Source organism: Elephantulus edwardii, unplaced genomic scaffold, assembly GCF_000299155.1.
Source record: "Elephantulus edwardii isolate Elephantulus edwardi_28Jun2011 unplaced genomic scaffold, EleEdw1.0 scaffold00037, whole genome shotgun sequence".
NCBI classification, from domain to species: domain Eukaryota; kingdom Metazoa; phylum Chordata; class Mammalia; order Macroscelidea; family Macroscelididae; genus Elephantulus; species Elephantulus edwardii.
The window spans coordinates 9,121,295-9,193,383 of NW_006399787.1; the positions used below are offsets into that span (position 1 = coordinate 9,121,295).

A 72,089-nucleotide genomic window follows, 5' to 3' on the forward strand; every position below is an offset into this window, starting at 1 on the left:
GAAGTTTATAGAAAGGCTAAACCAATACATCAAAGAACTGAATAGTAATAACTTTCCAAAGAGCAAAGATCTACTCTATATAATCCCACTAAGACTGTTTGAAATAGTATGAGAACTAAAATCTCATGGCCGTTAAATCAGAACTTAATCCGCGGAAATTCCAGCAAGATTTTTGATACTGTAAATCATGTGGGATATGATTACCCATCTTTTTTCTATAGAACCAGAAATAACACTAATATTTCTGTTTAAAGATTGAGGACATTGAGATGCAGAGAGGGCAAGGCCCTGTGGAAAATAGTTGAGTGCCAAGCAGCACAGTCTATTACCTTTATGAGGCCAATTTTACTAGGATACTTTTCTCCTTGGCATCCGATATTCTCCTAAACTGGCGGAGAGTTCTAGTCTCTGGAGTCATTGTCTCCATCTAAGAGTCTTCACGTAAGACCCCCATGTTGATGCACCCACAGAAGATGAATTCAGGTCTCTGCAAGTGAGCAGTATTTCCATCATCACACTGTGAATAAAACCACTCATGAGTATAGAGTTTATCTTTCAAAATTACTTTCCTAGCCATTGAGTTTGACTTAGCCATATGGACGGGCCAGAATGTGTGAATAGGACATGTTAACATATCAACAGAATTGGCTAGTCTCACCAGTCCACAAGGGGACTGACTCGTTTTACCAATCCACAAGGAGATTGGCCATTCACCCCATTATATTGAGTGGATTCTGCAGTAGAATTAGAAGCTCTTTCCTGTCAGCAATGAAGAAACAAAAGAAAGAATCACATCATTCTTTGGGCCCAGAAATTCTTGTTCCAGCTAGACCTGTGGCAGCCGCTGCCATGGCAGAAGCAGAGAGCCCACATGAGACGGAGGTGACTGCTACACTCCACGACACAACACCCCATGGACAGAACCAGAGCTTAGCTAAGAGCCTTTGTGTAAGTTTGCTGGACAACTGGGAGGGAGGGTTTGGGAAAGGGAGAGCCAAGGTTGGCAGGACTGAGAACTTTGTAACACTGGCCTAAAGCCTCGATGCTCAAGGATGAGGTGCCTGAGAGTACATTTTGGAAGCTATCCTGCGTAAACTCTGCTACTAACCTAGATTATAATATTTTAACTTCCCCAACATGGTTCTGTGTGGCAGGTGAGATATTGCATTGCATTTTGGACCCAGTAAAACAGTAAAATTGGTGCTGAGATGAGTAGAAAGAAGTGTGGGAGTATGGGGGACATGTCTGACCTCCTGGAAATTGATGTTGTTAATGATGTTGATGAGTACAGTTTCCCTTTGTGGAATTGGTAATGGTCAGATATGGCTGTCCCTCTGTGGCTCTTAATCTTTCTACAATGGGTTAACATTAAGGGTTTGGTAACGGTGGTAGTAGTCATAAGACTGGATTGCAAACATTTAAAAAATTCTTCTCAAGGGAGGAGTTCTGATGGCTTAGTGGTGAAAAGTCACACTGACAACCCAAAGGCTAGTGGTTCAAATTCACCAGTTATTCTTCAGAAGAACAGATCAGATATGAGTCATGATGTCAATCTAAAGATTAAGATGCACCTGACCCAGATCATGATGTTTGCAATTACTTGCATCAGAGAGCTGGACAATGACTAAGGAAGAGAGAAGAATTGATGTGGTGCTGGAGAAGAGTCTTGAACATACCATGGACTGCCAAGAAAACAAGTAAGTGTTTCTTGGAGAGGATGAAACCAAGTTTCTCCTTGGAGGCTAGGATTTTGAAGCTCTATCCCACATACTATGGGCATGTGCCCAGGAGGGATTGGTCCTTGGAGAAGGACATCATGCTCAGAAGGATGGAGGGACAGCGCAGGAGAGGAAGATTCCGGATGAGATGGATTGATACAGTAACTAGGGCAATGAAGGTAGGTATATCAGAGACAGACTGGCTCAGGACGTGATAGGCTTCAGAGCTGTTGTACATAGGGTTGCTTTGAGTTGCAGGCGATGCAACGATGACACATAACAACAACGAGTCTGTTCTGAGTCAAAGGTACATAACAACCACCATTCTTTCCACACATGTTTACTGAGTAGAACTGCTTTATGTCAGCACAATTGAGTTGTTCTTGACTTTGATACTAACTACTGACATAACCAGAGAACAACTCTCTCTGGACCTCAGTTTCTGCCTTAACAAGCACTTTTAGAGTTTATCTTTAAAATCCCTTACTGCATGCACTAATTCTGATTATCTGTGAGATCATGGTCGGATTTTATTCTGAAGAAACATGCATTTGCAAAAATCTGAGATGGATAGGTATCAATGAATACAAAGTTCAGTTATCTATAGATACCAGATGAAGAGAATGTTGTTGTTGCTGTTATATGCCATTGAGTCACTTTCGACTCGTAGTGACTCTATGTACAAGAGTCCTAAATGCTATTCTGTCCTGTGCCAATCTTATTGTCTCTAATACACGTACCTCCATTACCCCAGTCATTGAATCATTTCATCTTATCAAGGGTTTTCTTCTCTTGTGTTGTCCCTCCCTCTCAAGTAATTCTTCCCTCTCCAAGGACTGGTCCTTCCTTGCAACATGTCCAACGTATGTCGGACAAAGCTTCAGAATCTTTGCCTCCAAGGAGCAGCCTGGCTTCACCCTCTCCAAGACGAACTTGCTTATTCTCTTGGCAGTCCATGGTATATTCAATACTGTTCTCTAGCACCACAGCTCAAAGGCATCAATTCTCCTTCTGTCATCCTTAGTCATTGTCCAGCTTTCTGATGTATAGCAAGTAATCACAAAGACCATGGTCTGGATCAGGCGCATTTTAGTCTCAGGACTGACATAGTTGCTCTTCAGTACTTGAGAGAGGTCTCTGACAGCAGACTTTCCCAATGCAATTTGTCTTTTAATTTTCTGGCTGGTGGTACCAAAAATGTTGATTGTAGAACCAAGCAAACTAAATCTGTCAGCAATCTCAATCTCTTCATCATCTATCATGATGCTGCCAATCTGCCCAGTGGTGAGAATCTTTGTTTTCTTGATGTTGAGCTTCAATCCATATTGAAGGCTATAAGTCCTTGACCTTCTGCAGCAAGCACTTCAGGTCCTCCTTAGTTTTAACAAGCAGAGTTGTGTCATCTGCATAACACAGATTGTTGATGAGTCTATCCCAACTCCTGATAGCACAATTCTCCTCATAGAGCCCAGCCTCCCAAATAATCTGTTCTACATATAGATTGAAAATATATGGAGATAGAACACATCCATGCCATACAACCTTTCCAATTTTGAAACATGCAGTGTTTTCTTGCTCTGTTCTGATGAATGTCTCCTAGCCCAAGTATAGCTTTCACATAAACACAATCAAATATTCTGGGATTCCTATTCTTCTCAGAGTCAGCCACAGTTTGTTGTGATCTACACAGTCACATGCCTTTGCATAGTCGATAAAACACAGACATTCCTCTGGTACTCTCTGCTTTAAGCCAAGATCCATCAGACATTAGCTATAATATCCCTAGTATCACGGCCTCTTCTAAACCCAGCCTGCACTTCAGGCAGTTCTCTGTTGATGTGCTGCTCCAGTCGTTTTTGGATAATCTTCAAAAGAATTTTGCTTGCATGTGATATTAATGATATTGTTCAATAACTTCTGCACTCTATTGGGTCACCTCTCTTTGTAACGAGAACAAATATATATCTCTTCCATCAGTTGGTCAGGTGGTTGTCCTTCAGATTTCTTGGCACAGCTTGGTGAGCACATCCCATACAATAGAGCATGCTTAGACAAGCAGATGTGGCAACTGAGCCCGCAGGAATAGACACACATAGAAGGAGGAACAGCTGCAAGTAGACCCTAGTGATTGGAAAATGGAATGTGAGAACCATGAATGTAGGAAAAATGGATATTGTTAAGAAAGAAATGTTATTTTTTCTTTCCTTCGAGTCAAGCATGACTAATAGCGACCCTATGAACAAAAGGCCTGAAGCCCCTCTGTAACTATCAACATTTATCAAAGTTCATAGAGTTTCCAGAGGCATATTATTTAGTAAGTGGATACCACTCCTGCTTCCAAATCTTTTCTAGTATGTTATGTGCCATTTAGTTACCTGCGATGTACAGTGACCCTATGTATAGCAGCTCTGAACCCTGCCCTGTCCTGAGCCAGTCTCACTAACTCTGACACACCAACCCCCATCGCCCCAGTTACTGTATCCATCTCATCCTGGGTCTCCCTCTCCAGCGCTATCCACCACCCTTGAGAGTATGATGTGGTGTTGGTGATAATAGGGCTGTGAGCCTAAACAAAATGGAAAATTCAAAGATTATTCTCTTCATCATACGTATCCAGGGCAGCTGGAAAGAAATGGAACGCATACATATTGACATACTAGGTATTAGAAAATTAGATGGACTGGCATGGAACATTTTGAGTCAGATGATCATATGATCTACTATGTTGGAGACAAAAAGATGAGGAAAAATAGGGTTGTGTTCATAGTTTAAAAAGGTATTTCTAGATCCATCTTGAATACAATATTGTGAGTGACAGGATAATACCCATACACATACAAGGAAGTCCAGTGAATATCACACCATTCAAATATATGCACCAACAACCAGAGCCAAAGAGGAGGAAATAGAAGATCTCTACCAACTTTTGCAGTTAGAGATTCATCAAACATACAATCAAGATGCATTAATAATATTGGGTGACTGGAATGCAAAAGTTGGAAACAGAGAAGGATCAGTAGTTGGAAAACATAGACTTGGTGACAGAAATGAAGCTGGAGATAGAATGATAGAATTTTGCACAATCAACAACTTTTTCACTGCAAATATATTTTGTAAGAAACATAAACGCAGGCTATACACATGGATTTCACCTGATGGTATGCATAGGAATCAGATCAATTACATCTGTGGAAAGAATGGCTGGAGAAGCTCACTACCATCTGTGAAAACTAGGCCAGGTGCTGACTGTGGAACAGACCACCAACTAACCACTCATGCAAATTCAAGCTGAAGCTGAGGAAAATGAAATCAAGTCCATGGGAAGTAAAATTAAACCTTGAGTCTATCCCACTTGAATTTCAAAACCATCTCAGGAACAGGTTTGAGGCCTTGAACACTAATGAACGAAGACCAGATGAGCTGTAGGAGGATATGAAGAATATCACCCAGGAAGAGTGCAAAAGATCATTACAAAGAGGAAGAAGAAAAGACCAAGATGGATGTCAGAAGAAACTCTGAATATTGCACAAGATCACCAAGAAGCAAAGGGAGGAAATCAAGATATTAAGGAGTTGAACAGAAGATTCCAAAGGGCAGTGCGGTAAGACAAAGTAAAGTATTACAGTGAAATGTGCAAGGAGCTGGACGCAGAAAATCAAAGGGGCCGAACTTGCTTAGCATTTCTTAAGCTGAAGGAAACTAAAGAACAAATTCAAGCCTCAATTTGCAATACTTAAGGAGGCTTTGAGCAGAATAGTAAATGATCCAAGAGGCATTAGAAGGAGATGGAAAGAAAACACAGAGTCATTGTACCAAAAGGAATTGGCAGACACAGAAGAATTTAAACAACATATGAGCAAGAGCCTGTGTTGATGAAGGAAGAAATTTAAGCTTCTCGGAAAGAATTGGCAAAAAACAAGGCCCCAGAATTGATGGCATACCGATTGACATATTTCAACAAAAAACTGCTGCCCTGAATGTGTGTGATGAAGAGAATAATCTTTGGATTTTCCATTTTGTTTAAGCTCATAGCCCTACTACCACCAACACTACAATCTTACAGTCAATTGCCAGACCACTTCTCCAACTTCCTGAAAACAATAGGGAATAGCTTCCACACCTTGCTGAGAATCTGAGTCATAGGTAGAATTTGTTAAAAGCGCTTATGCCGGGAGGACTAATGGACCACATGAATTTCAACTTCCCTGGCCCCCTAGCTAGTACTGCTGCTCACTGTGATCATACAAAAGAGAAAGTCCTGGATAAAGTGCTCAAAAACTGTGGAACACAACTCAGAAACATAAAAATAGGCTAGTGTACTGATCCAACAGAAGCCCTCAAACCTGGAACACAATTCCTCACGTGTAGCCCATTTTCAGTCAAACAATAGACAGGCCTACAAAGTGAACAATTGCACCAGCCAAGGTACTTACTTTTTTCTTTTTCTTTTTTAAATTTTATTTTAATGAAAGTTTACAGAGACTTTGGATTTTCATTCATTCATTGTTGCACTTTTCTCCCTGCCCACCCCTCCCCCCAATTCACTTTTCTTTTTGAAAAGTAAAAGAAAAAATTCTTTCATTGTTATTCAATCCCTCTCCCTAAGTCCACTCCACTGTGGTACCTTCGTTCTGGACTCCTGTCATAACAATAATATCTAATTATACATCCCTTTTAAAAAGAAATAAATAAAACTACATACCAGGGCCTCATCCTTGGATATTCTAATCTAGTAGAGATGATATCTTGAAGGATATAACTTTAATTACTACCCTCAATAATTACCCACTATTCTGGTGGTCTAGTCGGTAGGGAGTTGCACTATTAATCCAAATGTGGTTTTTCTCTCAGAGTTCAAATCCACCAGGGTTCTCCATGGGAAGAAGATAGACAATCTCCTCCTGGGTGGTTTATAGCCTCTGAAACCCACTGGAGGGAGCCCTGGTGGCTTAGTGGCCACCAATAGAGGGACAGTTATAAGTCAGTGGAAATGGATTTTAAGATCTTGCTCAAAACTCTTTGAAATTTTGCTTAAAGTTCTCCTTGGTGAGTCCTGCCTGAGTATCTTAATCTGGACCCTAATCCTCCTAACCAGGCACTCCCTACTCTGGTATCCTGCTTTATTTTTTCAGGGCATATTTTATCACACTAATACATTTTATATGTGTGTGTGTGTGTGTGTGTGTGTGTGTGTGTGTGTGTGTATATATATATATATAGAGAGAGAGAGAGAGAGAGAGAGAACGTGAGAGTGCTTTAATAACTTGGTGATAAGAAGTTGTGCTGCCAACCCAATGGCATGTCCTTCAAACCCACCAGCTGCTCTGCAGGAGAAAAACAGGCAGTCTCCTCCCATGTGATTTACTGCCCCTGAAAACCTACTAGGGAGTCAGCTATGTGTTGGTTCAGACTTGATGGTGCAGAACAACAACAATAATTTTCTTTTTTCTTTTTGGTTTATTGCCTTCTCCAGCGGCGGTATCACTAAGGTGCAAGGGATGTGCCACATTGTCAGATAGAGTGACACCAAAATGAACATCTGTAAACTTTGTGTGCATAATTTAAGCAGGCATTCCATTTTTAGAAAAATTATCTCTGTAGTTAGTTGTAAGGGAGCACTGGTGGCCTGCAATCCACGCTGCAATCCCAAAGTTGTGCTGTTCGAATCCACCAGTTAGAAGGATTGGCTATCTCCTCCCGAGTGATTAACTGCCTCTGAAAACCCACTGGAGGGTCAGCCATGAGTTGGTTCTGACTCAACAACAACAAACAACCATAGTTAGTTATAACAAGAAGAACATTTTCCCCATCTCAGATTACATGTATCAACATACCTGTAAGACTTCTTGTTATTATGTGTCATCGAGTCAATTGTGACTCATAGCAACCCTATGAACAACAGCCCTAAACCCTGCTCTATCCTGTACCAATCTTATTGTCTCTGACACGCCTACCCCCATTATCCCAAACACTCAATCATTCCATCTCATCGAAGGTCTTCCTCTCCTGTGCTGTCCCTCCCCCTTTCCAAGCATGACGTTCCTCTCCAAAGACTGGTCCCTCCTTGCAACATGCCCAAAGTATGTTAGACGAAGCTTCAGAATTCTTGTCTCCAAAGAGCAACATGGTTTTACCCTCTCCTGGTTGAACCTGTTTGTTCTCCTAGCAGTCCATGGTATATTCAACACTCTTCTCCAACACCACAGCTCAAAGGCATCAATTCTCCTTCTGTCATCCTTAGTCATTGTCCAGCTCTCTGGCACATAGCAAGTAATTGCAAAGACTATGGCCTGGATCAGGCACATCTTAGTCTCTAGACTGACATCATTGCTCTTCAGTACTCTGGAGAGTTCCCTGACAGCTGACTTTCCAATGCAATTAATTTTTTTAATTTCTTGGCTGCTGGTACAAAGAGTGTTGATTGTGGAGCCAAACAAATTGAAGATGTTAACAATCTCAGTCTCCTCACCGTCTATCACTATGCTGCCAATTGGCCCAGTGGTGAGATCTTTGTTTTCTTGATATGGAGCTTCATTCAAAACTGTAAGACTAGAATTGTCTTTAAAGAGTTGTTTAAAAACAATGTTCATCTACTACATTTGTGTGACTGGTAATGGTGCTTATATCACCTCATTAGTATTATTATTGTTGTTGTTGCTGTTAAGTGCTGTCCAGTCACAGGCGACTCATAGCGACCCTGTGAAGGAGAGTCCTCAACACTTGTGTGTCTTTCATCCTCTCTCCATGTTCATAGGGTTTCTGGATGCAAGCTATTATGGAAGTGGATGCCACTCCTGCTTCCAAGCTGATTATTGTACAGGAACCATATTATTGGCACAAATTTGTAAATTATGTGATCATAAAGCTTTATGATAATTTAAAAAAATTACAGAGTATTAAAAGAAACCATACCTATAAGAGTAAACCTCTGTACTCATTTCCATTTGAATCTTCTAGCTCAATCTGTTGAGAGCGGTCAGTGCTACCCAATGATAATGATGCTTTGGCTCAAGTGGTTTCTTCTGCACATCATGCAGTCACGTAACGTTGTTCTCTTTGCTGTTATAGTCACTGATTTTCTTGAATTTTTCCTGATGTGCTACCTACAATATTGTGGTAAATAGTATTTATAAATCTATATCAATAACATTTTGGGAAAGATGAAGTAGTAATTAAAAGGAAAAGAAAACATTTAAAAGGCTTCTCCTTTGTTGTTGTTGCTATGTGCCATTGAGTCAACTGTGATTCATAGCAACTGTGAACACCGGCTCTGAACTTTGCCCTATCCTGACCCAACTTTATCACCTCCAACATATCTGACCTCTTTGCCACAGTCACTGCGTCAATCCATCTCGTTCATGGTCTTCCTTTTCTCCTCTAACTCCCTACCCTTCCAAGCATGATGTCCTTCTCCAAGGACTGGTATCTCCTGACAACATGCTCAAAGTGTGTGAGATGGAGCTTCAAAACCCTTGCCTCCAAGAAGCCACTTGATGTCATCCTCTCCAGGACAAGCCGGTGTGTTCCCTTGACACAGTCCATAGCGTGTGGGACTCAAAGACATTGATTCTTCTTCTGTCTTCCTTAGTCATTGTCCAGCTCTCAGATGCACAGCAAACAATTGTGAAGACTATGGCCTGGATCAGGCGCACCTTAGTCTCCAGACTGACGTAGATGCTCTTTAACACTCTGCAGAGGTCCTTGGTAGCAGATTTTCCCAGTGCAACTTGTCTTTTGATTTTCTACTGCTGGTGCCTAGAGTGTTGATTGTAGATCCAAGCAAGATGATGAAATCATTAGCCTCAATATTTTCTCCATCTATAATGATTTTGCCTATAGGCTCAGTGGTGCAGATCTTTGGTTTTTTGGATACTGAGGTATAATCCATATTGGAAAGTGCAGACCTTGACTTTGCATAGCAAACACCGCAGGGCCTTGTCAGTTTCAATAAGCAATGTTGTGTCATCTGCAAAACAAGTTGCTGATGAGTCTTCCTTCAGTCCTATTACCACCTTCTTCTTCATAAAGTCCAACCTCTTGAATGATCTGTTCAGCATATATACAAATTGCATGGAGAAAGGATACATCCCTAAAGCACTCCTTTCTTGTTTTTGAATCATGCAGTATTCTCTTGCTTTGTTTGGACAATAGCTTCCTTGTATAGGTACAGGCTTCACATGAGCAAAATCAAGTGTTCTAGAATCCCCATTCTTCTCAATGTCACTCACAACTTGTTGTGATCCACATAGTCAAATATGGTACTCTCTGCTTTTAACCAAGATCCACCTGACCCCAGCAATGACATCTCTAGGGCCACAGCCTTTTCTAAACCCACTTTATTTCTGGTAGTTCTGTCGATGTACTTTTCTGGTTGTTTTTGCATTCTTTTCAGCAAGATTTTGCTTGTGTGTAATGTAAGGGATAATATCCGATAATTTTCACATTCTGTTGGATCACTTTTTTAAAAAATTGGGAATAAATATGAATCTCTTTCTGTCAGTTGGCCAGGTAGCTAGCTGTCCTCCAGATTTCTTAGCACAGTCTGGTAAGCATGTCCAGGGCTGCATCTGTGTGCTGAAATATGTTACTTGGTATTCCGTCAATTCCTACGGCCTTTTTTTTTTTTAATCAATTCCTTCAGAGCAAGCAGTTTGAATGTCCTCCTTGATTACCATTGTTTCTTTTTGTTGTTGTGTGTGCCGTCAAATCAGATCTGACTGTCACAGGAGAAGATTGACCCTCCTTCTCCAGCAGAGCATCTGGTGGATTTGAACCGCGTGCCTTCTGGATTGCAGCACAGCTTCTTGCCACTAGGCCATGTGAGCTCCCTTGCCTTAATTACCATGGGCTCTTGATAACACACTACTTCCTGACATGGCTCTGTGTCTCAAGCAAATTATTTGCAAACTTTTTATATCTAAATTTCTTCATGTGCTCTCTATATGAAAATAATGGCTTCCTTAACCAAAATGACTGAAAATCACCTCCCAGGGCTGTTTCTAGTGCATAAAGACCCTCCATTGTGTTTCTAGGGAGCTCTGGTGGCCTCTTAGCTTAGTGGTAAGGCCACCCATGGGCAAGTGCTTCTAATACACCAGCTGCTCAAAGGCAGAAAGATGAACAAATTCCTCTGCTGCCATTTACTCCTCTGAAAACTGGCTAGAGGGTCAGCTGAGTTGGTTCTGATGCACAGCAATGAGTTGAGTTGATTAGGTGTCTGAGGCTGTAAAGCAAGGAAACCGATCATCTTTATACTCCAAAATGGCTGGTAGATTGGAACTGCCAGCGAAATGTGAGCTATCAGAACCCTCTGCCAAAATGAATGACCCATGTTAACTATGAGCTCTGATGTTAGGCTGACTATGACTTAACACTAGGAGAAATAGATCTGAACCCTGTCCTGTCTTATGCCATCTTCACTTCTGACACACTGCAGTCACTATGTAAATCCACCTGGTTGAAAGCCTTCCTCTCTTTTGCATCCCTCCACCTTTCCAAGCATGATGTCCCTCTCCAAAGAATAGCCCAAAGAGTATGAGATGAAGCTTTATCATCTCTACCTCTGAAAAGCATTCTGGAGGTACCTTCTCCAAGACATATCTGTCATTTTGACAGTCCATGGGATATTCGGTACTTTTCTTCAGCACCACAGCTCAAAGGCATCAATTCCTTTTCTTTTCAGTCACTTACTACGCAGCTGCGAACTGGACAATCAATGAATGATGACAGAAGAATTGATGCCTGGACCTTGTTGTTGTTGTTATGTGCCATTGCGTCAACTCTGACTCATAGTAACCTATGTACAAAAGCCCTAAACTCTGCTCTATCCTGAGCCAATTTCATCGTCTCTGACACACCCACACCATTACCCTAGTTACTGAGTCAATCAACCTCATCCAGGCTCTTCCTCTCTTGTGCTGTCCCTCCACCCTCCCAAGCATGATGTTCCTCCCCAAGAAGTGGTCTCTTCTTGCCACGTGCCCAAAATATGTCAGACGGAGCTTCAAAATCCTTGCCTCCAAGGAGCAACCTGGTTTCACCCTCTCCAGGTCTAACCTGTTTGTTCTCCTAGTAGTTTATGATATATTCAATACTCCTTTCCAGCACCACAGCTCAAAGGCATCAATTTTCCTATCATTCTTAGTCATTGTGCAGTTTTCTGATGCATAGCAAGTAACTGTGAAGACCATGGTCTGGATCAGGTTCACCTTAGTCTCTAGACTGACATCATTGCTCTTCAGTACTCTGAAGAGGTCCCCAACAGCAGACTTTCCCAATGCAATTCATCTTTCCAAAGTACTGGCTGCTGGTACCAAGAGTGTTGATTGTAGAACCAAGCAAACTGAAGCTGTTTTTTTTTTTTTTCTATAATTATATTTTATTAATTTTCATAAACATTTACAGAGATTTTGGGCTTCCACTCATTCATTGTTGCACTATTCTCTCTACCCTCCTCCCAGTTTGTTCTTGTCCAAATGCCACAGTGCTTGTCAAAGCCAGTTCTGATTAATCTTCTTTGTCAGTGTATCCTTTGCCATTCCCTATCACTCCTCCCTGAGAGAGACTTCACCCTGAGTCATAAGGAAAAGGGGACGGCGTATTCTCTTAGCTACTTCCTGCTGAAAAGGGACGCTGTGGGTTTCAGGGTGAAGATCTTCTCTCACTACTCTAAAGGGCCCCTTTGGCAGTAGGAAACACATAGACTATTATGGAGATTGATTTTGGAATTCAGATGCACTCTTATTGATTGTGCTTGGCTGTACATGTACATATCCTTCAAGATGTATCATGGGGGTGTTGCAACCTAGAAGACACAAATTTGACTAACAAGTTATAAGTACATGAGTCCAAAAATTATGGAAAAGTAAAAGAAAAGATTCTTTCATTGTTTTACAAACCCTCCCCCAGGTCCCCTCCACCATGCAGCCCTCGCTCTAGTCTCCTGTGATGACAGAAATACCCAGTTACATCTCTCTTTTAGACGGTTCTCTCCCTCCTCTGCTTCAGTGCAGTATACATTATTGAACCCATCTTACTCAGTGTCTCCCTAACCCCAAGGACAGTCCCATTCTACAACAGTGGCATCATGTAATATTTGTCCTTTTGTGACTGGGATATTTCACTCAGCATAATGTTCTCCAGAGTCAACCATTTTGAATAATATTGCATGAGTTCCTTGTTTTTCAATGCAGCATAGTATTCCATTGTGCGAATATACCACAGCTTCTCTAGCCATTCGTTTGTTGATGGGCACTTAGGTTGTTTCCAACTCCTTGCTATTGTGAACAAAGCTGCAATGAACATGGGTGTGCATCAAACTGAAGCTGTTAACAATCTCAGTTCACCATCTATCATGATGCTGCCAATCAGCCTAGTGGTGAGAATCTTTGTTTTCTTGATGTTGAGCTTCAATCCATATTGAAGGCTGCAGTTCTTGACCTTCTGCAGCAAATATTTCAGGTCCTCCTCACAGTTTCAGCAGGAAAGGTTTTGTCACCTGTATAACACAAGTTATTAATAAGCCTTCTTCCAAATCATAATGCCACATTCCTCCTCACAGAGCCCAGCCTCCCAGATGATCTGTTCTGCATATAGACTCAAAAGGTATGCAAACAGGATGCATCTGTGGCATACTCCTTTTCTGATTTTGGAAACTGAGCTGCTGACACAAAGATACATGATTATAATCAAGTAACTGCTCCACAGTAGAAAGATGGGCAATCTCCTCCTATTTCCAGCCTCTGAAAACTGGCTGGAGGGTCAGCTATGGGTCAGTTCAGATTTGATGATACAAAACAACAAATAACACATTAACCAACACTTCCACTGTTGTTGTTGATTGAGCACGACTCATAGTGACCCTATGAACAAAAGGCCTAAAGACCCTCTACAACTATCGATATTTATCAAAGTTCATAGAGTTTCCAGAGGCATGTTGTTTAGTAAGGGGGTACCACTCCTGCTTCCAAACCTATCATATAGTATGTTGTTATGTGCTAGTGAGTCACCTGCGACCTGTCATATAGTATGTTGTTGTTATGTGCTAGTGAGTCACCTGCGATGTATAGAGTCCCTATGTACAGCAGCTCTGAACCCTTCCCTGTCCTAAGCCAGTCTCACTAAATCCAACACACCAACCTCCATTGCTCCAGTTACTGTATCTATCCATCTCATCAGGGGTCTTCCTCTCCTGCACTATCCGTCCACCCTTCAGAGCATGATGTCCTTCTACAATGACCGATCTCTCCCGGCCACGTGCCCAAAGTAAGTGAGGTGGAGCTTCAAAATCCTAGCCTCCAAAGAGACACTTGGTTTCGCCCTCTCCCAAGACAGACCAATCTGTTTTCTTGGCAGTCCATGGTATGTTCAAACTCTTCTCCAGCACCACAATTTGAAGACATCTATTCTTCGTCTGTCATCCTTAGTCATTGTCCAACTCTCTGAATAACAAGTAATTGAGAAGATCATAGCCAAGTAATTGAGAAGACCATGGCCTGGATTAGCGCACCTACTCACAAGTAATCTCCGAGCCTCCATTTTCTGAAATTGATCCACCACTGATAGACCCAGAGATGCAGTGAAGTTTCCTTCAGTTAATGACTTGAAACCCCGGGAGCAGGAGCCAGACTCTCAGGAAGGATCCAGGGACTTGGGTGAGGAGAAATGGGGTGGAGTAATATGGGAAATCCTGCATCTGCCCGTTTGCAGAGTGACTAACACTTAAGAAACTAACATTGTTTGGGGAGAAAAGGGAGAGAAACAATGTGCCTGAGCCTCCCTCTTCTCCTGGGAAAAGCCCTAGACGCTTAGGCTGAGCAGAGACACGGATGAGGAGAAGCAGCTTCCCCTCACCCATCTGGGAAATGGGCGCGGGCCAGTTGCTGACTTTGCGTCGGAGGGGCGGGCGGCTGCGCACATCTGGATGACATTTCGGCGGCGTGCGCCTGCAGAGCGCGGCCCCGGGAAGGGAGAGGTGCACTTGTGCGCACGTCTGCCCGGGAGGGAGGCCGCGTCCCCGGGGCTCGCGGCCTTGTTTTCCTCCTCCCCGGCTCCAGGCCCCTTCGCGGCGCCCACCTCCCGCCCGCCCGGCTTCCGAACGCGGGGCCGCCTTCACTAGCGGCCTGGCCTCGCCAGAGGGCACCCTCGATCTTCCGGCGAGCGCCACCATTTTTCACGGGCGCTGGAGCGCCTCCAAGCTTCAGCCGGGCGCCGGGCTCCAATCTTGTCAATGAAGAATCCGAGCCAGGATGGCCGCGGAGCTGGATCCCACCCCGCTCCCAGGCCGGGCGTCTCCCGCTCTCCCCTCCCGGCCCTGCCCAGTGTCCGGCCTGGCACCCGGGCGGCCCGGGCCCCCGGGGCAGGGAGGGGAGGACGGACTGACAGCTGGCGAGAGGGCGCCCGAGTCCTGGGGAGCCGGAGGGAGGGGATTCGTTGGAGTAACTTTCCAGAAAAACAGTCAACGTGTAGCAGGAGGGACTCCAAGAGGGGAAAAAAAGTTCAGTTCCCACCTCGAAGCACAGCAATTCCCCTCCCTCCCCCCCAAATGGGCTCGGCTTTTTCTGTGCCTGTTTAAAACATTAAAATCCGGCAGCAAAAGAGGCTGCGTGCGCTGGTCCCTCCCTCCCCCACCCCAGGCTCGAGACGTCATGGGAGGGAGGTATAAAATTTCAGCGGAGAGAAATAGAGAAAGCAGTGTGTGTGCATGTGTGTGCTCGAGAGAGAGGGAGCGAGGGAAAGGGAGAGAGAAGCAGGAGGGAGGGAGAGAGAGAGAAGCAAGAGGGAAAGAAAGCCAAGTTCAAGGCAAAGAGACAGAGGCGAGAGCGAGGGGACGGAGCCTGAGAAAGGCTAACAGCTTCCCGAAGCAGGCGTGCAGTAAAGCGCCTTCTTTTTTTATTTTATTTTCCCCCCCTTTCTTTCTTTCCTTTTTCTTTTTAAAAAGAGAAGCAAGGAAGAGAAGCAATGGCCGAGGGAGAAGACAAGCGGAGGCGCCGGTGATCTAGCATCCAAGTGGATTATCCGGCTGAGGGCCTGTCCTCCCTGCCTTCGAATTGCACATACCCCCCAACCTCCCAGCCCATGAAGACCAGAGGCAGCATCAACCAAGTCATTTAGAAAGCCCCCCAGGAAGTGTAAACAAAAGGGAACGCATGAATGGAGTGCCCGAGACAAGTGTGTCCTGCGCTGCCCCCACCTTTAACTGGGCCAGCAGCTGCCCAGCCCTGCCTCTCCCCACCTACTCGCTGGTGATCTGACTTTTTTTTTAACATCATTTTTTTTCCATTCTTTTTTTTCTGTTCCATCCTCTTTTCTTATTCTTCTTCAGGGTAAGGCGAGGATTTTGACTTGGGGACCCAGGCTGTGGTCCTTCTGCTCTTGTTTTGGAAATCCCAACTTTTCTCCCCATCGCCAAGCTGCATTTGGCAATATCAGATATCCGCTCTATTTATTTTTACCTAAGGAAAAACTCCAGCTCCCATCCCACTTCCAGCTGCCTTGCCACCCCTCCCAGCCCGCTGCTTACCCTCCACCTGGCCTGCTGGGAGTCAGAGCCCAGCAGAACCTGTTTAGACGCATGGAGAAGAAGCCCAGCGCTACAAGGCACACAGTCCACTTCTTCGTCCTCAGGGTTTTCAGCGCTTCCTGGAAGTTCTGAAGCTCTTGCAGTGCAGTGAGTTCATGCACCTTCTTGCCAAGCCTCAGTCTTTGGGATCTGGGGAGGCCGCCTGGTTTTCTTCCCTCCTCTGCTGGGGTCTGTTCCTCCCCAGGCCTCGCTGGCCCCCAGCTTCTCCTTCGGGCTCACAAATGAAGATGCACTTGCAAAGGGCTTTGGTGGTCCTCGCCCTGTTGAACTTTGCCACGGTCTGCCTCTCCCTGTCCACTTGTACCACCTTGGACTTCGGCCACATCAAGAAGAAGAGGGTGGAAGCCATCAGGGGACAAATCTTGAGCAAGCTCAGGCTCACTAGCCCCCCTGAGCCATCCGTGATAACCCATGTCCCCTACCAGGTCCTAGCCCTTTACAACAGCACGCGGGAGCTGCTGGAGGAGATGCAGGGGCAGAGGGAGGAAGGCTGCATGCAGGAAAACACCGAGTCGGAATACTATGCCAAAGAAATCCACAAATTCGACATGATCCAGGGGCTGGCAGAGCACAGTAAGTCCTCGCTGGGGTACCTTCTCTGGAGGGTCTGATGTGGTATGGAGAGCTCCGCAGAGGTGGGGGCCTCTGGGTGGCCTCACAGCAGGGAGCCCTGGGTTCACCAACCCCAGAGGCTCAGGAGGAGTGATGTGCAGTGGGACTGGGTCGGTGGGTAAGGAGGGAGACAGAACCATTCTGGTTACAGCCAGGCACTTGTGGGCACCCAGGAGCCCCTGGAGCCTGCCCGACAGCTTGCTAAAGTCGAATCACATCCTTGACTGATTTTAATTTGGAACCACACTGTGCTGCCCAAGGGGACATATGTGTCCTTGGCACATGGCAATCAGATGGGCAACGGCAAGCATATGGGTGCTGGAAAGGTGCCGGGGGCAGGCTTGCTGTCTCCAGGCCGCTGAGTCTGGAGACCTGGGTCTCCCCTCTGCTTTACATGCATTGTGACACGTCTCTGATCCCATTTTTCTGGTTCTCGGGAAGAGGAGTACAGTACCCATCGCAGTTGTCTGGATTGTAACTCCTAGCAACCCGATAGGACAGAATAGAGCTGCCCCAGAGAGTTTGAAAGGCTGTCAGCAGATTGCCACATCCTTCTCCTGCAGAGTGGATGGTGAAGACGCAAGACACAGCTGCTCGCTGGCCCTTCAGTGACCCCCACCCCCAGGTCCCGTGTGCACCCGTGGGAGGGAGTAAGCTAATGGATAGATACTTTAGGACAATGTGCCATCTTGATTTGTGCAGCAGACAGGTTAATATACTCAAAACTGGGCTTTTCCAGGGAGAGTAAGACTGGCTCTCGACGTGTGGGTGAGCACTGCTGGCCCCTTTGTGTTCGCGTGAGCAGCAGGCGTGGGTGGGAGGTGTGGCTGTGGGTGAGAGGGCATGTGTGTGTCTGCGAGTGTGTCCTCCTGGGAGGCTCCTCTGTCTGTGCTGAGAAGCTGGGAGGCTTCTGGGTGAGACGTCTGTGTGTGTGTTTGTACACGTGTGGAAGTCATGTGTGTTTACTGAATGGGGATTTGAGAAACCCCAACACAAGAGAGCGAAATTTGGCAGATGGTGAGAAACTGACAGCCCAGGAAAGAGGAATGTGAGCCACCACTCACGGGCCAGGAGGCTCTGTTTGCTTTTCCTCCCAGCAGGTGTCCTCGCTGCCCTGACTACCTCAGCCCAGGCCCACCTGGGAGGTGGAGATGAGGGTGGTCAGTGGCGCCAACAGCAGAGGTTCAAAGTACCTGGGGAGAGAGAAGGGAGAGGAGAGTGCTGGATGGGTTGGTCCAGGTCTGGCTGAAGGTGTGAAGGCCCCATCCGGAGCAGATCCAGCCAGGCCAAGGAGCCTGTGATTACTGGCAAGGAGTTTCCACTCCCGTTTCCTGTGACAGCCTGGAGTGCCCTTCCTTTGGATGCGGCTGCCTCAGGGTGGAGGTGGGAGGATGGGACAGAGTGCGTGCTCCCTGCCCAGGGTCCTCCAAGTAGGTTTGGCACAGGGTCCACCAGAGGCCCACAGTTCTCAAAGAGGCACCCAGTAGCTGGGTGACTGAACCTTCAACTCACTAAATACCCATAAAGATGGAGGTAGTGGGCATGAATGTTGGACAAGGGAGGAAAGCCAAGGCCAGCTGCAGAGGCCTGAGAAGAGGCCAGGCCAGGAGGGAGGAGTCCCAGAAAGCAGGAAATCTGGGTCATGAGGACCCACTGCCCGACCTCAAGCTGAGAATGAATGAACCACACAGATATGAGGACACGGCTTTTGTGCAAACCCTCAGCCAAGGGAGAAGCTGGGGCAGGTCTCTGCAGATGCTGGCCAGCTCCCAGGCTGCAGCAACAGGACTTAGGGACTGCAGCAGGCGTGGATGGCCACAGGACAGTGGCCAGGCCCAGGGGAAATGTGACACAGTGCACAGGATGCTGTCGGGATGCTGTGGAAGGGTCAGCACCCAGAGAGTCTTGGTGATGACACAGAGGCGCACAGGTGCAGACAGGAAGCCGACCCAGACTCTGCAGCTGTTGGAGGTGACACGGAGGCTGAGCAGACGCGAGCCTGGGCGTGCCCTGCAGCTGGTCAGGTGCTGAGCCAGCCCTGGAGAAGCAGGCACACAAGGCACAGTAATTAGAAGGAAGGCATTGGGCAGATGCAGACGCCCAGCAGATGCTTAGGAGCTGATTGCCATCATCAGAGGTCTGGCGCTTGGAAAGCCTATTCTTAACACATTCAGGCAGGTGGGAGTGGCACTGGGCCTGCGTGGGGAACTGGCAGGGTATCGAAGGCAGAACTTCTGTAGGGCGGAGGGTGAGGCCGTGTTCTTGTCCATAGTGCATCATGCCCAGCAGATGGATTTAGAGGGAAGTGATGGTAGGAAACGGGACCAGCAGTCAGGGATCTCTCTGGAAAGAATAATTTCTAGGAGGGCATGAGATAAGGTGCCAAAATGAGAGCAGAGAGAACAGGTCCAGCCTCTGGCTTGCCTGGGTCAGATGTTGTTATGACTGCTGTCAAATCAACTTCTGATTCTAGGTGACTTTACATGCAATGGAATGAAATTCTTCTGGGTCCTGTGCCATCCCCTTGATTGGCTGGGTCTCAGACCAGCGTGATCCAGAGGGTTTTCATTGGCTGACTTTCAGCAGTAGGTAGCCCAGCCTTTCTTCCTGGTCTTTCTTAGTCTGGACCCTCCACTAAAACCTGTTATGAATCAGAGCAACATACAGGCCACTGACAGAGAGGTTCCCACTCTTGCTGCACATGAGGTGCATTGGCTGGGAATTGAACTTGAGTCTTCTGCATGAAAGGAGACAACGCTATCACTGAGCCACCAATACCTTGTCATCTAGACACCTGCCACTTTCCAGTTTTATAGATGAAGAGACTGAGACATGCCTCAGGGATGTCACTTGCTGAGATGGAGCAAGGCTTTTAACCTAGACATTTGGCATGCAGGACGCATCCTGTTAAGCATTAACATACATGTGAAAACTTAAGTGTCAAGTCTTACCTTAAGCTTTAGGCTCCAACAGGACTTTGACTCACAATGTAGACAAATCACGCTGAACCAAGCAGGAAGCGATAGGAACTCCTAGAAGCTCTGGTGGCAGAGCACACGGGGACAAGTGGATTTGTTCTTTCTTAACTCAGTCTATTCATATGACTTTCACCGGCCAATGCTTTCAGAAGTAGACTTATCAAGCTCTTCCTTCTCATAGTCCCGAAGTCCCACTGAAACTTTCCCACCCAGGAGAACCTTACAGGTATTAGCATAGCTTCCAGCATCACAGTGACACAAAAGCCAGCATAGTATGACAAACTGACCGACGAGTGATGGACACGTTGTTGTTGTGTGCTGTCGAATCTGAACTGACCCGTAGTTGGCCCTCCAGTGGGTTTTCAGAGACGGTAAACTGCACAGGAGGAAACTGCCCATCGCTGTCCTGTGGGGAGCAGCTGGTGGATTCGAACCACAGTGCAGCTCCTTGCCTCTAGATGACCAGAGCGCCCTGAGTGATGGACGGAATTGCACTCTTGTCGTCAGTGTGAGCTAGTGCTGACTTGACAGCACCTAACGACAACAGCTCTGCTTATTGTCTAGGAGTGTCAACATCTCTCTAATAATTCAGTTAAAGTCTTTTCTTTACAAGTATAATGAAAAGGAGCTGTGGTGGCCTAGTGGTAAAAAGCTGCGCTGCAAAATCAATCTTGAAGGCACTGGGTTTAAATCCACCAGCTGCTCAATGGGAAAAAGGTGGGCAATCTCTTCCCTTGTGATTTGCTGCCATTGAAAACCCGCTGGAGCTTAGCTACAGGTTGATTCCACTGTGACACACAATAACAACGATTTAATGAAGAGTCTTGAGCAGGGGTGTCACAAGTGAACTGTGTCCCTGTTATTATGATGATATTACTATTACTCTGTCATATGTTGGTATTGCTGCTGTTATGTGAGCCCAAAACACAACAGAGAGAAATACTACCGGGTCCTGTGCCATGTGATTGGATGGACTGGACCATTGTGACTCATAGGTTTTACAATAGCTGTGTTTCAGGAAGTAGGTAAGTAGGCATTTCTTTCAAGCATCTCTGGATAGATTTGAACCTCCAACCTTTCCGTTAATAGTCAAGCATGGTAAACGTTTGCACCACCCAGGGATTTATAAATCAGCTCAAAGAAACCCCCACCAAGCCCCAAACAACAAAACCTCATTGCTGGGGAGTTGGAACCGACTTGACTAACAAGTTACCATAGATCCAGCTCTAACTGAAGCCACACTGCTCCTTGGAGGCAGGGATGGCGAAGCTTTGTCTCACCTACCTTGGGCATGTTGCTAGGAGAGGCGAGTCCTTGAAGAGGGACATCATGTTTGAAAGATGGAGGGTCAGCAAAGGAGAGAAAGACCCTCAACCAGGTGGCCTGACACTGTGACTGCAGCAGGGGGCTCTAGTGTGTCAGGGATTGTGAGGTTGGCACGGGATAGGACATTGGGTTCATTGGGTCGCTATGGGTCATACTCGATTCGATGGCACTTAACGAGGAGGATGGTGCTCCACAAGGTTTTCAGAGACCATTTCCCTCCCCTAAAAGTAGCCAGATTCTTCGTCCAGAGTTATCTCTGGGAACACTAAAAGCTCCAACTTTCTGGTAGCATCTGACCACAGCAACTATTGGCACCACTCAGGGACAGCCCAGCTTGCCCCAGCCTTTCCATTTTCCAAGAGAGGAGACAATCTAAGGTTTGGTTTGTGTTGTTGTTGTGGTGGTGGTGGGGGGGGTGTTTTCTACAAAACCTCTCCACTTTTAACATGGGCTTAAAATCCTTTTGGGATTCTAATTCAAAAGTTTTTAAAAAATAATACATTGGCCAAACATCATATCTAATGCTAAATGTTAACCCATTTAAAGGTTAAACCATTAAAGCAGTGGGGTCTAAAACGTCCAGAACATCTGGAAGCCATGGTATCCCTTGCAGAACACAATAAACTCGTGGTTCTCAACCTTGGCTGCACATTACAATCATTTGGAGATCTTAGAAAGGAAAAAAAAACACCCAAACACCTGGGACCCACCCACTGGAGTGTTGTCAGGCTCTTGGGAGTGGGTACAGACATCATCTGTACATCGAAATACACAGCCGGGGTGGGGACATATTGCCACACTGATTCATGTAGTCCTATATTGGAACCAGCAGTGATTTTACTAGCTGAAATGATCACCAGGCAGTCCCCCAGTTATGAATGAGATCCATTCCTAATGGTATCCTTAAGTCTTTAAATGGAATTTGTAGGTGCATTGTAACAGGTGCATATGGTTCTTATTTAGTTTTCCTTTAGTGCAACAAAGGGCTCAAAACCTTTTCAATGATTTAAAAGTTACACGTGCAACAACAGGAGGTGATTGTGAAGAATTTGTTGCAAGCTAGTAGGGATTGGTCCAATTATTTCAAACTGAGGGGAAATGAATATAACATTAAATAGGGGCTGTCCTTAAATTGGATCTTCTGTTCATGACTCAGAGATTGCCTGGATAGAAACAAAAGCCCATCTAGGAGCCCAGGGGTCTTAGAACATTGTAAAATGCACTTGACCCTGGGAGCTCTGGTGGCCTAGTGGCAAGGAGCTGTGCTGCAATGGCTTTGGACACGTGTTTTGAATCCACCAGATGTTCTGCTGGAGAAGGAAGGTCACTCTCCTCCTTTGCCAGTTGGATCCAGTTGGACGGTACACAACAGCAACAACAACAAAAGGCATGTAGATGGAAAACATGGTCTGCTCTTTCCTGATCTTTTTCCATGAATATTCTTCATTAACTTACTTTGTTTACTTCTCACACTAGAATTCCTTTGATGTAAAAAAAGGAAAGGCAAAATAGAAAAAAGACAAATGGCATCCATCAATAGATTATTTTTCTGTCTAGTGGGGGAAGCTGATCAGAACTTCATTTATAAAGGTAGAAAACTCTCAGGCCAGTTCTGCCGAAGGATGTCTTATGAACCACAACACAGCTGGGAATCAGCCCTTGTCTGAGGAATTGGGTTTGTGCTCATAGAATTCCACCACAGGTTTTTTTGGGTGCGAAACAAGCCCTTAATCTGGGAATTACAGCAGGGAACTGTAAGCATCGGGCTGCCAACTTAAAGGCCAGTGATTTGAATCCACCAAGTTCTCATTTGGAGAAAGTTGAGGCTGTGGTCTCTGTAAACATCAGCAGCCTTGGAAACTCTGTGATGCATTTTTTAGGGTCACTCTATGCTGGAAAGGTGCTCTGGTGGCTTAGTTGTAAGGAGTTGCGCTGCCCATCCAAAGGCAAGATGTTCTAATCCATCATCTGCGCCTCAAGAAAGATAGATAATCTCCTCCCATGTGATTTACAGCCTCTGAAAACCCGCTGAAGGGTCAGCTATGGATCAGTTCCAACTAAACAGATCCTAACAGCCACGTAAATTGGAATGAACTTGAGGGCCAGGAGAAGAGCACTGAACATCCCATGGATGGCCAAAAGAAATAACAAATGTGTTGGAGAGAGTGCAACTGGATGCTCTTGAAGGCAAGAATTATTGAGGCTTCGCCTCACATACTTTGGACGTATTGCTATGAGGTGCTATTCCTCATGATGCTAGGAAGGGTGAAGGGTCGGTGAAGGAGAGGAAGACCCTCAACCAAGTGGACTGACACAGTGACTACTGCCGTGGGTCCTGGTGTGTCAGGAAGTGTGAGCATGGCACAGCCATAGGATGGGGTTTGGATCCATTGTTCATAGGATCACAGTGAGTCTTACCCGACGGCACCCAACAATAGAAATAACAACAGATGATCTCCTCTAACTTCTAGAGTCTCTGCTTCAAAAACTGAGGTTATTCTGAAGAGCTGGCTTCAGGTCTCACTGACTGACCTTGGGAAAGTCATTTAACTTCTCTGTTGATCAATTTTACCATTGCTAAAACAAGAAACTTGTTTTCATTCTCCCCAAGGAAGGTTAGAGCGGCAAGTGAGATCATGGAAGGAATAGAATAAGGTCATTTTGCTTATTTATTTACACTCACTCCACAGGTGGTTTGAAACATCATAATTATTTAACAGATTTAATTATCAGGAAGACTATATTTATATTTTGCTTTTCCTCGGGGGAAATTCTATTTTAATCACTAATGAATGTGGTTAGCTTTGCTAGTTGGTGGCACCTGTCACTGGTAGTCCTGATGGAGATGTCTCTATAACTGTTTCTTCATTTAAAGAGGGTTGTAAGGGATGACCCAGTGTTGTTGTCGTTGTGTGCCATTGAGTCAACTATGACTCACAGCAACTGGGTGAACAACAGATGGAAGATTTGTCGCCATGCTCTCTGATATGCTCAAGTCTATTGTTCCATTCACTGTTTAATCTAGCTCATTAAGAGTCTTCCTCTCTTTGACTGACCCTCCATCCTCATCAACATGTCTTTTTTCAAGCACTGGTCCTTCCTAACAACATGCCTCAGGTCGGTGAGATGAAGTTTCAACATACATGACTCTAAGGCGTACCCTGGCTGCATTTCCTCCAGGTCAGATTCATTTGTTCTTTTAGCTGTCCATGCTGTCATCAGTGCTGTTCACCAACACCTTAATACAAAGATGTGAGTTCTTCTTTGGGCTTCCTTACTCATGGTCCAACTTTCAGATGACCCAGGGATCCTCCTAATTTGAATTACCAGATGTGAAATTTGGATCTGGGTTTTTATTGTTGTTCTTCATTCCTATCCAGACAGAAGAACTCATAGCTGATCCTCCAGCAGATTTTCAGAGGCTGTAAATCACACGGGAGGAGAGTGCTTATCTTTCTCCCAGGATACAACTGGTGTGTAGTCAAATCACCTGTCTTTGGGTTGACAGTCAGCTCCCTACGCATGAGACCATTATCAGATCCAAAATTATCAAATTATCAGATGGAACAATGGCTCTCCTAGTTTGGTTTATTAGCAATCTATAGATCCTGATAGAAGAATTGATGTCTTTGAGCTGTGGTGTTGGAGAAGAGTACTGACCATCCCATGGACTCCCAAGAGAACAGATACGTATTGGAAAAAGTGCAGCTAAAGTTCTACGCAGAAGCAAGAATGGAAAATTTTGTCTTACACTTTGAGCATGTTGTTAGAAGAGGCTATTCCTTGGAAAGGGACATCATGCTTGGAAAAATAGAGGATTGTTGAATGAGAGGTGGATTCCCAATGAGGTGGAGTGACACAGTGACTGCAGCAATGGGTGCAAGTGTGTCAGAGATAATAAGGATGGCACAGGCTAGGACAGGGTTCAGATCTGTTGGTCATAGGGTTGCTGTGAGTTGTACTCAACTTGACAGCACCTAACAACGACAAAAACAACATCAATCCTGATGATAGAATAGGACCTTTCTCATCTCTTTCTTGAAGTACCTTAGAAATTGCCAAGAGGAGTGTGCAGGGACAGATGTTTGACCTGTGGACTGGAAAACCCAAGCAGATGGGATCACAGGATCCTAAAGACAGCTCATCACTGTCCTCTGCACCACCATCTCCTGGCTTCTCACTGTCTTGCCCCTCTGACTCTCCCCCCTGGCATGTGATGGCTTCTGTACCCCTTCTTTTTAGAGCAATATGCACATTATATTCACATCCCCACTTCCTGAAGGTGCTGTTGTAAACGAACCCATGTTGGTGGCAACTTTTCCAACTTCTCCTGCTTGGTTCATCAGTCCATGTGCTCACCCCCACCCAGAGGGTTCCATGCTCGTATGTGGAAATTAAATTGCTGTGACCAGTTCCATGTCCCACTGCTCCCTGAAATGGCTTGGAGGCTGTTGGCAGTATTTCTTCTTACAGAACCACTTATTAATCAGAGCTTCATTAACTCGTATTCACACATTTGTTTTTCTAACATCTGTTCCATTAATTTTCTGAGATCCAGTGTCAGGTCCACCAGATGGCAATTTCCAGTAACACTCACTCATCCTTTCCTGAAGATCAGTAGTGCATTTGCTTGTCTCCAGGCCTCTGATCCTTCCCGCCTTGTCTGTGACTCCCCCCCAACCACCCGTTGGGGTGATTATGAACTCATTCCAGTCATGCCTGGAATCTGGGTCTCTCCACTTGAATTTCACCTTGTGGCTATTGTTAGCACTTGTGCCGAGAGTCCTTCACTGGGTGTTAATGATGCTTGGACCTTCAGGATAGGAACTGCATAGCAGTAGAGGACAGACACGATCTTACTCTTTGCTGTTGCCTGGCTCCGAACCTTGGGACAGAGCACTCTCCAGCCAGTTCATGCAGACAGGGAAGAGAGCAGGCAGAGAGGTGACAGCATGTGCTGTCAGAGGGAGGCGGCATAGCATGTGTTGCCGGACAACACTCCTGTCACCAGCAGTCAGGAAATCAAAAGACCAATTGCATTGGGAAAATCTGCTGTCAGGGACCTCTCCATAGTACTGAAATGCAGCAATGTCCGTCAAGAGACTAAGGCGTGCCTAATCTAGGCCATGATCCTCACAATTACTTGCTCTGCATCAGAAAGCTGGGCAGTGACTGAGGATGCCTTCGAGTTGGGGTTCTCGAGAAGTCTTGAACATACCCTGAGAACAAATAGGTCTGTCTTGTAGAGGGTGAAATCAAGTTTCTCCTTGGAGGCTAGGATTTTGAAGCTCCATCTCACATACTTTGGGTATGTAGCCAGGAGGGACCAGTCCTTGGACAAGGACATCATGCTCAGAAGGGTGACAGCACAGGAAAGGAAGACCTTAATGAGACGGATTGATACAGTAACTGGGGCAAGAGGGGTTGGTGTGTCAGAATCAGTGACACTGGCTCAGGACCGAGCAGGCTTCAGAGCTGCTATACACAGAGTAGCTATGGGTCATAGGTTACTTGACAGCACACAACAACAACAACAAAGAAATAGGCCAGTGGTGATGGCGGTCAGATCTGAAGAAACATCTGTGGGCTTGCCAGGCTTAGGATGTAGGCACTTTTCCATATAAATGCTGCTTTGTTAGGCCTAAAAGTGCCAGCTATGCCATTGTGATGCTCAAAGCCTCTGTGGCTCCCCACCGGTGAATGAGACAAAACCCCAGCCCCTCAGTTTGATGTTTCAGCCTCTCCACAGGTGGGTCCCCATCTAGTATCTTGACTTCTTCTTACCCGGCCCAAGCCTCTTGCTTCCAGCTCCCCTTTCTTACCCACCTGCCCTTCTTCCCATCTCAGTCTTCTGTGAAGAGACCTCTGGTGGCATAGTCCCGGAGGAGTTGTATACACAACCCAAGGGCAGTGCCTGGCTGGTAATTCAAATCCACCAGCAGCTCCAGGGGAGGAAAATGCAGTCTCCTCCTGTGTGACTTCGAGCCTCCTGAACACTTGCTGGGGAGTCAGCTCCAACTAAAAAAGAATGAGTTGAGCTGTTGAGGTGAGTTAAGCTTCCATGAACTCTCTTCCCCCCTCTTCAAGCCCTAGCTTGCTGCAGGACGCACACCCAGGATCTCCTTTCTCACACAGACTTCCCTGGTCTTCTTCTCTCTGATCTCCTGCATCAAGTCCTCTCAAAACCCAAATGTACTGCCTTCGAGTTGGAATGAATACATAGCTGACTCCATCGGGCTTTCGGAGGCTGTAAATTGCACAGGAGGAGATTGGCTGCTTTTCTCCCTTGGAGCTGCTTGTGCTTTTGAACTGCTGGAGAGGCTGTGCACCTTTGGCTTCCCAGCATATCTCCCTACCTCCTCTGCCACCTGAGCTCACAGCAGGTCTTGGGCTTCTCTAAGTTCTCCCAACACTTTTCCTCTGGGCCTGTTACTCGGGTTCATGTAATAATAACTTTTCTTGGGTGTTAATCCTCCAGCTGGCAGGAGCTGTGTCACTCCTCTGCTTCCGAGTGTCCAGCACTGTGGGTTGCCCATTGTGTTTGCTCAGTGCATCATAGATCAGTGAATAAATGCATAAAAGAGAAAATGCATGGATGGATTTATTCTCTCTAGTCGCAGGCGACTCGACAGCACATAACAACAACAGTGCAATTAGATTATTGGGGAGATGTTGGTATCTTCTGAGAATCTGTATTTTAAGAAAGTATAGATAAGAATATCTGGGAGTCCCTCGATGCTGCAAATATTGCATTCTTGGCTGTTAACTAAAAGGTTGGAAGATCAAATCTTGAATGGCCTGGCAATCTATTTTCAAGGCACTAGCTATTGAAAGCCACATGGAGCACAGTTATACTGTGACACATATGGAGTCGCTGTGAGTTAGAATCTACTAAATTAAAACTTTATTTATTTTAAGAACAGCCAAGCTGAAGAGGTGAGCCTGAGCTGGCGGCAAGGCAGTGGGGGAGGGGACGACTATATCAGACTACTCAAGCCTTAGCTCCTGGCTCCTGGTTCACAGTGGGGGTCTGGGTCCAGAAACACTCTAATTCTGTGTTTCCACCTTTCTGCCAGACACCCACAGCCTTTAGAAGAGTCACAGGTGGAACTGGGCCATGAGACCAGAGGGTCTGTCGACAGCCCAGTGTCCCGTGGGTCTGACACACGCTTAGCCTCTCTCACTGCTTTTCTCCTAGACGAACTGGCAGTCTGTCCCAAAGGCATCACCTCCAAGGTTTTCCGCTTCAACGTGTCCTCAGTGGAGAAAAATAGAACCAACCTGTTCCGGGCTGAATTCCGAGTCCTACGGGTGCCCAACCCCACCTCCAAGCGCAACGAGCAAAGGGTCGAGCTCTTCCAGGTAAGCTGCGCTTCCTCCCAGAACAGAGATTCCTTTTCATGCGTCCTTTGATGTAAAGAAGAGTCTGGCCAACTTGGGTTCGAATCCTGCCCTCTCGAAGTCTTCATTTCTGTATCTGTTATTACTCTGGATACATTACTAGGAGGAACAAGTCCCTGAAGAATGACTTGATGCTTTGTAAAATTGTTGTTAGGTGGTGCTGTCAGGTTGACTTCAACTCACAGAGACCCTACAAACAACAAGACTAATACCACCTGATTTTGTTGCTGTAGTTGCTGTGCTAATCCACCTCATTGAGGGTCTTCCTCTGGTAACATCCCTAAATTATACAAGACCAAGTCTTCACTCCTTTAAAAATAGATGCTTCTTTCACCAGAAGTCCTGCTGGAGAAGGAGGGGCAATCTCCTCTTGTACCAGTCAGATCCTGTTTGATGGTACACACACAAAAAATAGTAAAATAAAAGATACAGGTGTTTGGGTTTTTTTTAAGTCCAAGGTATGTTCACTGTTCTGTACCAGTGCCACCATTTCAAAGGCATCAATTTTTTTGTTTTCCTTATTCATTTACCTGACTTTCACATGCATATGAAGCAACTGGAAATGCCATGGCTTGATGTAGGTGTCCCTTCAAAGTTACATTCTGCTCTTTAAGACATTAAGGAAATTCTTTACAGATTTGCCCAGTACAATCTATCATTTGATTTTCTTACAAATGGCTTCAAGGGACGCTGAAAAGTAGACAGTAAAAGAGAGGAAGACCCTCAGTGAGATGGATTGGTGCCCTGGCTACAGTAATGGGCTCACACAGCGATGACTGACGGGCAGGCTCAGGCCTGGGCGGCATTTCTTTCTGTTGTACATAGGGTTGCTGTGAGTTGGAACCACCTTGAAGGGACCTAACAAAAATGTCTGTTATTAAGAGAATTGAAGGAGCTAGCTAAGGTGCTGGCTGGAGACGGCATTCAAATCTTGGGGTGACCTTTGTTCCCGTCACCTGTTCCCTGAATCTGGCACATCTCATGCTCCCGTGTCCCGGCCCCAGCACTTATGCCTTTCTCTGCCCTGCAGATACTTCGGCCAGATGAGCACATTGCCAAACAGCGCTATATCGGGGGCAAGAATCTACCCACTCGCGGGACTGCCGAGTGGCTCTCTTTTGATGTCACTGACACTGTGCGTGAGTGGCTTCTGCGAAGAGGTAAGCTGCCCCTGGGCTGTGCACTTTGGAAGATGCCCTGGCCTGTGACCAAACGGGGAAGCGGCCAGTGTCAGGGGAGCTGCATGATCTGTGCTCAAAGTTTTGACTACTGACTTGCTGTGTAATCTTCCATTCACACCTCATGTGTCTTAGATGGTCACTCCAAGCGAGACCTTGTGGATTTGGCCGTGGACTAGACAGAGGAGGGCTGAGATGTTATGAGGCCTTTCCTCTGGTGGGAGAAACACATAATAAATAACAAAACAAACATAAAAAAAGAACTGCAGAGAGTGATAAGGGCTATGAAGAATAGAAAGAGGGCAATGTGCTAATGCGCAAGCGGAGTCTCACACTAGATGGTGTTAGCCCTTCACAAGGAAGGGCTCTCTGGAGGAGGAGTCGGCCCTCTGAGATGCGACTGATCAGAAGGGGTCTCCTGTGGAGACCAGGAGAGAAGATGCTCAAAATCAAGGGAGCATCAAGGCCCAGGTGTTCAGGTTTGAATAAGGTTGATCAGTTCCAGAAGCAGCAGACAGACTGACGTGTCTGGAGGGCAGTGAGGTGAGAAGAGAATGGTATGAACTGGGGTCATCTAAGGCCATATGATTTAGGATGGATCTTGGCCAAAAGCAGAGAGTACCAGAGGAATGTCTATCTGTGTTTCCTTGATTTGACTGTATGGATCACAACAAACTGTGGCTAACTTCAAGAAGAATGAGGGTCCCCTAACAATTAATTGTTTTCATGTGAAACCTGTACTTGGACCAGGAAGCAGTGGTCAGAAAAGATCAAAGAAATAAGGTCCAAAATCAGAAGAAGAGTGTGTCAGGGATGTATCCTGTCTCCACACCTTTTCATTCTATCTCTGGGACAGATCATTTAGAAGGCTGGACTTTATGAGGAGGAATGTGACATCAGGATTAGAGGAAGACTCATCAACAACCTGCGTTATGCAAATGATAAAATCTTGCTTGCCAAACGTGAGGAGGACATCATTTTCATTCTGCATTTGCTGCAAAAGGTCAAGGACTGTAGTCTTCAATATAGATTAAAGCTTAGTATAGATTCTCACCACTGGGCCAATTGGCAGCTCCATGATAGAGGGAAAAGAGATCGAGGTTGTTAACAATTTCAGCTTGCTTGGTTCCACAATCAACACTCTTGGCACCAGCAGTCAGAAAATCAAAAGATAAAGTGCATAAAGAAAATCTGCTGTCAGGGATCTCTCCTGAGTGATGAAGAGCAACAATGTCAGTATAGAGACTAAGGTGTGCCTGATTCGGGCCATGGTCTTCACAATTACTTGCTATACACCAAAGAGGTGAACAGTGATTAAGGACAAGAGAAGCAAGAGAAGAGTTGATGCCTTTGAGTAGTGATGCTGGAGTACTGAACATACCATGGACTTCCACGAAAACAAACATGTCTGTCCTGGAGAAGGTTAAATCAAGTTGCTCCTTGGAGGCAAGGATTTTGAAACTCTATCTCACATACTTTGGGAACGTTGTCAGGATGGACCGGTTCTTGGAGAAGGACATCATGCTTAGAAGGGTGGAGGAATAGTGCAGGAGAGGGAGACCCTGGATGTGATAGATTGACGTAATAAATGGGATAGTAAGGGTAGGTGTGTCAGAGTCAGTGATATTGGCTCAGGACAGAGCAGGGTTCGGACATTGTACATAGGTTCACTATAGTCTCTGGAGACTTGATGGCACATAACAACAAGGCCATGGTAAGGGTGGAGTGGTGTTGCAGTGGTAGAGTTTTGCCTTCCTTGTGGGAGACCTCAGCTTGGCCAGTATCCTCTATGCACAACGTCACCTGTTTGGCAGGGAAGGCTCATGTGCTGCTGTGGCCTCAGTGGACCATCTGGTCTAAGACCTCCTACGAAGAAAGGCCTGATGATCAATTCCTGAAAATCAGCCAGTGGATCACATGGCCCTCCCTGGATCACAACAGTCCAGTTAGGGCCTGGCCACGGTGGTGGCACAGGACAGCAGCATTTTATTCTGTTGTGCCCCAGCTGGGGGCTGACCCAATGGCAGCAGCAGAAAGCCCGTGGGAAGGATTTCGGGCTTATTCCAAACATGGAGAGAAGCCGGGGAGAGTTAGAAGCAGGGCTGAGAGGGAGGAGTGTGAGATTTAGTGTTCAACTTTGAAAGACCCCTGTTAGTTGCCTGTAAGTTTAGGAAGATGCGGAGAAACCAGTTAGGGGCCATGGCAGCGGCCTGGAAGAGAACAACAGGGGCTAGAATAGGACAGTGGCAGTAGAGAGTCTAGGTGGGTGCGTTATATATTTTGGAGGTAGAGACGACGAGACAGGATGATTAGGTAATGGGGACTGAGGAAACAAAGGAGTCTGGGATGACTTCTAAGTTTGTGGCATGAATATTGGAGTGGTAGCATTTATCAAAAGGGAGCTCTAGTGGCTTTGTGGTAAGGAATTGTGCTGCCAACCCGAAGGCACATGGTTCGAATCCTCCAGCTGCTTTGTAGGAGAAAGATGGGCAGTCTCTTCCCACATGATTTACGGCTTCTGAAAAGCCACAGGAGGGTCAACTACGGACCAGTTCCAACTCAACTGTACACAAGAGCAACAGTCACTTTCAAAGGGGCACGCTGGTGGTAGAGTTGTTCTGAAAATACAGTTTCTCAGTTCAAATTCACTTTCTGCTCCACCAGAGAAAGATGGATAATCTCCTCCCAGGGCACTTCATGGCTTCTGAAAACCCACTCACAGCTATGAATTGGTGCTGACGTGACATTTCACAGCAACAGCATCATTTATCAAAGGGAGCTCTGGTGACCGAGGAGGTGAGGAGCTGGGCCAACTTTGCCCAAAGGTGAGTGGTTTGAATCCACCAGCTGCTCAGAGGAAGAAAGATGGGAGAGAAAGCGATGGACATTCTTCTCCCACGTGATTTACAGCCTCTGAAAACTCATTTGAGAGTCATCTATGAGGCATTTCTGACTGAACAACACATAACAACAACAACATCACTTACCAGAATTGGAGAGATTGGGAGAAGAACAAGTTTGAGGGCAGACTCTATTTTATTTATTACATTTGAAAGACCTAAAAGTCAGCCAAGTCCTAATGACACTGTGGCTAAAGTGCTTTCCTGTTTTAAACGGAAAGGTTGGTGGTTCAAACTCACCAGCCGCTACGTGGGAGAAAGAAGTGGCAGTTTGCTCCTGTAAACATTCCAACCTTGGAAATTCAGTGTGACTGTTCCACTCTGCTCTGTAAGGTTGTTGTGAGCTGGGATTGATTTGACAATGGGATTAATCATTCATGTTGTCTGACAGGCATCTACATATCCAGAACCTCTCAACCACTCAACTGTGTTTCTTTACCTGGAAAACCAGGTGACAGTTCCTCTTTCACATGGCTCCCAAAGCCGCTGAGCACAAAGGTCTCGGAGAAGCCCCAAGAAGCCACAGCAACACTGTTGGGAATTCTGATTCAGATGGCACTCCGCCTAGGGCCCGCCATGGCCACAGAAAGCAGAGGCTGGGGAAATGAATCGCTTAGCTTCCTTGTCTGATTTTGATCAGCTCCACCTGGATTTCTTTGAAGCCCTGGGCACTTGAAGGAGTTCTTATTTTCACAGCTGCAGAACTCAATGAGAAGTTTGCACTGAGAATGATTCCCATCCTCCTTGAGACATCAAACAGATCATTTTGTAATAAAACCTATGGGTCCCCCACCCACCATTTCCACTGCTGCCAATTCTGAGGTTAGAGCTTTTCTGGAACCTTCAGTTCCCACTCAGGCAGATGCTGCCCACCCCTTCCACAGGGAAATCCTAATATAAACCTTGAGAGAGAGAGACAAAAGGAGAGGGAGATGGAAAAAAAAGATTGTGAGAGAGAGACAGGGAGAGACAAAGAGAGACAGGGAGACAGAGGGAGAGAAAGAGAGCTTATGGCAACCACGTGATTCTCCTGAGTTCATGGCCCAAGTAAGGAAGGAATTGGCAGGAAATGGGCTCCAAAAGGAGCAGTTGGTGCTGTTGGTTGATGAAGAAGCTTAATGACACATGTGGTCTTAGATTTATTCATCAAACATGTGGGAGCCGACTGTGCACTGCCACATAGACTACTTTCTGAGTTCCCTCTCCAGTGTTAAGGGCCCAGGTCCTCAGACCTCTGGTCTGTTGTTCAGCCTGTTGTCTCCTGACATGCAGAGCCAAACCTCCCTAGTCGGCTGGGCAGGGAGCCCATCCATTTTCTTGGCTCAGCACGAGTTGACCACCAAGAAAACACAATCATTTTGCATTTCCGTGAATGTGTAGGCATTTTCTTTGGTGGCCTCTATTGCCTCTCCCTGACTCCAGCAAGTGTGTGGGCTCTGGCAACAAGCTGTCTATACTTGAACCCTAGCTCTACTTCTTCCTGGTTGGCTATCATGAGTAAACTGTTTCTCTAAGCCTCAGTTGTCTCTTCTGCAAAATGGAGATAATAGTTCTTAGCATGTAGGAATCGTCTCACATCTTTTGGACCTGTTGTTAGAAGGGGCTGTTCCTTGGAAAGGGACATCATACTTGGGAAGGTGGAGGACAAGCCAGAGAGAGGAAGACCCTCAGTGAGATGGATTGACTCTACTTGACCTCAGTATGTGAGAGATGATGAGGACAGCAGAGGAGAGGACAGTGTTCAGATCCAGGGTTCACAGGGTGGCTAGGAGTCATACTTGACTCGACAGCACCTAACAATAACAACAGCAACTCTGTAGGATTATTATCAAGACTATATGAAGTAATGCTTATCAAGTACAAGATTTTTATAGTGTTTGATGTGTGTTCAGCAAATGTCAGTAACTGATATCAGTCTCTGACCTCTATACCTCCTGGGAACCTTCTGTCCAGGGCACTACCATCAGTATACTAGCCCTACCTCTCCTAAATCATGCATCTGTGCCTTGACATTCTAACTCATAGAATAAAAAAATTGACCCACTCTTGTCTCTTCTGTCTTTTGCTATTCCATGTGACCTCTATGAGCTCCTTCTCTTTGCCTGGAACCAGGAAGAAGACACATCCTCTCTCTCCACATCTTTCTTCCAGCTGACACTCAGCCGCCTTGTTATATTAGTGTCTTCCACCAGGGCAGATGTCTTCAGGATCAGCAGGCGTCTGTGCGTCCCAGAGGTTCTCCTGACTTGGCGTGGGGGGAAAAAATAGGCTTGGGCTTTGGAGCTCATCGAAGAGAGATTGCGTTGATTTTTAGCTCAGAGGACTGGGAAATCCAGGCCTTCCTAACAGTAACTGGAATCCCTGGACTTGGGCCATTCTGCCCGGGAGAAGGATGCTGACTCAGCCTGGACTCTGAAGTTTTCCCTGATGACACCAGATTTCAGGACTGCCCCTGGTTGGCCCCAAGGCCAGATGTTCATTTAGAACTGGGGTGGCCTCAGTAAATCAGTCAGCTCACTGACATACTGGTCCTGAATCCAGAGGGGTCCAGCCCCATGACCTCTCCACTACCTAACCACAGCTGACTGCTGCCCCTAAATCAACAGTGCACCCCTATGTGTGTCTTTCCAGAACTGACCTATTTGCCCTGTGTCAAACTGCTTGATTCTGTTAAAACTTTTTGTTTATCTTTATTCTTTTTCTCCTCCTCCATTTTACTCAACTCCTTTTACCAATTTCCCTATATCCTTGACGTTGGCCACCTAAGCACCTTATATATCCCACAACTAATAGGAAAATGGACAGGGCTGGTCTTCATGCACAGAATGTCCAGTCCCATATCTTGGTAGCTCCAGGCTTTCTCATGCCTGTTCTCTCTGAGCTCATGTCATCTGGACACTTGGCCACAATTCCATGCCACCTCTGGTTTGCTCTCTAATTTCACAATGGGATTCCAGAGCTGCGTTCCTCCCTCACTGAGCTGTCTACATTACCAGCTTCCCATTATGCAAAACAAAGATTCCCAAAGATGAAGTCTCCAAGTAATTTTTAGTTCACTATATTTTTACACTTTAAGAAAACTCTATTTTTGAATAGGGGGGAAAAGGAGAATCAAATATCGGAAGAGGATATGAAATGTGTGTTTAATTGCCTCCATGAATAATTGCATCCTTAACTGTGAGACAGGAAAGTATAGATTAGAAGGGTGAAAGAAATAAGTATCATTAAGGTTTATGTGGCAAGAGAATTGTTTCAATATGGGGTCTGTAATTAACACCATAAAATAAAATTTGTGTAAATGAGTGAATGGAAAACCAATTGCTCTACAAAATTTCACTCAAGGCACTTTAAAAAAAGAACTCTGTATATGGGATTAAATTGACAACAACAAAAAGAAAAGCTTTAAGCAGCTGAGAGAGAAAAAATGAAAACATGGCCAAATGTCACTAGGATTTTCATCTTCTATCGTCCCTTTTCTCTATACCCACAATCATAGCCTTGGAAGAAATGTTGGGTCTTCCAACTGGAAGGATTCCGCTTCTTGTTTGTGGGTGACTTTGCCTCTGGCAAGAATTCCGGACTCTGAATCCTATTGCTTGGGTTCTGCCTCCTTGCATCGTGAGGTCCCTTGAAACATGGCAACACCTCTGGTTTTCTGCTTCAGGATCAATGACTTCATTTCCCCAGTCTCCTCCAGTTCCTCTGTTTCTTCTTCTCATTCTTCCTCAGTTGTTGTTAGGTGCTGTTGAGTCGAGTACCGCTCATAGAGACCCTATGAACAGTCAACCTGAAACCTGCCCTGTCCTGTGCCATCCTCACCATCTTGGAGACACGAGAGCCCATTGCTAAAGTCACATTGCTGATACATCCTGTTGTGTGTCTTCCTGTCCTTCACTGACCCTCCATCTTTCCAGGGATGATATCCTATTCAAAGGAACAGCCTCGCCTACTTATATGCCCAAAGGATGAAAGAAGAAGAAGTTTCATCATCCTTGCCTCCAAGGAGCACTCTGGTTACTCTCTTCCCAAGACATATCTGTTTGTTCTCTTGATGGTTCATGGGATATTCAGTACTCTTCTCCAGCACCACAACTCAAAGGCATCAAAGCTTCTTCTGTCATCCTTATTCATTGTCCAGCTCCTGATGCATAAGTAGGTGGTTGAGAAGACCATGGCCTGAATCAGGCACACCTTAGTCTTCCAACTGACATCATTGCTCTTCCTTTCTCAGCAGTTTAGCTCAAACATCTCCTCTTTAAATGAAAACTCTTAGGTGTTAATACTGCCTGTTTTTTCCTTCCCTTCCCTTTCTTTCCCTTCCCTTCCCTTCCCTCCCCTTCCCTTTCTCCTTTCTCTCTCCTTCCCTCCCTCCCTCCCTCCAGGTAGGAAGTGACAATTTTCTCCTAATTCTGTCCTTGGAAAATCCATGAGTACTGTGATTTTCCTTCACAAGATCCACTAGTTTGCATTCCTCTTTGGTTGTTGAATATGTAAAAGAAATACACAAATGTAACAACACATGTGTGAAGGTCCACGCTAAGATTTGAAAGTGCTTCTGTCCCTCAGTATTGCAACTCTCAGTTTAACATGGTTCCTATGGGAGGAAACGTCCTGGACCACCCTTGCATGGATGACGGATGCACCTTCTCACCACACAAAGTGATTTTTCATCAACTCTTCCTTCATTCCTAGAGTCCAACTTAGGTCTGGAAATCAGCATTCATTGTCCATGCCACACCTTTCAGCCCAATGGGGACATCCTGGAAAACATCCACGAGGTGATGGAAATAAAATTCAAAGGTAACAAAATGCATGTGTGGGATAGGGGGTGTGGGGAGGTGATGAGGCAGAGCAGGAGATTCTCCAATAGACACAAAATTAAGCTCCCTCCGTGGAAGCAAGGGTGGTGGAGCTGCTCTGGGCATGTAAGAACATCGTGCTGGGAAAGGTGGAGGGCTCAGTGCAGGAGAGGAAGACCCTCAGCAAAGATGGGTTGACACAGTGACTGCAGCAAGGGGCTCGAGTGGGGTGGAGGTGGTGAGGATGGCACTGAGTAAGGCAGAGCCATTGTTCACAGGTCACTATGAGTCACAGTTAACTAAAGGGTGCAGAACAGCAGCACAGAGATGGTATTTTGTACTTGAGTGATTCTGCTTCATCCCACAAACAATGAAGGGGAAGTTTAACTAATGAATATGTTGTTGTTATTATGTGCCGTCTAATCGTCTGCGACCCATAGTGACCTTATGTACAACAGCCCTAAACTCTGCCCTATCCTGTGCCAATCTCACCTTCTCCAACACACCTGCCTTCATTATTACCCCAGTCATTGAATCAATCCATCTCATCGAGGGTCTTCCTCTCCTGAACTGTCCCTCCACCCTCACAACCAAGCATGACGTCCCTCTCCAAGGTCCCTCCTTGCAACATGTCCAAAATATGTCAGACGAAGCTTCAAAATCCTTGCCTCCAAGGAGCAGCCCAACTTCACCCTCTCCAGGACAAACCTGTTCATTTTCTTAGCAGTCCATGGTAAATATAGACAATACTTTAGATACTTAAGTAGCTAAAAGACAGCATGAGGTTGGGAACAATGAGATCAGGTTAAGTGTGGGCCTGGACCCAGACCTGCTCTGTGGTGTTGCCATGGCGATGAAGGGCACCCCTTTCACAAGGTTGGGATGCAAATCAAATGAGATCAGAAGGTCAAACATAGTGGCCGGAAAGCTGAATTACTCTGAAATAAATTAATTTAGGTGTCCAAGAGTAGGAGGCCCCTCACAATGGGTTGTAGATGTTTGATGTTCTAGATCATATGAGTTTGGAAGAATGCTTTGTGGCCAGATGTGGTTTTATGTTCGCGTTTAGTTGAGTAATTTCTTTTGTCAATATGTTTCTGGAGATAGCTTAGGTAGGTAGGGGTTTCGGGGACACTCCTCCACTCCTCCCGTTTTATTAGTAACCGAGGCCTACCTGAACCTGGGATGTTTGTCCAAGGCTGTACAGACTTGCCTGGACAAAGGTGCGGTTCACGTGGCTCTCCAACCTGGGCAATTCTCTTAACCTTCGTGGGCTCCATTTCAGAGTCTACTTTTCTAAAAGCCAAGGATTTGACATTGTGATTGCAGACCCTCAGAGCTCAGCTCTTTGGAACCTTCACCTACAAGTCAGGTTAGGTTGAAACTCTCCTTCATTGACTACGTCCCTCATTCATAGACATTTTCAGAAAACAGAACTTGAGAGTCGAGTCTGTCATTTAAAGATCTGGTGCTCTTTCTTTTTTTTTAATGGTTAGTCATTCATAGAAATTTATTGAAACATATTAGTGTTAGCAGGGTAGTATAACACTTCCCCCCCCCTTGAACAGTAAGCATTGCTGTTGTTAGATGTCATTGAGTAGATGACTCCTAACAACCCCATGAACGAACCAAAGATGTGAATCTTATCATATCCTGTGCCATACCCATCGTTTCTGATATACTTGAGCCCATTGCTGTAGTCACTGTGTCAATTCAGCTGGTTGAATGTCTTACTCTTTTGCCTACCTTCCAACCCTCCCACACACACTAGTGTTATTTACAAAATTCTAATACATTGTTTTCAAGAACAAATTCTTTCCATTTCCCTCACACCCCACATCAAATTGTATAATCCTATTATTAGCCTCCCTTCCCCCTGCACATCCTCATCCCTCTGCTTCCAGCTTCTCCCACCCCTCTTGGATCCTTATACTCATTCTACAATAATGGTTTTATACAATATTTATCCTTGTGGGACTGAGTTAGTTCACTCAGCATAATGCTCTCCAGTCTCTCCTAAGTTAGGTAGTCATTCACAAAATTGTTGCTTCTGCGTGCTGCACAGTCGAGTTCTAAGTCCTCCAGCCACAAATTGGAAACATCATGCTCCTGTCCTCAGTGGAGATGAACACTATTTGGTGGCTGTCCTTCACAGAGACCTGGTGGTGCAGTAGCTAATTAGGGTCAAATGTTCTAACCCCATCAGCTACTCTGTGGGAGAAAATGGTAGCGGTCTGTTTCTATAAAGAGTACAGCCTTTATGGAAAGCCTGCAGGACAGTTCTGTCTTATACTTCTAGTCTGTCACTTTAAATCGGAATTCTACTTGACAGCAAAGGGCTTCATTTTTTGTTTTGGTCTTTCACAAAAACAGACTCTCATTTAGTTGAGATTCTAAGAAAGTCTTCATTCTTTTCCTCTTTGCATGAAATAACAGGTTTTCTTTATAGAGCTTGTGGCCAATTATCATATAACTTCATTACCTCATGAGTTTTATAGTGGTAACATTTTTAAAACCTTTAAGTGCAAAGCAAACATTAACAATTTAAATTTTAGTCAACTTGGCTTCCATTCAAGTGAAATTAAGTGAATGCCTTACACTGTAAAGAAGGTGTCCATGCTAACACATTTTGATTGTAAGAGGATGCTAATAGCCCAGGATTTTAAACCTTGAATCTCAAATGATAACCCAAAGGTCCATGGTAGGTACCCATCTATGTGTCAGGGATCCAAGAAAATCCTGCGGGAGGGCTTTGTAAGAATTAAACACAGACATCTTGAGGGGACCTGAACGTGCACATCCTGAGGTGGTGTCCATGTGATCCTTGCATCCTTCCTTCTGGCTTGTGCTTCTCCACCTGGCCCCCTCTTTCCTGCACTCAGACGTTAGAATGGAGCTGCACTTGCCCACATCCCTTTTCTAAGCAGTGAAGGGGATGGAGGAACATGCAGCTCCAGGGACTCCAGGACTCCTCATCTGCTCTGCTTTCCTTAGGAGATTCCCTCCTTTCTTCCTCTCTGCAGGTGTGGACAACGAGGATGACCATGGCCGTGGAGACCTGGGGCGCCTGAAGAAGCAGAAGGATCACCACAACCCTCATCTAATCCTCATGATGATCCCCCCACACCGGCTGGACAACCCAGGCCAGGGAGGGCAGAGGAAAAAACGGGCCCTGGACACCAATTACTGCTTCCGGTGAGCCTGGCCCCACACGGGGTCCATGCATTTCAGAAACGTCTGTTGCACTTCCAGCTGCTGAATCAGCCCCAAGCCCTACATCTAAACCCCTAGACCATGCTAAACTGGGTCTCCTGGATGTTATTTGCAAATATCTCCAGGAAAGAAGATGTGAAATCTCTTCTAAAATTGCTCGTTTTTTGAGAGCCCAGCTGTTTTGAACAGCCCAGCTGTTTTCCTGCTGCCTGTAAGGGCCTGGATGAAATAAATGAGGGGAAAAAAACACAACAACCCACCCAACTCTTTGAGGAGAGTGTTGCTAAAATAGTTTGCATTGGAGCGGCTTGGCTGAGTCTTCTCTGTGGTTTTCATGTTTTAGAAAGCACTTGTAGGGTGTGTTTGTGTGTGTGTGTGTGTGTGGAGATTAATGCAGGAATTTCCATTAAGGAAGTGTTCAGTTCTCTATGAAGCGTCCAAGGAAGCTACTGAGTGACGAAAAAAACAAGGCAGTCTCCATATGCAGGGAGAATTCGAGCTAAAGAAATTAACACATCAATTCAAGAAAAAGTGGTTGATGGCTGGAGAGAGGTAGAGAAGACAGTTTCTTCTGTGTCCATTATAAAAGGAAGGCGTGACAAACCATGCATATAAATTACCAACAAGTAGAAAACGACCACATCACAAGGCTCAGGATTGTGTGCTTTTGGAATTAGTAGCGGGAAGTTCATCAGTGGACACAGGAAAGGCTTCAGAAGGTTGTGGCCATTTGGCTGCCTTTTCAGGGACGAATGGGGATGAGTATGTAGAAATCTGGAATTGGAAAAACTTCAGTGGAAGGAATTAGTCTAAGGAGATTAGAATGGAGACAAGGAGAATGAATTGGAAATGTTTGCCATTTGAAAACCATGGCTCAGAAAGGACAAGTGGATGAAGTAGGGCTTTTGTGCTTGGGGAGTAGAAGGTATAGGAGAAACAATGTAATTCCTTCCAGTTGTCTGAAGGCTGTCACGCGAGTTTGTTCTGTGGAGCTCTTTCTTTATCAGGCAGGAGTATGCTAGACTTTGAGTAACAGTGGCATACGCCATAAGTGATTTTTCTTTTCTTTTTAAAATGTATTCTTTTTGTGTGTGTGTGTACTGTCAAATCTGATCTGACTGGTACAGGAGGACATTGCCCCTCCTTTTCCAGCAGAGCATCTGGTGGATTCGAACCATGTGCCTCTGGGATTGCAGTGCAGCTTCTTGGCACTAGGCCACCAGAGCTCCCTCTATAAGTGATATCTCATTCACAAGAAGCCTGTTCAGTAGGTTCAGGGCTGGCTTGGCTCTTAATGATGCCATTGCAAACATAGGCTTAATCTCTTTCCAACCTATTACTGTGAGCATGTTGGCTTATCAGCCTCTTACATTATGGTCACAAGTGACTGTTAGAATTCTAAGTATCTTCTTGTCCATGGTCAAGAACAGGATGAAGGGAAAAGGGAAAAGCCTGCAGCTCTCCCCATTCATCTGCCTCTTTTATAAAGCAGCAGATATCAGTGCCCCAACTTCCTGCAACACCCTGCATTCATTTCCTTATATTTGATTGATCCTTATTGAGTCTCATGATCAACCCTACCTGCAAAGGAGGCCAGACTCAGTAGTGGGAGGTGACAGTGAAGAAGAGGCCTAGAAATTGCTACTGGGGAGGTATCCAGGGACCTTTGCCATAGATTCACAGTTAGAACTCAAGAGGAGGTAGGCTTTGGCCAGTAACTGCCTCTGGCAGTAACAAATTCTATGTCTTTGCAGACATTGAAGCAGAGGCTACATGCCCATGCAGCAAAGGGCATTGCCAAATGAGGGTCTATAGGCAACAGAATTGAGGGACTCTGATAGTCACATTTGGACTGATCTGGGAGTCATGATTCTAGTGCATATGCTTTGCTTTGTGTCCGTCTGTGCAGTCATTTGCTCTGATTTACAAGCTGCATACATTTCGAGTTCATTGCTGGCTGGCTTGGTGCCCTTAGGAAATAACAATAACCCAACCAAAGCTGAGTTGGCTAATAACATTTAGTGCTTAGTTTTATGTCAATCACTTCATGTCTTTAATTCAACCTTTTTTCCAGGAGCTCTCACAGAAGCACGCCCTCCCTTATCCTCTATCAAGCTACCTTGCTACCTTTGTAGCTACCTATCAAGTCCTTGGGATTCTCGGATCCCGCACAGAAAGTTGTCTCTATGGTTTCATCAGCTCTGTGCCCTTGAACCTGGGATTCCACTGATTCCACAGACCTCAGCTGAAGGCTGGGAGGCCCTCCAAGTGCATGTACATGGGCCATTTGTGAAGTTCTGATGGTTTCAAGTTGATTTTCTATACATGTTTTTGGTTGCAGTAACCTGGAGGAGAACTGTTGCGTGCGTCCTCTGTACATCGACTTCCGACAGGACCTGGGCTGGAAGTGGGTCCATGAACCCAAGGGCTACTTTGCCAACTTCTGCTCAGGCCCTTGCCCGTACCTCCGCAGCACCGACACGACACACAGCACGGTACGGAGCACGTGAGGCACCGAGGCTGTGTGACCAGTGCGCTGAGCAGAAGAATGAATGGAGGACGACTAAATGCTGAATGAGTGAAGGATGGTGTGGAAGGAATATGACCTCTCTGGTCTTGACACCCTGGTTCAACTCTACTGGGACTCCAAATCCCCTTCCTCCTTTTAAAATTCCTTCCAGAGTTTCAGCCAGACTTTGCATTTGCTTTGTCTCACACACCATCCTAGATGCGGTTATACTCCAGGGCCTGGGTGGCAAGGAACGTGCAGGTGGAAAGGCTTCTTCTACCGTTAGTTTAAGAAGCTGGATAATTGAGCTGCTTGAATTTAGAAGGTGATTCTGAAAGACAGGACAGAGCGTGTAAGAGAAGCTAAACTGGAACACTTGTGTGAAGCAAACAAGGAGGGCCGAGAATTCTGAAACTCGCTTGTCCTTCTCTCTGGGGGAATGAAAACAGGGCCATAGTTTATGAAGCGTGTTTCCTTATAGTTCATTAGCAGTGCACCCTGCTTGGGGCTCACCTCCCACTCACTCAGTGACCCAGGGCCACGTTGAGGGAGAAAATTTCTCACCAGAATGATGTGTTACAGTAAAGAGGACCAACTGGGCTGCTTTATTAATAATGAGGAGAATCCCTGGAAGGTGCAGATCATTACTCGGCCAGCTACCAACCAAAAGGCCCGGTGTTCTGATCGACCTCCAAAAGATTAGTCACCGGTACCCTACGGAGACCAGTTCTACACACACACACACACACACACACACACACACACACACACACACACACAGTCACTGTGGCTCAGAAGCACCCCCAGAGCTTTATTTGTCTTTGGTTAAGAGGACTTTGTCACCACCTTACAGGCCCCCATGAACAGCCCGTGTGAACTGCGCGCAGGGAGTTCTGGTGGCCCAGTCGGCAGTGAGGTGCACTGCTAATCCAAGGGCCGAGCTGCTCCGGTGGTTCGATTCCGCCAGCGGCTCTGAGGGAGAAGGATGCGTAGGGCCCTCCTGTTATGATCACAGCCTCAGAACCGATGGGGGTCGCTGCAAGTCAGAACCGACTCCGGCATTGAGTTTGAGCTTTTTATCATAGAAAGTGAAACCAGACTGCTCCTTGGAGGCAAGGATTTAGAACTGCTGTCTCACATACTTTGGGCATGTTGCCAGGAGGGGCCAGTCCTCGGAGAAGGACATCATTCTTGGAAGGGTGGAGGGGCAGTGCAGGAGAGGAAGACCCTGGATGAGATGGATTGACTCAGTGACTGTGGCAGTGGGGGTCACGTGTGTCAGAGATGGTGGGGCTGGAACAGGATAGTGCAGGGATCAAAGCCGTTGTTCTTAGGGTCCCTAAGAGTCAGTCGACTTGACGGCACATAACAACTACATGCTCAAACTTTAGCCCTAAAATAAAGGAACAGATTCCACATTCTTTATGGGTGAATGGCATTGCCCATTCCCCATCCCCACAGTGTCCCATGATTGTTCATAAACAGCACCAGTGACCTAGTACTGGGGGCTCGGTCTTTGCAGCAGCCCCTGGCACTGGCTAAGTTCCTGGGCTCCACAAGGGGTTCAGGTGTCCAACCTCTGGCATGGTGTTTCCCTCCCCAGGTGCTGGGAATGTACAACACCCTGAATCCTGAAGCATCTGCGTCACCCTGCTGTGTGCCCCAGGACCTGGAGCCCCTGACCATCCTGTACTACGTCGGGAGGACCCCCAAGGTGGAGCAGCTCTCCAACATGGTGGTGAAGTCCTGCAAGTGCAGCTGAGATGCCCCCTGACAGGAGAGAGGGAGAGCACTGCTGCCGCCTGACCGCCCGCTTCGGGAAACAAAAGCAACAGACCTCACCTGCAGGCCTGGGGCCCCCACCTCCGGCTCCGGGCAAATGGCTGAGATGGAGGCGCCCTTTGGGGACAATTCTCTTTCTTGCTGGCCCTGAGAAACACTGTGGTAAAGAAAGTGTGGGTTTGGTGAGGGGAAGGCCGGATTCTTGAGAACACACAGATCTTCTGTGATGTAGACAGAGGTGGTAGGGACACAGGAAAAGGGCTGGAAAGCGGACACATGGTGTGGCAACGGGACTTGGGATCTCCTAGGGAGTGGGAAGGGCAGAGAGCGGCTTGGGGCAGGGCCAGACTGGAAGATGCTTCTGATCGAGGTCAGATTTGCTCATTGCTGCACCCCATCTGCTCTAGGGAACCTGGACTTTCTTAGGCCAAGCGAGCATTCTTCTTTGGACAGGTTGCTAAGACCAAGTTCCAGGGTTGCTCTCTCACACTACCTGAGAGTAAGGACAAGCCTGTTTTTGCAAATTGTCCTCTCTGCATCAGTCAGCACCGTGGGTCATTACAGGGAGCACGTCCAGGTAATGGAGTTCTCGGGCCTTCAGTTCTGTTGGGCCCTGTGGATATGCAGAACTCAGAAGGAATGAATCCTCTCCCGTCTGCCCCCTGCATCCCTCCTCTTGCCTTCTTCCTCAACTGTCTTTCCCCTTTGACATTTGGCTAGACACCTTGTGGGTCAAATCGCACATATTGGAATTGTGGGTCTGTGCGGCGTGATGTGTCCTCCCCTGGCATCCCCAAGACCCCGAGTGTATTTGGTTCCTGGAAACAGGTGCTACGTGTAAGGCATTTGGGGAGCCCACAGGTGTGGCGCACACTGACTTGGCCCCAGACGCACAGACTGAGGTATAAAGACAAATACAAATATTACTCTCAAAAATCTTTGTATAAATAAATATTTTTTGGGAAGCTTGGATTTGTTTCCTCCTCTGGAGATTGTTTCTAGAGCATCAAAAGATTAAAAAAAAAAAAGGTAAATTCTGGCTCAGTAAATATCCTTAATCATCCTTTTCTTAGTGTGAGTCTATGTCTCCTAATCAGAGATAATGGGAATCTGGGCAGAGACTTTCGCGAACATTCAAAATGTTGCTTAATGTGAATACCTGGGCAGTGTGCATTCTGCAGTGTTGCACATACCCCCTTCCTTCTCATGGGTTAATTTACTCTCAGACATACAGAAGCAGTTACTCAGATTTGCATAAATGTACAGCTCTGACCTCCAGGTAACTATTTGTAACCCCCACTGGTGAGAACTCATGCATATGGGCACGTGCTGGTTTGTACATTCACTATAAACTGGCAAAATCCCCATTAGCCACCCCCCCAATATCTAATCTCAACCATAAAATCAATTGACAACAGAGAAAAAAATGTTTGTTACAAATGGACAAAGACTATGAGCTTCTGCCTGTTGTCAGGTCAAATCTAGAGGAGCTGACGTGGAACCCCCTTTTCAGACTCTAGGAACCTCCTTTTCAGACTCTAGACCTCACATCAGGAGGCCTTTTGGAGGTAAAAGAAGAAAAGTGCCCTCATTTGAAGTGATCTATCCCAGAGCAATGCAGGATTGGGTGGAATTCATGTTACCTGAAGCAGCCATCTGCAGTGATCGTGTGGGCACACGATGATTCGACAATTTGTCATGTAAGGGCTTCGAAAAACAGTCATCACTTGAGATCACGTTACTGGGGGGGGTGGGAATGTCCACTTCAAGCTAATCTTTGTAGGTGAAGCATATCTATAATATATACATGGCTGTGTTGTTGTTAGGTGCCATTGAGTATGACTTATAGCGACCCTATGAACAATAGATTTGAACCTTATTCTGTCCTGTACGCTCCTCACAATCTCTGACACACTCGAGCCCATTGCTGCAGTCACTGTGTCCATCCACTTGGCTGAGAGTCTTCCTCTCCTCCACATCCCTCCTCCTTCCCCAGCTTGATGTCCTTCTCCAAGGAGTAGCCTCTCCTAGCAGCATGCCCAAAGTATGTGAGACAAAGCTTCAACCCCTTTGCCTCCACGAAGCACTCTGGCTGCACTTTCTCTAAGACGTACCTGTTGATTCTTTTGGCCACCCAAAGGGAATTACATGAGCAGGTAACTGTGGAGTCTTCCCAGATGAACTCTGGAGTTTGGTCACTAATGCTTTCTTCTTTGTCCCTCCCAGCCAGGGCCGCTCCCTTGGCCTTCCCATGTGCCACTCATTGCTCCCTGTCCTGTAGGGGACATGTCCCTGCCCTAAAGCCATGGCTGGAGAGCTTGTGCTTCACCACTGAAGAAAGCCGGTGAGTCAAAGAGAGGATGGCAAGGGCCCAGCACTGTAACTACAGGCCCTTGCTCTCCCGAGTCTCTTTTTTTCATTTGAACTTTCTTACTGTGGTTCAGGTTAATTTTCACAGAGCAAATGAAATTTTCACTCAACAATGTACATTTTGTTTTAGGACACTGGTTGCAATCTTCATGCCACAACAACACTCTCCCCCGCTTCCTGCCTGGGTTCCCTGTTTCCGTTTCTCTTTTCCCACCCCTTCTTGCCTCCTGAGCTGTTGCTGGGCAGATGCTGTCCTTTTTGGCCGCACACAGTGTATGGTGCTGAGATGTACATACCTCCCTGGTGTTAGGTACTGCACGTTTGGCTGAAAACTGACGTCCAGAGTAGACTCAGTTCCAGGACTGAATTGTGTCTAATTTGTGGCTAGGATTGAACCCCATAGCCACAGCCTTGGGGGTGCCACAAGTCTCTGTTAAATTAGTTGGTCTTCCCCTCCCCATTTTTAGTGATTTTGAATGTTGCTTTACATTTTTTCCTCCCACTTTGTCCAGAATCTTCTGTTGTGATTCTGATAGCCGTGCTATAGTGACTGATAGGCATGTTGGTAGTGACCAAGTTTCAGAGTCTGTCCACTGTGACAATCATTCTTAAATTTCAGACTGCCACTCTAGGGATGTCTTCAGGGCTGGGGCAAGACCCATAATGTCCCCAAACCACACTCTGATACTCTGGTGGCCTCGGGGTAAGGAGTTGTACCACAAACTCAAAGGCAGAGGGTTCAAGTCTACCAGCTGCTCTACCAGGAAAAAGATGGACCATCTTCTCCTGTGTGATTTACAGACTCTGAAAACCTGTTGGAGAGTCAGCTGTGGGTCGTTTCTGACTGGGGGGTATGTGACAATAACATTTTACACCATACCTCACAAAGCTGGTTTAAACTGGGCAAACAGACATAATCTTCCCAGAAAAGTAAATCTCCCATATCACCCAACCTTGAGGGGTATCACAAAGTCTTTGACCTGTGGTTCATCCTAATAAACCCAAGCAACTAGGTATCCCTGAGGAATATAAACAAACAAACAACACCCAAAAAACCCAAACCCAGAGCACACACTAATTCTTATGGCTCTTTTCATGGGAAGAGCTCTTTCCTTACTTTAATTAGCAGATACAACTAGCAGGGGTCTGGAGTCTACCCACCCCATCTGTTACTTAGAGGCAAGATAGAAACTTGAACGGTGGTCTGTCCATCAAAAGCATACACTTATCACGTGGGATGGAAGGTGCCTTGGTGGTGGAAGTGGTTAAGTGCACAACCACTTCCTGAAAAGTTAAATTCTTTCCTCAAGGGTTCCGGGGTGGGGGTGGGGGAGAATGGGCGCTGGGCTCCAGTGAAGATTATGTACAGGAAACACGATGGGGTTGTCCTGCTCTGTTCTATGAATGACCGTGAACGGACTTGATGGCATTGAGGATGGGGGTGGTAGTTAAGTGCTGCAGACTGTGACATACAGTGACCCTGTGAACAGGGGTCTGAAGCTTACTCGGTTCTGCACCATCCCCACGCTCCCTGACACGCTCACACTCACGCCCATTGTCAGTCACTGGATTCATCTGAGGGTCCTCTTCTCTTTTAATGACGTCCTACTTTTCCCAAGGATTAGTGCCTCCCAGTATCATGCCCAAAGTTTATGAGATAAAGTTTCAACATCCTTTGAGTATGAAGAAGGGTAAAAGAGACATCAGAAATGATACGGTTGTTAAAAGATTATCTGATCCATTGGATTTATCATCAGAAGCCCAATGCCAAAAAAGATGACTTGAGTAAATAAAGGAAAGATCTGGAGTTTGGACACAGCACCTGAATTGTTACTGTTACGTGCAATTGAGTCACTTTTGACTCGTAGCGACCCTATGTACAGTGGCTTTGAACCTTGCTCTATCTTGAGCCAATTTCATTGTCTCTGACACATCTACTCCCATTATCTTAGTCACTGAGTCAATTCATCTCACCCAGGAGCTTCCTCTCTTGTGCTGTTCCTCTGCCCTTCCAAGCATAATGTCCCTTTCCAAGGACTAGTCTTTCCTGGAAACATGCCCAAAATATAGCAGACGGAATTTCAGAATCCTTGCTTTCAAGGAGCAGTCTGGTTCCACCCTCTCTAGGACGAACCTATTCTCTTAGTAGTCCGTGGTATATTTAATACTGTTCACCAGCACCACAATTCAAAGGCAACAATCCTTCTTTCATCATTCTTAGTCACTGTAAAACTCTGATGCATACCAAGTAATTGCAGAGATCATGGCTTCAATCAGGTGCACCTCAGTCTTCAGAATCATTACTTTTCAGTTCTCTGGAGATTTCTCTGACAGCAGACTTTCCCAGTGCAATCGGTCTTTTGATTTCCTGGCTGCTGGTACCAAGAGTGCTGGTTGTGGACCCAAGCAAGCTCAAGCTGTTAACAACCTCAGTCTCCTCACTATCTATTACAATGCTCCCACCCAGTGGTGAGAATCTTTGTCTTCTTATTGAGCTTCAATCCATATTGAAAGCTGCAGTCCTTTACCTTCTGCAGCAGATACCTCAGTTCTTCCTTGGTTTCAGCAAGCAAAGTTGTGTCATCTGCATAACATAAATTGTCAATGAATCTTCCTTTAATCCTGATGCCGCATTTCTCCTCATAGAGTCCACCTTCCTTGATAATTGGTTCTGCATATAGATTGAAAAGGTATGGCAATAGGATGCATACCTTTCCTGATTTTTAACCTGAACAGCACAGAGTAAATGCATTGAGAAATTTTGAGGGCTCAGTTCTGATTGGTTTCTAGGTAATTCTGAGCACTCTTGACCTTAATCTTCTTTTACTAGGCTCATAATTTCCATCTCTTTTGCTAGGTCTATATAATGAATTTGCCCAAGTCCCTTCTTTTTGATTCTACTCATCAGTAGGGGACTATGAAGGAATTCTACTTTGTCTCCTGATTCACAGCCAAATGAACAAACAGCTGAGATGACCCTCAGATTGATTACCATGCAGAAGTCTCAGGAGATGTGGAATGCATTCTTTCATCTCTCCAGCAACCATCAGATCTCAGCCCTGGGGTGGGGGGTGGGGGTGACAGGGAGGGGCAGGGAGGCTTCCCTGAGTCTACATCTTTGTTTCATTCAATTAGAAGGTAATAAAGTCCCCTTTCTCTCTGCAATTTGGATGTCATTTCTTTCAGGATTTCTTTGCCTCAGAAACCCCAGACTCCAGCAAACTGCCAACCTTTTCTCTGGCAGATGCCAGGCCTGGGAAAGATGAGAAACTAAGGGAGCCACTGCGGGGCTGGGCTGCACAGTTCCGATGAACTGTTAGGGAAACACCACACAACTGGACAAGTCGCGTGGCTCTGGAGGAAGAGGCTGTGGAGAGCCCACCTGCCCCAGCCTGACAATGGAGACATTAGAACATCCCGCTTCCCAGGGATGGGAGCCAACCCTGCCGAGGAGCCCAGGACCCATCAGAACAAAATGGAAAACATCACCTTGTTGTTGTTGTTAAGTGCTGTAGTTAAGTGTCATAGACAACTCACTTCAACCCGATGAACGAAAGACCTGAGCACTGTTCATAGAGTTTCCAGAAGCAAGCCATTTCAGAAGTGGATGCCACTCCTGCTTCCAAGCTTGTTTTAATCGGGAAGCTCTACCCAACACTGTCCACCATGCGTAACCATTATTGCATTGAGCAACACAGCAACCACGAGTTACCTCTGTAAGCAGTGCACAGATCAGTGCTATATCACGTAGATAATGTTTGACAAAAACCCAACTTAAACCAGGCCTGAGTGCCGCAGATTAAGATCACTCACCTTGGGCTTGGTAGTATAACTTTCTGTCCACTAGGCCAACATAGCTCTATGTTGTCGTTGTTAGTGTTATTAAGTGTTGTCGAGCCGTAGATGACTCATAGTGACCCTATGAATGAAAGACCTGAGCACTGTTCACAGAGTTTTTGGAGGCAAGCCATTTCGGAAGTGGATGCCACTCAGTTTACATTTTTTTAAGTGAAAATTTTTTTTTAAGTGAAACTTTTAAAACATTGCCTAGCATAGAAAGAAAGTGCTAAGTGGGTCCTATTTCCCTCTGGCTTGTGAATACTGATTGTTGGTAAATTAGTAAATGGGGGGGGAGAGTGGAAATTAAAAATATAATTATTTTATTAATCTCAGAAAAGAGAAATTCCAATGGATGCCCTTCCCCTGGCTCATGTGGTCAGTAGGTAGGTGATTTCCTCCACTCTCTGTGGAGCGTGTCCCTGTGATATTGGCTCCCCCCCCACCCCTCTCTTGAGCCCCTGGAAAAGGATGGAGGACTTAGGTTGATAATGAAGTTGGGACAGAAAATGGAGTATAATACTACAATTTGGAAAAGAAAAGGAAGCAAAATGCAAATAGCCAAAGAGCCTCTTTTATATGATCTCTGTTCTTTGCAGTAGCAGGAGAGGGACAGAGAGCTGACCTCAGGAGGATCAGGCAGGGGCGAGGAAGAGGAGGGGAGGGCAAAGATACCTATGTGCTCTGGCAGGGTAACACATCAGTTCAATGTCCCCAGCGCCAGGTTCCAACAAAACCCAGCTGGGCTGTTTCCTCGATGTCCAATACAAGTCTAGGTTGGCTGGTGGGCAACAATCTACTTCCATGTCCACTTGAAGGCTTTGGGGACTCTTGAGGCAGGAAAAAAAATACTCTGGTGCCTTCGCAGCACTGGTGGATGCTTCACCCTCAGCCAGGTGCCCGGAGCAGTGAATGCAGGTCCTTCCTCCGCGTGTGGGCTTCATCTCTTAGTGTGAGCAGGATCTGAAACGACAAAGTCAATCACTGAGTGACGGAAACGACTCGCGTGCAGCAGCGGCTGCTTTATTCCACATCACTGAAGAACGAATGAAGAGGCTGTGGTCCTGACCAAGGAAGTTCACCTCAGCGAAGGCAATGTCTTATTTTAACTGCTTTCGTTTAGAAATTACACTCTGCTGTTGCTGCTTTTCAAAGGCAGTTCTCCCAGCTCCTTTCGTTCTTTTTCTTGGATAAAAACAATGAGTCTTTTAAGGTTATTCAAAAGAAGATGTGAAACATGTTCACCTATTCCTGAAACTCAAGGTCACTGCTATGGACATTCATTATCAAACATGGTGAAAAATGCAGCTATGCACGCTTTTGAGATTTTCTGAATCTTTTCCATGTCATACTGTCAGATAATCCTTTGCCTTCTACACCCCACCCTCTCCATATAGACTGAAAGGCTCACTGGTCATTTTTGGAAAAAGGATGTAACTGTTAACCATAAGTGTCCTGTGAGACCCTCTTATTGCATCCCATTCCCATCATCCTGAATTTTGCTGTTTACTCTTTTGTTGTTATAATCCATTGAGTCAAGTGCGACTCGTAGTGACCCTATGAACAACTGATCTGAACACTGTCCTATCACATGCCATCCTCACAATCTCTGACATACTTAAGCCCATTGCAGCAGGCACTGTATCAATCCACCTGGTCGAAGGTCTTCCTCGGTAAGGGCAAATCCCTAAATTAGTTTTGGGTAATTCTGAATTTTATAGTTTCAACACAACTCTCATTGCCACTGAGCTGGAACCACCCATAGATGACCCTCCAGTGATGAGCTGTATTCCCTCAGTAAAGATTTACAGCCTCGGAAACTGACGGAGGGTCACTACAAGCTGGAGGTGAGTGGTAGCAGTGTAGTGCTGTGGTATGGTGGGTTTTTTCTTTAAGTGAGGGATCAATTGTTGTGCCCTGGATGGCCCATATGCAAGCTTTTAAGGTCCCAGGCAATGTACTTGAATTGGGAAGTACAACGGAGGTATTAAACATGTAACTAGGTCAATTAACTGTGGTGTCTCATAAAATCATGACTCTTAATCTCCAAATCAAGGAACTATGAAGATAATTCCATGAAGAAATCCCATGAAGTATCTGGTTATTGGTTGGACCTAAGGAGGTTCTCTCTCTCTCTCTCTCCATCCCCACCAATGGTTGTTATATCTACCACACTTTTTTTTTTCTAAATTTTTATTTTATTATTTTGTGTGCAGGGTCAGTGAAAGAGAAAATGACCCTCAACCAGATGGCTTGACACTGTGACTCAGTGGGCTCAAGTGTGTCAGAGCTGATGACGGTGGCACAGGAAAGAACAGCATTTAGACCTGTTGTTCATAGGGTTGCCAGGAGTCATACTCAGCTTGACGGCACCTAACAGCGACAGTAAGTTGTACACCTGTTCTAAGTCTAATTGGCAGAAGTTGTGTGCTAAAGAGAGCTCTGGTGGCCTAGTGGCAAGAAGCTGCACTAGAGGTGCGCAGTTCGAATCCACCAGATGCTCTGCTAGAGAAGGAGGGGCAATCTCCTCCTGTACCAGTCAGATCCGATTTGACAGTACATACACAAAAGATAATAAAATAAAAGAATAAAAAAAAAGATTTAGAAAACCTGCAGAAAGGTCAGCTATGAGTTGGCAGACAACAAACACCAACAGCATATGCTATGGACTTCTTGGTTATGATTTTAATACCTTATATTTGTTCATAGTTCTCTAAGGTTTTGTGTATACCCAGGTATCAATTTCTTGTTCTTTGCATTGTAATCCATGGAATTAATTCTTGAAAGCTTTTAGATATTACTTCTTTGATTGCTGTCCCTTTACTATTTCTTTCTTTCTAGAACTCTAGTAAGCTACCTAGTAGGTCTTGTCACTTGGTTTTTCAAACCTTTTTCTTTCTGTTTATTTAAATCTTCATGTTTATGAAATCTCTCTCAGCTGACTCTAATGTGAAATTAAGATCCTACATGGATTTTTAAAAAATGAAGTACTGTATTTTTTTAGTTCTACAATGGTTCTGCTATTTTTTAAATGCACTTGGTTGTAATTTTACTCTTATACTCTTCCTTATATTTTCACTCCTTTCTTTAAATGCACTGTTGCTGTTTTGTGACGCTGAGTCAGAAGCAACTCAAGCTGACCCTCCAGCGGGTTTTCAGAGACAGTAAACCCCGTGAAAGGAGACTGCCCATGTTGTTCAACAGTTTCAGTATTTTAGTCATCACAAGTTCAAAACGTTTCTTTTTTGTTTTTGCTCGCTTTTCTTTATGGTGCCAAGCTTCTTTATTTGTTTTGTGATTTTTATCTGGAACTTCACATTTCTTGGAACTTTACCTGTTAGGATTATTTGAGGTTTACTTAAGGATTCATCCAGAGAGAACTTGTATTTGCTTCTGTGGAGAGCTTAGTTAGCACTAACAGCTCAGAATTACTTGAAATTAGATTCAAGTCTTAAGGTTTTTCAAGCCACTAAGGGAATGTGCATTCACATCCAAGCTACTAGGAAGGTCAGCCTGTGGTTGGATATAAATGATCAGGGGAGATTCACTTACTCCATCCACTTAGCACCAAAGGTTCAGGCAGACTTGAGGTGGCAGAAGTGGGCGGGGGGGAGGGAGAAGGGGAAGAGGAGAGGAAGGTTTATTTCTCACTACCTTTATATGGAGAATATAGTTCTTTAGGGATTTTCTCTTTTGATAAAGATCTCCTAGTGGATCCTTGTCTTGAGGTCTGCTTGTTGTTCCGTGTATCCTGCCACAATTTTGGTGTAGAACACTTTTAACGCCATTCCTTCTTGGTGATCCAATGATGGGGGTGCCAACAATAAGAGTGGGCCGTTTATACTGGATAATACTGCACTGCTTCCCTTATTGTCTTTATGGCCAGGATCACAGACTTGCTCTTTATTTTCAGGACTTTAAAAAAAGCCAGCCATTGAGGCGATCTCATCCTTTTTCCACTTTGATGTGCCGGCCTAGAAACTAATAGTCTACAGATCAGACTCCATATATATTCACTGGGTGTTTATCAAATAAGTAAAGTTACATCTTATTAGGTTACTTCTAAAATCAACAAGCAACACAAATATAAAATATCAACAATAAAAATTCTTAAAGTTTTAATAAAATGTATTGTATTGCTTTGACATCTATCAGTTATTTCTCCAGATCAGAGACCTCGTCAAAGTCCAGAAGAGCAACGATGTCAGTGTAAAGACTAAGGTGAGCCCGATTTAAGCATAGTTTTCTAAATCACCTGCCACACATCCAAGAGCTGGACCGTGAATAAGGATGCTAGGAGAAGAATCTATGCCTTTGAGTTGTGCAGTAGGGGAACAGTGCTGAATATCCCACATGCTACCAAAAGAACAAACTGATATATCTTGGAGAACGTGCAAACAGAGTGCTCCTTACAGGTAACTACGTTGAAGCTTCATCTCACATACTTTGGGCATGTCTTTAGGAGGGGGACATCATGCTTGCAAGGTGAAGGAGGATGAGAGAAAAGCGAAAGACCCTTAACCAGTTGCACTGACAGTGACTGCTGCGGTAGGTTCAGCCGTGTCAGAGCTGGTGAGGATGGTGCAGGATAGGACAGGGTTCAGACCTGTTGTTCACAGGGTTGCTACAAGCTATACTCGATGGCACATAATGACAACAACACGCGAGATTACAGTTCTTCAGATGGCGCCAGATTAAGGTCCCTGGCTCTTGGTTAGGGCCTCAGTCAGTGAGGCAAGTATATTTTTAAACACTGTGATCAACATTTGCCAAGGTAAAGCACCAGAAGAAGCACTTGGGAAAGGGGAAATGCTGTGGGAAACAGCAGATTCACATTTCATGCTCATTTTAGGCATAAATTCCTTGAGAATAGTGGTAGATTGACACACCCAAACTATACAAATTATTCTTTCTTTCAATATGTTTAAGTGGGGAGAAGGTGACCTACATGTATCACTTATTTATATTGCTACATTCTTTTATGTGCAAAGATCGTGTCTTACCAACTTTCATATGACCCACAAGAACGCAGTATTTGGAACGCAAATATGTACATCGGAGTGACACAGTAAATATCTAATTGATGGATGTGCGAAATGACAACTAGCCTGTTATCCTTTGGGTTATTGTTGTTGTGTGCTGTCAAGTTGCTTGCGACTCATAGCAACCCTATGGACCACAGCCCTAAACCCTGCTCTATCCTGTGCCAACCTTATTGTCTCTGACACGCCTACCCCCATTAGCCCAGCCACTGAGTCAATCCATCTCATTGAGAGTCTTCCCTTTCTGTGCTGTCCCTCCACCCTCCCAAGCATGATGTCTGTCTACAAGGACTGGTCCCTGACTTCAACATGCCCAAAGTATGTCAGATGGAGCTTCAGAATCTTTGACTACAAGGAACAGCCTGGTTTCACCCTCTCCAGGACAGACCTGTTTGTTCTCCTAACAGAATTGGAAGACCAAATTGGAAGAATAAATGCTTTTAAAGTGTGGTGTTGAATATAGCAATGAACAACCAAAGGAACACATAAATTTCTCTTAGAGGGAAGGCAACCAGCATGCTCCTTTGAGGCAAGAATGTTTGTTCTCTTCGCAGTCTGCGGTATATGCAGTACTTTTCTCCAGCACCACAACTCAAAGACATCAATTCTCCTTCTATCATCCCTAATTGTTGTACAGCTTTCTGCGGCAGAGCAAGTAATTGTGAAGTCCAGATGAGTGGCAAACAATACAAGATGGTTTTGCAAACAGCAAAAGGCCCCTGCGATGAGCGGCTGTTCACTCGTCATGGCCAGTGCTCTTTCCACTCATTGGCTCTCTGAAAGGAGAACGCAAGCTCATTGCCACAGTCCGGTTAGAACGGACTCACAGCTGACCCTCCGGTGGATTTCCGGAGGCTGGAAATGGCAAGAGCGGAGGCTGTCCATCTTCTCCCCCAGAGCTGGATTCAGACTTCTAGGGAGACGCCATCTCTGGGTTGGCAGCACAACTCCATGGGCTAGGTCCCCAGAGCACCCTTGTCAGAAAGAAGGAGATGCCAACTTTCAATGTGACGGACTGACATAGTTTTCTTGGTAAGAAAAGACAATTTATCACAAATTCTTTGCCAGTAAACGCAGACCTCAAGCAGTATGGTGGTCATTTAATTGGAACAATTTTTCCCTACTGCCTGAAATCAAGAAAAAGAAAAAAAGGAAAAAAAAATCAAAGTCTAAAAATTCACTACCTTTAAAATTCTAAAACTTGTGCCTCTTAGAAAAGATCCCCTGAGGCTTTTCTAGTGGATCAGGATTGCTCGAGTATCTTTGGGCAACGCTCTGGTTTGATAAGGAAGGAGGGAGATGGATCCGTTTATTTTTATCTTGATTGACAAAAGCAAAAAGGGACAGCTGGGGCGTGAAGCCCAACCTGCTGCCCCCTCACCTTCCTGGGCACAGCTCCAAAATGCAGGAATGAAAAACACAGGCCCAGGAGCTTCAGATCCATTTCATGAAACCCGGCCCGGGTGACATGAAGGCGCCGGGCGCAGCTGCGAGGAGTTTGCTCAGAGCGAAGGCAGCTTCTGTGCGCCTCTGAAATGCAGCCCCACGGGGAAGGGAGCTGGGCTCACAGCAGCACCCTCGAGACCTCATGCCCTCCCAGAACCCCTTTTTCATTTCAATGACCCATGCCAGCATTTGGTTCACGCGCCGTTGTCAGCAGCCATGCTCACAGCTCACAGGGACCCTGGGCACGACAGATCGGACTCTGGCCCTCTCCTGTACCTCCCTCACCACGCCTGTTATGCTCAAGCCCAATGGTACTGTGTCAACTCATCTAACAGTGTCAGTCGCCACAGTTACAGTCACTTCATCTAATCGTGACACGGTTACGGCCACTTCATCTAACAGTGTCAACTGACAGCAGTGTCACTGTTACTGTGGCAATTCATCTTTATGGGGCTCCTAACAGATGCTAAAGCCAGCAAGATCTTACATGTCCACCTAGGAAGAAAGAATTACTTTCTAATTTGAAAAATGAGCAAATAATGAACCATGTCAGTAAGACGCTGCTAAGAATTACAATGTAAAGAACTATTGCAAATCTTTGTTTTCACAGCTTCAGCTTTCCCTGTTCTTCTCATAATTCTGGCACCAGGGTCCCCCAGGTTGGTATCACAACACATTTGGTTGAAATGCGTTACATTCAAATGATAGTGCTGGGGAGGAATGCTTCTCATACCACAGACTATCAGAGAATGGACGAACCAGCCTTAGAAGAAAAACAACTAGCATGTTTTTGAGAAGTGACAAGGGGGCGACTCTGGCTCAGTTAATTAGGACAAGTCATCAGGAGAGACGGACTGTAAGAAAGAGACATCATGTTTGGTGAAGCAGTGGACCAATGAAAATGAGGGAAACCCTTAATCGGATGAATTGGCACCGTAGTCACAAGGAATACCAACAAAGCACAAAGAATACCCATAAAGCACAAAGAATACCCATAAAGCACAAAGAATACTCGTAAAGCACAAGGAGTACCCCTGACAGGCAGCATTTCATTGCCGTACATAACAGGCCAGCGTGAGCTGGAACTGACCTGGAAGAAAGTAACAAGAACAGTTACCACTTAGCATCACCAACTTTTCTCCTTGTCTACTCAGGCACTAGATACTATTAGCTCATCTCTTAGCTTGATTTTCATACAGCTTTTCTTTTCTATTACCATTGCCATTATCCTCATCTAGTCTCTTCTTGGAAGAGTCTCTAGCATGGAAGGAGGAGTGGCATCCACTTCCATAATAGTTTGCCTCTGGAAACCCTATGAACCTGGAGAGAGGATGAAAGACACCCAAGTGTCGAGGACTCTCCTTCATAGGGTTGCTATGTGTCGCCTGTGACTTGATGGCACTTAACAACAACAACAGTCTCTTCTTGGTTTGATACCAAGAATCAAACTACTATATAGTACCCATGTGCTCCCCCCTTTCAACACACACACACACACACACACACACACACACACACACACACACACAGTGCTACGTAGTTCCTATGAGCAACAGACTGGAACCCTGTCCTATCCTGTGCCATCCTAACAATCTCTGACGCCCTCCTGTCCTATCCTGTGCCATCCTAACAATCTCTGACGCCCTCTTGTCCTATCCTGTGCCATCCTAACAATCTTTGACACCCTCCTGCCCATTGCTGCAATCACTGTGTTAATTCAGCAGGCTGAGGGTCTTCCTTCCCTTCGACATCCCCCCAACTTTCCAAGCACGATTTCCAGCTCCAATGAACAGCCTCTCCCAGCAACATGCCTAAAATAGATGAGACAAAGTCTTAATCATCTTTGCCTCCAAGAAGATAAACTGAGCGTTCCTCCTAAACTCTAACCTTCCGGATTAACCTTTCCGATTCGGCATCAGGATAGTCAATAACAGCAAGTCCTGATCCACCACTCATGTGAGCAATTAGTCACTGATGTCTATGTTCTGTGATTTTTCTTCTTTCTTTAGAGTTGTGGTTGGGTGCCACCAGTTGTAACTCGCAGTGTCTCCGTGCCACTGAAGAAAACACTTCTTTGTCCTATGTCACTTTCATAGTAGCTGCTGGGCTTGGGTGCACGGCGGCAGCCACTGTTTGAATTCATCTTGTTGGGGATTTTCTTCTCCTTCTCTGACCCTCTCCTTTACCAGCCATGATGACTTTCTCCAAGGACTGGGTGCTTCCTCCAGTCAACACGCCCAAAGTATGTGAGGTGAGGCCTTGCCATTTGTGTCTCCAAGAATAATTTGGGCTTCACTATCTCGAAGATACACTTGGTTTATTCCATATTCTTCCCTGACACTACAATTCAAAGGCATCAATTCTTCTTTGGCCTTATTTATTTTTCATCTTTCACACGCATGTGAAAATACCCCAGGTAGGAACCTAGGGAGACAAAGCAGGGGAAATCGGTTGTTTTCTGTTTGTTTGGTATCCCTTTATTTCTGTTTCTGGTTTCCCTTTCTTTGGGAAAATTTCCCCATCTCCTCTATTCCAATTACATTGATTATGGCCAGACTATAAATGTGAGTTCCATCAGCCCTTGACAACAAAAGGTGGCCACAGTCCTCAGCCCTTTGTTCACTGCAATTGCTTTCAGAAGTAGTCATGTCTTGCAAGCCCAATCAGTCTTTCTTTGGGATTTATACGAGCTCTGGTGGCCTAGTGGCAAGAAAAAAAAATGCACTGCAATCCTGAAGGCAGGTGGGTGGAATCCCACGAGCTGCTCTGCAGGAGGACAGGCAGTCTCCTCCCGTGCAATTAACTATCTCTGGAAATCCACCAGAGGGTCAGCTACGGGTCGGTTCTGATTTGATGGTTCACAATAACAACACGGGCAAAAGCTCTTTAAAGGCATAGGCATCTTCCTTTTCTTTGGGGTCACTAAGGAGGAAAGAAAGAATGAAGCAATGAGGTGGAAGCTGCCTACACCCCACCCTTCATCTCGTCTCGCTGTATAAAAACTCCACGCCCCAGCCCCCCGCCTCTGTGGGGGTTCTGTCCCACAGGGACCCTCTACTGGGTTCCTGAGGCTGTGATCCTCACAGGTGAGACAGCTCATCTTTCTCCCACGGAGTGAGTGGTGGATTTAACAGCCTGATGTGGTACACACGTCACCACAGCTCCTTTCTCATTATATAGAAGTCATGCAAGTGAGATGGAGTTAGTGGCAGGGGTGGACAACACAATGAAACTACAAAATTACAAGTTATAATGAAAGGAGAGAGAGGATGTGAAATAAAAGGGGCGGAGGAAAGATCTGGCCAGGTGAAATTTGTGCACCCACTTGTACCTCACAGTGGGGGACAAGACATGCATTCCCCGTTTCCCGAGGAGTCTGAGTTGGGTTCCGTTGCTGCTCTTCAAAGAACTCGAACTCGCCGCTGCTGACTTGGTCAGGTCTCCAGAGCTGAGGTCTCAACAGGCGGTGACTGCCTAGCTTGTTCCAGTGCAGCTGTGCGTAGGTGCTGCTAAGCTGGCTCTGACTCAGTGACCTTGTGAAGGTGGAATGAGACAGGGCCTGATCCCGTGTCACCTTCACAATCACGGCTGTGCTGTGGCCCATGCTGCAGCCACTCCACCAATCCACCTCACGGAGTGTTTTCTTTTCACTGACCTTCGACTTCCCTGAATACGGTGTCCTTTTCCAAGGAAATAACCCAAGTACGTAAGACAGTCTCACTTCCAAGGGCCTTCCAAGCTCACTTCCAAGGAGCCTTCTGGCTGGACCTCTCCTGGGGTGGGTGTGTTCATTCTTCCAGCAGGCCAACAGTCAATATTCTTCAACATCATCATCATTAAAACACATGAATTCTCCTTCAGCTTTCCTTGTTCACTGTCCAGCCTTTGCACGCATTGTGAGGTGAGTGAACATACCATGGCTTGAGGCTTGAGTACCTTTCTCCTAAAAGGGGCACCTTTGTTTTTTAATATTTTTGTGCTTTTAAACAGAATTTAATGAGGTCTCTACCACAGATTTGCCAAATACAATATGCTAGTTGATATAATGGCTGGTGCTTCCACAGATGTTAATTATGGGTCCCAGTGAAACTTGAGTTTTGTTACTTTAATAACCAAATGCATTGTGAATACCACCATGGGAAACCAGATGCCAGAATGATTAGAATGAAGGCCAAAGCGGAAGTTCTGAAAAGGAACAAAACAGGCCCAGAAAAGATCCAGGATTCTCCTCTGATACAGGCTGACCCTGCGGCCCTTTGTTGGAACTAGATAAGCACTTGGTAGAAAAATCAATCTTGGAAATGTGCCCATTATTTTCTAAAGAGAACTCCATGAAAGAATATACAAGCCTTGGGGCAGTGGGAAGCATTCTTCCAGATGATAGTGATGATTAAGTTAAAAAAATTAAAATAGCACTAAACCTGTGTAAAAACTCCAGCTTCTAAGACACAACAAGGAGGTCTATGGCAAAGTGGTCAAAGCACTCCAATTCTAACCTTGTCAAAGGGTCAGTGGTTCCATACCACCAGCCTCTGTGTGGGAGAGAGACGAGGGAAGTTTGTTTCCCTGGAAATGCTACTCTGTCTCTACAGGGTCACTATAGGTCAGAAATGGCTTGATGGTAGCAGGTGTGGTTTAGGATATGACAGGTGGTCAACATGTGAGTGTTGCAGATGATTCACTCTTGGCTGCTAAGGTCTCCACAGAAGGCCTGGTGATCCACTTCTGAAAAACCAGCCACTGAGATTCTTCAGAGTGCAGTGTTACATTGACATGCGTGGGGTTGCCGTGAGCAGAAGCTGTCTCTATGGCAACTGAAGGAGTGTGGTTACTAATCAGAATCTTTCAAAATCTCACAATAATGGGAAAGGAGAACTGGAAAAGCTCAAATTACCACTTGGGAGGACAACATAGCAGTACATTAGTTTGAAGGTTTTCTAGGATAGAGGACAATGTTACTCCTTCAAGAGCTTTTGTCCTTTTAAAAAGTCACAGATTTAAAAAGAAAATCAGACAGTACAAAAGGGGATCGAGTCAAAGTATCTTTTACCCTACTCTTTGCTCTTGGGTCTGCTGCTGTAGTGTACTCCCAAGGCGATTCTAACGTAGAGCTACCCTATCTGACAGAGTACACAATGCCCTACTGCATTTCCTAGGCTGTATATCTCGATGGGAGCAGAGTGCCAGGTCCTTCCTCCTTTGGGGGGGTTCAAACCACCAATCTTTTGGTTAGCAGCCAAGTGTTTAACCATGTGTCCATCCATCAGGGCTCCTCCCACATCCACACCAGGAACTTACACCCTCTTTTTGTTAATACACGTAACCTCAAACTTACTGTCGTGAAGTAGGAATTGACTCATAGTTGAATCTCCAGTGGAAGTGACTCATAGTTTATTCTCTAATGGGTTTTCCAGAGGATGTAAATCACACAGGAGAAGACTGCCCAACTCAGAAATTGTTCCATTAGCAACCACTTCAAGATAAGTCTTTATATGTAGAAATACTATTCAAATTCCAAGACACCTCACAGATGGGCAGAGAGAGATGGTGAGAGTCTCACCATCCCTCTAGTTCTATAGCTTTTTTGTAAGGAAAACAGAAATGACCCCTAGAATCAGTCTGTCATCTGGTTATCATGCAACCAGGAGATAACAGGAAACAGCTTCTTCCTCTTCAAACAAAGGCCCACCCAGGAGAGAATCCCAGTGAAGCACAAGCTAAAACTCCAGCTTTATGTTTGGGGACACTGTCACAAGGGACAGCCCCTTAGAGTGTTCCGAAAAGTGAAGGGAAAATTTGCCCTTATATTAGCATCGTATAAGAGTCTGTGAGGAAAGCTACTGGTGAAAAGAGGTTTGACTATCATTGGGCATAATGACAGCTTTACCACACAGACTCTTGACGGTTAGACAAAGACGAGACAATCAAGCTGACAATGCTACTAATTTTAGAGGCTAAAGCCATTGGAAACTAACTGGGAGATCAGATGTCAGCTCCCTATCACCACAAAGCAGATGTCCTTTGAATCCTTTGAACTAAAGCCCCAGTTCAACGACCACCAATTCTTTGCTTGTAAAGCTCTTCCTATCAGTTGCTAAAGGCTCCTGAACATGTCTGTTATTTTATGTTTATCTTTAAAACTAATCCACATAGTCCATTACCCATTTTTACTGCTCTTCACGTGATTTTCTAGAAAATATCCTCTCTCTGAGTATTATGTTCTCTTGCAGCCTATCTCTAACCTACTGCAACGTGGCTTCCTTAACGTCTATTAACAATGAGACAGTTTCTCAACCTTTCATGATTTGTGGACAATCAGCAAAGATTTTGTTTAGGTTTACTTTCACCTGCTTGTTTTATAAAACTTGTACATTTATCTTCATTTTTTCCTTACATAAAAATTACAATTTGAATATGCTTTTTTAAAAACTTACGATATCTTCCCTCTGCTTTCCCCCTCATCCCAGTTACTGGTCTACCGGCTGAGAAATACTCAAGACTCATTGTTTATTTCTTTTCCACCTAGTCCATAAAATGCTCTGTTTCATGCTTTGAAAACTTTGTCCTAAATGTCAAAATTTTGTGTCTTTCACATTATAACAATCTTAGCTTTACAGAACAGACATAACATACAGATTATGTCAGAGTGCAGGTACATTTGGTGAGGGTGAATCTGTTATAGCACATAAAAACCATCACGTTTTCTATTTTTCATCCTTAATTTATTAAAAACAAAGCTAAAGGGGCAGACAGGCCTTAAGAGACGATTCTTGGGTAACCCCCCCGTGGGTGTGGAGTAGATTTAATGACTCACTTCTAACAAAGAGAACACAGCAAAAGTCAAGGGATGTATGTCACTTCCAACTAGAAGTGTTGAAAATTGGGAAAGTTCTGAACACTGTGACTTTCGCCATGGGTGACAATCTCTCTCTCACAGACAGTTTGATTGGGAGGGGGGCAGCTGCCTTGCTGTGAGGCAGCCCTTTGGGGAATCCCAAGACAGCCAACTTCCATGTGAGCGAGCTGGGATGCAGATCCCTCGCCCAGGCGTCTGAATAAGCCTGCAGTCTGCAGCCAACCCTTGACATCTCAGCCTGGAGGCCTGGCTCACAGAAACTGTGAGATGATCAAATTCATTGGTTGGAGCTGCTACATTTTGAGGTGACTTGTTATGCAGCAATAAAGAAACGAAATCAATAACCTCACCTATTAACAAAGAAAAACCTGCATGAACTGGAATACTTGGATATTTGGTGTGATTTTGTTGTTAGGTGCTGTTGGGCCTGACACATAGTTGGCACTAAAAAAGATATTTCTAAGTGAATATATTTCCACCTTAACAGTGAAGAAACGAAGCCTGGTGAGGTAATGAATTCACTGAAGATCACAAAGCTTCATAACTATGGGGACAGAAATCATGCTCAGGATTTTCTTCTACTATTTCTACCATTATCAATAACGTCACATTACTGATTTCCTTGCATCACTCTTCTTGGTGCTCAGGGTAGAATGTTTTTAAAAATAACAAAACGTTCAGTTAACGTCCGTTTTATTTGCTTTTTATTTTCCTATGGAGGCTGGACTGGGATGACTGAAAAGTAGACATTAAGTCAACACGACATTCAGAAAACAGTCAATTCATAAAGTGTGGGTACAAACACTGTATTGTGTGACTGAATCAGTTCTTAAAGGTCTGTATTTAAGTCTCCCCTTATCTTTTGAGTATTCAGTGAGGAATGATGTCATCAACTTTAGCTTATTAAAGGTCAGCACCGCACTATATGCCTTTTGTCCCCACGTAAATTTAACGTGTTGGGGCAGTAGTAGAAAACATGGGTAGAAAGAAGAGCACACTATGAAGGACCTTGGTTCCTGGCTGAGAAGTTCTTTTGTTAAAGAGACCTTCTGAAGAATAAGTGGAGAGGCATCATGATTTTGCTTGGGTTTTTTTAAAAACATCAGGGTGGAGGAGGATAAGTAAGAAAAACACTGTAATAATTCAAACAAAAAGTGACGTAAGTATGATTTGTTGTTAAGTGCTATCAAGTTGAGTATGACTCACGGCGACCCTATGAACAACAGAGCTGAACCTTGTCCTGTCCTGTGCCATCCTCACCATCTCTGACACACTTGAGCCCACTGCTGCAGTCACTGTCAAGCCATTTGGTTGAGAGTCTTCCTCACTTTAATCAACCCTCCACCTTTCCAAGCACGATGTCCGTTTCCTAAGAACAGCCTCTCCTAGCAACATGCCCAAAGTATGTGAGATGAAGCTTTGTCATCCTTGCTTCCAAGGATCCCCGGTTTTACATTCTCCTTGGGATATTCAAAACTCTTCTCCAACACTGCAACACAATGTATGATTTAAGGAAGTGGAAATGAGTAAGTTTAGAAATAAGGTAAAAAATGTATCTAGAGGAAAAAATACAGTAAAATGTTGTAGGAGGCTCTGGTGGCCTAGTGGTAAAGAGCTGTGCTACAGTCCCAAAGGCCTGCGGGTTGAATCCACCAGATGTTCTGCAAGAGACAGATGGGCAATCTCCTCCTGTGCAATCTACTGTCTCTGAAAACCTTTGGTGAGATTAACCGTCTCTGAAAACCAGTGGTGAAAAAACAAAGATTCTCACCAATGGGCCAACTGGCAGCATCACAATACATAGTGAAGAGATTGAGACTGTTAACAGCTTTAGTTTTGCTTGGCTTCACAATCAACATTCTTGGTGCCAGGAGCCAGGAAATCAAAAGACTAAATGTATTGGGAAAATCTACTGTCAGGGACCTCTCTAGTACTGAAGAATACTTAAGAGCAATGATAATCAGTTTGAAGACAAAGGTACACCTGATCCAGGCCACAGTCTTTGCAATTACTTGCTATGCATCAGAAAGCTGGACAATGATTAACGATGAAAGAAGGAGAGTTGATGCCTTTGAGCTGAGGTGCTGAAGAAGAGTATTGAATTTATCATGGACTGCTAGGAGAACAAACAGGTTCAACCTGGAGAGGGTGAAGCCAGGCTGTTGCTTGGAGGCAAGGATTCTGAAGCTTTGTCTGACATATTTTGGGCATGTTGCAAGGAGGGATCAGTCCTTGAAGAGGGATATCATGGTTGGAAGGGTGGAGGGACAATGCAGGAGAGGCAGGTCCTTGATGAGATGGACTGACTCAGTGGCTGGAGTAATGGGGGTAGGTGTGTCAGATAAAGTAAGTTTGCACAGGATAGAGCAGGGTTCAGAGCTGTTGTACATAAGGTCACCATGGGTTGCAAGTGACTTGATGTCACACAACAACAACAGCAGCAGCAGCAGCAACAGGTGAAGTGCTCTTGAATTGCATCTCACTCACAGACCTTATGAACAGAAACACTGCCTGGCCCTGCATTACTGTCACCTTCACGTTACGTTTGACCTTATTGTTGTTGCCACTGTGTCAGTTCATCTCATTGGCCACCTGGTAATTGGACTGAACAGGGAAGAATGATTCAGGTTCCTGGCTTCATCTTTTTGGAAGGTAAATTTAATGGCGAGGGCAGGTATGATTGGAAGAGTAACAATGAGTGTGTCAGAGGGGTGGTGAGTTCAACTTGGGATGAGCTGGGTTTGAGATGAGATATTCAAGACAGGTGCTTCGGAGGAGGGCTGCTGCATATAGTTTATGTGCATGCGCACCTGGCTAGAGGTATCAAATTATATATGGAGGTGGGTTGCAACTACAGGACAGGATCCTAGAGAAAAAGGGAAAGTAACAAGAAAAAAATAAGGAGCTTTTATTAAAAAAAAAAGAAAAAGCCAATGCCTAAGCAGGAGCCGCCAGAGAGGTGAGAAAGGGGAAAGTCAGTGTTACCCCCAAATCAGTACTATTAGAAAACCCCTGGCCCATTAAACTTATGTGAGAAAATTATTTTGATCCTCTTGGGATCTAGATTTCTGGGTTAATGAAACTAGCGTAGACACACTCAGACCATGAGCATTTGGAAGTTGAAGCCTTTAAGGAACTCAGTGACTGTTTCTCTACCACCTGGAAGCCTGAGTGAGCTCTGACGCTGTCTCCTGACAAGGTAACATGGAAACAGCCGCTATCTCCTTCTTCACTGTCCCCTCTCTGGAGCACCTCTCTGATACCTTCAGGTTGATGCTGTCCAAGTCCCATGGTATCTCAAACACATAACTCACTGCCGTCTCCCAACTCATAGCTGACTCTCCAGTGAGTTTTCAGAGGGTGCAAATCTTGTGGGAGGAGACTGGCCATCTTTCCTTGAGGAGCCGATAGTGGGTTTGAACCTCTACAGAGGCACCATCGATGGGTTGGCTGGGCGGTTCCCTACGGTAGATCCCACCACCCTCTCTTTCTTCTGGAGTCGGAGAAAACTAATAGTTGACTTTGCAGTGGGTTTTCAGAAGCTGCGAACTGCAAAGGAGGAGAGGACTCAGCTTTCTTCAGAGGAGCTATCACCTTTGTGTTAGCGGCTCGATTCCCTATGGACCAGAGCTCCCCATTTATGACTGTTGTTGGGTATCGTCAAGTCGGAACCGACCCTCAGCTGACCCTCTGGCAGGTTTTCAGAGGCAGTTAATCGCACAGGAAGAGACTGCCCACCTTTCTTCTGTGGAGCTGCTAGTCGATTTGAACAACGTGCCTTCAGGATTGCAGTGCAGCTTCTTGCCATTAGGCCACCAGAGCTCCCTAATTATGGTATTGCTTACAAGAAATAGAACTTTTTACACTAATTTTTGGTATTTCTTTGTACATTTAGGTTTATGATGAAGAGGTATTTCTCTGAACTGAATGATTAAGGAAACTATATTAAAATTTATCATTAGCCACAGTTTTTAATAATGTTAGGATTGTCTGTTTAAGGTGGATCAGAATACAATTTTACCTTGATATTTATAACAGATGAAATTGCCATTTTGTCAAAAGTGTGCTCTTTGCCCATCTTACTTTCACATGTTTGGTTTTTTCCCCTCTTAAATCTTCTATTTGACCCTCAAAAAACCTTCTCTAAATCAACACTCTTGGTACCAGCTATCAGGAAATTAAAAGACAAATTGCATTGGGAAAGTCTGCTGTCAGAGTCCTCTCTAAAGTACTAAAGAGCAACAACATCAGTCTGGAGACTAAGGTGTGCCTGATCCAGGCCATCATCTTCGCAACTACTTGCTATGCATCAGAAAGCTGGACAATGACTAGGGATGATAGAAGGAGAATTGATGCCTTTGAGTTGTGGTGCTGGAGAAGAGTACTGAATATACTGCTAGGAGAACAAACAGGTTCATCCTAGAGAGGGTGAGACCAGGCTGCTTCTTGGAGGCAAGGATTCTGAAGGTTTGTCGGACATACTTTGGACATGTTGCGAGGAGGGACCAATTCTTGGAGAGGGACATCATGCTTGGGAGGTTGGGGGGACAGCAGAAGAGAGGAAGACCCTCGATGAGATGGATTGAGTCAGTGACTGGGGTAATGGAGGTAGGTGTGTCAGAGACAATAAGATTGGCACAGGATGGAGCAGGGTCCAGAGCTGTTGTACATAGGGTCGCTGTGAGTCACAGGAGACTCAACGGCACATAACAACAACAACAAAAACAACAATTCCTTGAATCCAGGAGTTCCTTGGATCTATGTTTCATGTTTTACTTATATTGCTGCCTTAAATGTCTTATCTTTATCTTCTCAGTAGATATTTAACTGAAATATACATACTGATTTTTGTAAAACAATAAGAATTTTTAATATGCTTAACTCTCTGAATTACAGGTTCAGGACCTTAAGCTATGTTATTCCTTAAGTATATATAATGTTGTATTAGCGAGCTCTGGTGTCTTAGAGGGAAGAAGCTGTGTTACAACGCTGAAGGCACACAGTTCAAGGCCACTAGCTGTTCTGTAGAAGGATGGGCAATGTCCTCCCATGTGCTGAACTGCCTCTGAAAACCCACCAGAGTCAGTTATGGTGGGTTGGTTCCAACTCTACGGCACACAATAACAACAATGCAGTACTGGCTATAAATAATTATTCACTGAAAATTCCCACTGCATACCCAAAGGCCACTTGAGGATGCTAAACATCTTAAAGGTGGGAAGAAGAAAACAAATGTTCCAGAACACGTTCTCAAAACCCTTGTTACTCAAGTCTGTGTTGGCCTGAGTAATTGCTTTGACTCTTAAATTTAGTTTCTAAAACCAGAAGTTACCTTGCCACATATGAAATGATTTTTCTTTTTCACAAGAATGAGATTTGGAAGTTGAAAAAGTACTTTTAAGTTGAAAAAGCAGGTAAACACTGTATGTGACATACAGATTTATTGCATTTTGGAGTTCGACCTTATTTTTCAAGGTGCCCAGATGTTTATCACCATTATAGGAAAAATGAGCCCACATCAGATAAACTTGAGAAATGCTGGGTTCAAAACAAATTTTCTACAGAAGATTCCTCAGAGTTCTCTTCCTTTAAACATATGTTAGGATTCTAAGAAGGGACCCAGGAGAAATGGCACTTCTCAAAGTCACTTGGCTGTGAAAACTTTTGCTCCGGGAAACACAGACCTGATGCTGGAGGAGGTTTGGTGACTTGCCTGTGATCATACAAACAGTAGTAAAATGGAGATGAGACTTAAGTTTATTTTCAGTATATCATATTGTTGAGATGCCAGACCCTCTGTGGAGTGTAGGGCAATAAACTGATGCCACTGATCTACAGAAATACTGACTGGGGCTTTGAACTAGGACAGATCTCATTTAAAAAATTTGGGTAATCCAAAACACTAACCTGGACAGGAAAAATGATGACTTGTAGCCCCAGAATCAGAGACTTGGGAGAGGTGTAAAACCCTTTCAGGAGCCTGAGATGTGATACTGGAATATTGCCAGGACTGTGCATAGCAGCATAAATGCAAAGCTGCAAGGCTGATCTCTGATCTGGGCACTGTTGTTTTGGACTCAGTGGGTGAAAAGATTTGCTTATTATGTCACACTTACGCTTCCCTTGTTTAATAAAAGATACTTTATGTTTCTAGTAGGACTTCAACCTGCAAGTTTGCCTGTACCTGTATCTGTTATTACTGAGGTTCATCCACATTTAAAAATTGAGTGCTTTGGTATCTCATAAACTTGGACTAAACGTTATCAACTGAAAGTATCTAAAACACTTTGTGCTTTGCTGAAAATCATGACTAACCTGCAACTATATTGGTATAATGCCGTAGGGGGTAAGAAGCTGGGCTGCAGTACTGAAGGCCAGAGAAGTTTGAGGTTCAAGGCCAGAGAAAGATGGGCCATCTCCTGCTATGGGTTGGTTCTGATTTGACAGTATACAACAAAACATTGGTATGGGAAATTTTCCATATCATAATTTTACTGATATGTAGAGTGTATTCTGCATTTATAAAACATTGACTGCTTGAGTCACAGATGCTGCTACTGATGGGGAAAACTTTAATCTATGGACCATGGCTTCCCATCTCGAGATATTTCCTCTCCCTCCCATCCTCCTCTTTTGGGGAAACATCTCCATTTGCAGACTTGGGGAGATGACTGCCAGTGTCCTGTCGTTTAGCTATAGAAGGGAGTGGGTAGTGGTAAGTGTCTTGGAGAACCTCAGGGCTTCGGTTGCTCTTTTAAATTATTATCTATTTTTGAGAACATATCATTATAAACCTGTCTTCACCTATTTTACCCTAATAATTTCTAATAGAAAGTAGTGTTGATTTACTTTGGGGAGGAGACCTTCATTACAAATCAGTATTGATTTGAGCAAATGAACAGTGAAAAAATTAAATGACATGGCTTTGCTGTTTACAAAATGTAAGGTACTTTGTTGAAATTTTTGATACTTCATATAAAATTTTAAGGCACTGCTGGGAAGAAAAAAAAAAAAAGAGTGCCTTCTAGTGTTGCCTTTCATGACTAAGCTAGGTTGAACGAGGGTGAAGCCCTGAGTTTGACTTCCAAGATCAGAGATGCGCTCTTCCTGGGCAGTGACAAGAAGATCTCTCCGGGAGGCTGTCAGCTGCTCTGTGGCCATGAACTTAACTGTGGGGGCAGGGAAGATGGACAGGAGGAGGAGTTCTGTGGGATGCTTTGGGATGCTTAAAAGAAAAATGGATTTATGCCGAGGATAATTCCTGGAACAGATGTGAAACCAAATACTTCATATCACAATCCTGCCCCCACCCTTTCTGAAAGGGAAATGAAATAGCGGGATTAACCTGCTCGTCATCAGATCATGCTTTGTTTCTGTCCAAAATCCCATGACCCGGGCAGATTCCACTTCCTGCTGCTCCCCTCCCTAGAGCAAAGAGGGGAGCACGCAGCACAGGCCAAGAGGCCTTCCTTATGCTCTGCAGCCATCAGTGCACAGACTGGGGTGTGGGGGGTGGCTGGTGGGGAGGCACACAGGACAGT

At 45.2% G+C, this 72,089-nt stretch overlaps 1 protein-coding gene across 1 annotated transcript; it reads left to right on the forward strand.

Annotated features, from left to right (window-relative positions):
* Positions 1-16,326: 16,326 nt before the first annotated feature.
* Positions 16,327-45,066, forward strand: TGFB3 (transforming growth factor, beta 3). The gene is made up of 7 exons (XM_006884663.1): positions 16,327-16,872; positions 28,414-28,577; positions 29,647-29,776; positions 37,387-37,494; positions 40,517-40,688; positions 43,048-43,201; positions 44,819-45,066. Exons 1-7 carry the CDS (start codon positions 16,395-16,397, stop codon positions 44,975-44,977), a joined length of 1,365 nt encoding a protein of 454 aa, XP_006884725.1. The 5' UTR covers positions 16,327-16,394; the 3' UTR covers positions 44,978-45,066.
* The last annotated feature ends 27,023 nt before the right edge of the window (positions 45,067-72,089 follow it).

Coding starts and splice junctions, on each gene's coding strand:
- TGFB3 (XM_006884663.1), top strand. CDS start 16,395: ATGCACCTTCTTGCCAAGCCTCAGTCTTTGGGATCTGGGGAGGCCGCC. Junction 16,873..28,413: donor CCAGGGGCTGGCAGAGCACA/GTAAGTCCTCGC, acceptor CTTTTCTCCTAG/ACGAACTGGCAGTCTGTCCC. Junction 29,777..37,386: donor TGAGTGGCTTCTGCGAAGAG/GTAAGCTGCCCC, acceptor CTTCATTCCTAG/AGTCCAACTTAGGTCTGGAA.